General features: G+C 35.0%; 2 protein-coding genes and 1 non-coding gene across 4 annotated transcripts; 1 reads left to right on the top strand and 2 right to left on the bottom strand.

The window, feature by feature from the left end:
• Positions 1-14,850: 14,850 nt before the first annotated feature.
• LOC131661031 (ribonuclease TUDOR 1-like) lies at positions 14,851-21,229 on the top strand. 2 transcript variants are annotated; one of them, XM_058930434.1, is made up of 17 exons: positions 14,851-15,042; positions 15,376-15,559; positions 15,663-15,737; positions 15,838-15,951; positions 16,054-16,158; positions 16,516-16,722; positions 16,799-17,011; positions 17,088-17,195; positions 17,899-18,069; positions 18,150-18,347; positions 18,425-18,781; positions 18,878-19,108; positions 19,189-19,377; positions 19,458-19,535; positions 19,633-19,827; positions 20,253-20,630; positions 20,758-21,229. In XM_058930434.1, exons 2-17 carry the CDS (start codon positions 15,398-15,400, stop codon positions 20,947-20,949), a joined length of 2,973 nt encoding a protein of 990 aa, XP_058786417.1. In that variant the 5' UTR covers positions 14,851-15,042; positions 15,376-15,397; the 3' UTR covers positions 20,950-21,229. The 2 variants fall into 2 exon arrangements, with proteins under 2 accessions (XP_058786417.1, XP_058786416.1); XM_058930433.1 differs by having other exon boundaries at positions 14,851-15,068.
• A 14,992-nt stretch (positions 21,230-36,221) lies between these two features.
• LOC131593748 (small nucleolar RNA R71) lies at positions 36,222-36,328 on the bottom strand. The gene has a single exon (XR_009281129.1). It is a non-coding gene; the product is annotated as a small nucleolar RNA R71 (small nucleolar RNA).
• A 19,105-nt stretch (positions 36,329-55,433) lies between these two features.
• LOC131661030 (calnexin homolog) lies at positions 55,434-58,646 on the bottom strand. The gene is made up of 6 exons (XM_058930432.1): positions 58,443-58,646; positions 58,286-58,355; positions 56,263-57,401; positions 56,105-56,176; positions 55,908-56,021; positions 55,434-55,808 (listed from the first exon to the last, which is right to left on the bottom strand). The coding sequence occupies exons 1-6, from the start codon at positions 58,554-58,556 to the stop codon at positions 55,671-55,673; spliced, it is 1,647 nt and encodes a 548-aa protein (XP_058786415.1). The 5' UTR covers positions 58,557-58,646; the 3' UTR covers positions 55,434-55,670.
• Between the last annotated feature and the right edge of the window lie 13,443 nt (positions 58,647-72,089).

Genomic DNA, 72,089 nt, shown 5'->3' with positions numbered 1-72,089 from the left:
GGCGGAGCCAGAAATTTTAGGCAGCCTGGGCAAAAATTTTACACCATTTATTATTCATCTGTTTTAATTTTCACGCTTTATTTTTACTAATTTTGCCCTTAATTTTACCCCAAATTTTATCTAAAAATCGACTATTACATTGGGGGAATACAAATAAAATAGGGGTTGAACCCGGGCGCCTGCCCGGGCTGGCTGGGCCTTGGCTCTGCTCCTGAAGGTGGGCAATTTTGGAGTATGACACAAACAATGCAGAAAACCAGTCATTTGAAAGAGGAAATGTGTGTGGTCTTGCCATCTTTATTTGTGTGCATCAAAATATATGTGGATCAATTATATTTTGATGGTATAGAAATTTCAAATTTTGTTGGGTTTCCTGATTTATTTCTAACCTTTACCTATAACCCTAATTGGCTAGAAATTACAAGAGAATTGGCCAAGCACAATTTAAACCCGCGTGATGGACCATATACTAAGAGTCTTCAAGATCAAATTTGATGAGTGTAGCAACCTGCTTTAAATTCATCCACTAAATGGGATTTTGGGTAAGTAGGTAAATTAGGCAAAGGGAAGGTGTTAGGCACCCTTTACTTCCCTTGTACTCAAGGGGACCCATTTGGTCTTTAGGTTTTTGATAATTGTTCACTAATAGAAAACGATTAAAAAGAGAATGAGGCCTCAAGTATCATCATTGGCCAAAATAAAAAGCGTGCAAAATTGAAAATAGGGTTTAAAGTAATATTATACTAAAAAAAGGCAAGATAATATTGAAATCCACAAGCAGATTTGTTCAAGACAAAATCCTAGTGGTAGAATTGAAGTTTTTTTTAGAAAATTGTTGATAGAATTTTTGTTCAAGACAAAAACCTGAAATAAACCAAAAGTAGGAAGAAGAATTTGTAAGAGAGAGATTTAAAAAACTGTTGTTTAAAAGTAACCATCAGAATCATCATCATCGTCTGATTTATAGGAAACAAATTAGAATAAAAGAACAAGAGGTAAAGTGAAAGGGTGGCCTCATATGTAAATCATTGGCCAAAATAAGAACGTAGAAAAAAATGTTTGAAAAGTGTGTTTGATTTGAAAGTGAGAAATTCGTAGATAATTGTTGGTGTATTGAAAAATTATAGATGATCCTTAAAATATGAAAATAGAGTCTTATTTATAGATGAAAATTAGGTCAAGAGTTAAATGAAATTAATATATTTTTGGCATGATTTTGAAGATTGAAAATTGATTAGGATTTAATTCAAGGTTATGAATGGTTTTGTGACTTGGTGCAAGATTTGATTTGAAAAGATTTTATTTATTTTTAGGATTTTTTGACTATTTCTTGCCTAAAATAATAGTTTTAATGAAAAAATAATATTTAAAAATATACTAAATAAAGGAAAACGAAAATTGCAATTAAATAATTAAAAAACACATATTTTGTGATTTTTTTAAAATAATTTAAAATCGAAATAAAGATAGTAACAAATAAAAGGAAAAATATCCAAAGTGTAACATGAGAGATTTAAACTCGTGACCTTATACTTGCGCTTTTACTTTATATCAATTGTATTATCTTGTTTATTTAAAATATAATTGCACTTAAAAGCATATGAAGGTAAAACAAATACTTGTTATTTAAAAATACAAATAATTTTAAATTAAAATATTATATTTTTAAATAGACTTGAAAACACATATTTATAAAACTCAAAACGTTAGTGTAATTAACCAAAGAAATTTATAAAACCCAATTTAAATTTTCTTTAAAATGGGGTGGACAAATTTGGAGTATGACAATGAGCTAATGAAATATTTGACAAAATGGCATGTCCTTGGAAGAGTTTTCGCATGTAAGTCCTGTTATAGAAAATTTCAACGATATATACTAGGGATGGCAAACAGACCCAAACCCGCGGGGTCCACCCGCACCCGAACCCGAGTCAACGGGTGAAAACCCGAGTTGACTGAGTTTGGGTTCGGGTTCGGGTGCCACCCGATATTTTGGGTGTGGGTTTGGGTAATGTGAAACCCGCGCCCGAAACCCGAAATCACACCCGCTTATATATATATATATATATATATATATATATATATATATATATATATATATATATATATAAATATTTATAAATATATTATATAATATATTTATATATAATATATATTATATATTATATAATATATATATATATATATAAATATATTATACATAATATATTTATATATATATATATATATATATATATATATATATTGTGGAAAATTGTAGGAAAAATATATTTTATGTATTTTGCTGCGGGTTTGGGTTTGGGTGAAAAAACCCAAACCCAACGGGTGTGGGCGTGGGTGTTATTTTGTCACCCGAATAGCTTTTGGGTTTGGGTTCGGGTTCGGGTGATAATTTCGGGTGCGGGTTTGGGTAGTATGAAACCCGCACCCGCGGGCACCCGTTGTCATCCCTAATATATACTATTGAGTTCCAAAATGGGTTGCCACATGCTTATATTCTCGTTTTCTTACACTCGTAAAGCAATTATCCTTACACCATACGACATTGACAATATAATTTCAACTGAAGTTCCTAACCCTAACATTCATCCAAGGTTATGCAAGTTAGTCAAATCACAAATAATGCATGGTCCATATGGTCTTTCAAGGGTGTCACCACCTTGCATGAAAAATAAAAAAATGTTGCAAATTCTTTCCCAAGAAGTTTAATGAAAATACCATTGTTGGCCAGGAGGTTGTCCTATTTATAAAAGAAGATCAAAGACACACATAATTACCAAGAATGGAGTAACATTAGACAATATGCATGTTATTCCTTATAACACAAAATTGTCGTTAAAGTACCAAGCACATATCAATATGGACTGATGCAACCAAAGTACTTCCATCAGGTGTCTTTTCAAGTATATTCACACAGGTTATGATTGAATTACGGCAATAATCATTCCATCAAACAGAGTTTCTCATCGTGATAACGATTAGGTTGATGAAATCAAATAGAATTTGGATTGTAGGTATCTCTCACCAAATGAAGCATGTTGGAGTATTTTCGCTTACAATATTCATGAAAGGAAATCTGTTGTAGAATGTATGTTTTTACATCTCATCAGAGAGGAAGCCATATACTTCACTAATTTTTAGAGAATGAAGAATGTGTTAGAAAAAGCAAGTGTAACTGAATTGATGTTTACTTTTTGGTTGATTGAAAATGGTAAACATGAACAAGTCGAAGAACTAACATACAGTCAATTGTGACTAAATTTGTATATGAAAAGAGCAAAAGAACTTGGAAACCACAAAAAAGGGATATATAATTGGTCGTTTGATATTAGTGCCCCAAATACTGAGGTAATTATTATATTTTGAGAAAAATGTTGATTGTTGTCAAAGGATAAACAACTTATGAGGATATTCATAAAGACTAGTAGCAAATAATCCAGACACTTACGCTTTCATTTAGCTTTAAACATATGGTAATGAATAATTTAAATCACTTAGTAACGAATTTTTATAACTTGTTATTAAATATTGTAGTGTTTTTTTCATTGCAGACTTGGTTCTATAAAAGAACTGCTTTGCAAAACTTAACATTACTAGAAATTTTTAAAAAAATCTTCAAGAAAATAAAAAGATACATAAACACTTTCCAACATTACCTTATCCTAATGGCTAGGTTCTTCAACAGTTGGGTAATAGACTTATTTATGATGAAAGAAAGTGTGATGTTACAACCCTTAAATCAGAATTTATAACATTGTTCAATGGCCTTACATATTGACCCTTAAATACTCTTACTTTTGTATTAAATATAACTTATTACTTTATTTCTTATTCAAAACCTGGTACTTTTGTAGCTGAGCACAAAAATATATATGATAAAATCTTCACTTCTATCCAAAATCATAAAGGAGGTGTATTTTTTCTACATCGCTATGATGGTATGGTTAAAACTTATGTGTGGAAAACTCTTGCAAGTTATTTAAGATCTAAACATGAAATAGTTATTACTGTGGCTTCTAGTGGAATTGCATCCCTCTTACTACCTAGAGGTAGCACTGTCATTCAAAGTTCAAACTCCTTGTCCAAACAAGATACGTGAAGTAGGTGTACATGACAAATGTCATATCTCCCGGCTTTCCTAGAAACACCGTAGGAGCAATAGGGGTCAACATGGTTTTTCTGAAAAGGATGCTCGGGCATCAACTCTTAGGACAATGATCCCATAATCATCATTGTTCAGTAGGGCAATTGGGATATCAGGCATGTCCTGATAGATCCGGGAAGCCCTGCCGATGTCTTGTTTTAGGATGTATTCCAAAAGTTACAACTGAATTTGGATGATATATAGAGGTTTAGTGGCCCTCTAACAGAATTACAGAGCAAATAGGTACAAAAAATGGGTTATGTGACCCTAAAAACCACTTGTAGCGAGGGAGCAGACGCCAAAACCATGAATGTTGACTACCTCATCATGGACACTGTGTCACCTTACAACATCATCTTGGGGTGCCCGACCATTGACACCCTAGAAGCAGTCGTATCCACCCGATATTTAACCTTGAAATATCCATTCCTAAATTGTAGAGTGGGCATCATACGAGGAGATCAACGAATGGTTTGCAAATGTTAATTGAGCAGCCTGAAGACAGTCATAGAAGAGTTCTCACTTTTTGATGCCCACCCCTTCAAAGTTCCAAATACTGACTTCGAGGATTGGAACCCCATACTATGTGCAGAGGCAGAATGGCTCACGTCCGTGGAAGACTTGAATGAAGTTCAAATTGGGCCTCATGCCCATCATGTTACAAAGATAGGCATTTCCTTATCTACAAGGGAGGAGCGGGAGTTAGTTGACTGACTCATAAGGAATTTTAACTTGTTCGCTTAGGCCCCCTCAAACATGCTAGGCATAGACACTAAAGTCGTAAGTCATCGCCTTGCCATCCATCCCTCCGCCAAACCAGTGGCGTGGAGGAAATATAAAGTTTGGCGAGGAAAAAGGGGTTGTCATTGATGAAAGGGTGGAAAAGCCACCCAACACTCAATTCATCACTAAAACAAAGTACCCCACTTGGCAGGCCAACATAGTCCTGGTACGAATTGCCAATAATAATGGCGCATGTGTGTATATATTTTACTATTTTTTAGTATGTTCCATACGTTTTGTATCATCCAAACGAAGTGGACTATTGGAGTCATTTAGTGTCTCAACAAGTAAAGACAAAACAATCATGACTCTCTAAGTGAATAATTTGGCTTAAGTTGTATTTGCAATTGTTCATCTTAATTTTCAACAAGTTCTTTATTTTTTTTCCTTTCTCAATTTATTTTCCTTCCTCTCATTAAATATGACAATTTGTTCATTATTTTTGCAATCTAAGAAAAGATTTTTGTTATAATTTCTTTTATGGACTTTCATTCTTTTCTAGACATAGAAAATTTTTTGGTTAGAACTTGCAAGCCAACCTTTTATTCTTTTCAATTTATCTTTGTGTTGTGATCTTATCATAGATGTTGTGTTTACTTTTAGAACTGTATCATTATTATGTATATAAATAGATGGATGTGAAGTTAATTACTTTCTCTAGTATGATTTGTGGCACGTTGGTGTCTTCTTTTCTTATTTTTTGTCAATTGGAATAACTTTGGCATGTTTTTTGAGACTACCTTTTTGGAATTCTCATTTAGATAATCCTTATTATTTTAAAAGAGGAACTTACCTTTATACGAAATGTTATTTATAGAACATATTTTCGTGCTACGTTGGAATTGGACTTTTATTGTGTTATGCACCCATTAATTAGTTCTAACACTCACTTGAGGTTTTCTAATTTTGGCGGAAAATTAGAACTTTATTTTATAACCACAACATATATTTTGTTTATTTTATTTGGCTTTAAGGCATATATTTTTCAATGCCTCAAATAATAATTTTTGTTTGATTATAAACACATAAGTTACTCAAACAAGTATCTTCAAAGTTCCAATTTGTGTGTTGTTAGATTGTTATATTAGTAAAACAAATTTATCTATAAAAATAGAATATTAAATGTGGGGTCTTGACATATTAAGAATTAAACTTTAATAAATTTAGTTTAATTCCAATCCGATTTGGATGGATATGACTGCAATTCAAGATTGCCGTAAAATTTATATTTTACATAAAAATTAAATATGATAATCCACTATAAACTTTGCACGCACGCTCACATACACACATATAGGTTGCTACAACTGACCCACTTATTTTTTTTGAAGGTGTCTTTTAGCAAATTTTAACTAAAAAGTAGTTAAATGCATCCTACGGTGCATGTTGATAAAACAGACCTTCAAAAAACAAGTGGATTTATCGTAACAAGCTCGACGTGTGTGTCTATATATATATATATATATATATATATATATATATATATATATATATATATATATATATATATATATATATCCTCATGAATTGTAGAATAATAAGAAACCTAACATTTCATATTTTCATCCTTTTGGATGCGATTGTTTTATTCTAAACACTAAGGAGAATCTTAACAAGTTTGATTCTAAAGCATAAAAATGTATCATGTTAGGATACTCTAAACGCTCAAAAGGCTATAGAATATACAATTATGAAACATGTATTGTTGAACAATCAATTCATGTTAGATTCCATGATAAACTTGACTCTGAAAATTCAAAGATAGTTGTTTTTTTTTAGATCTAGAGATTACCTACTCAGACTCGGAAGGTAATGAAGCTACTGCAAAAGAACAAGAGATAAAGGACACTGAAGATGTTCAAACATAAGTTGTTGAAACTCAGACTCCTTTGAGGAAACACATACAAATATCTTCACATTTTGAAGAATTGATTATAGGTGACAAGACTGAATCAGTCAGAACCGAATTCTCCTTGAAACCTTCTGAAGAGACGCTTTTGGGTTTGATGTCCCTCATAGAACCTACATATGTTAATGAAGCACTTCTAGACATATAGTGGATTCTGGAAATGCAAGAAGAACTCAACCAATTCTCAATTAATGATGTGTGGAATATTGTGCCCAGATCCAAAGGAACTCATGTGATTGGAACCAAATGGGTCTTCAAAAATAAACTCAACGAAAAAGGAGAAGTGGTAAGAAAAAAGGCTTGATTGGTTGCATAAGGCTATAGTCACCAAGAAGGGATTGACTATACAAAAACCTTTGCACCATTTTTCAGGTTAGAATCTATTCATCTCTTAATTTTATTTGCCGTTAATCATAACATCATCTTGTATCAGATGAATATTAAGAGTGCATTTCTGACTGGATACATAATAGAGGAAGTGTATGTACACCAACCTCCTGATTTTGAAAATCATAAAAACCTATATTTTGTTTTTAAACTCAAGAAATTATTGTATGGCCTGAAATAAGCTTCTAGAGCTTGGTATGAAAGATTAAACAATTTTCTTTTAGAAAATGATTTCACTAGAGGAAAGGTTGATACCATCTTGTTATATAAGTCCTTCAAAAATGAAATTTTTGTAGTTCAAATATATTTTGATGATATTATATTTGGTTCTGCTAATGTCACTTTGTGAAAGGAATTCTCTAATTCTATGCATGATGAATTCGAGGTGAGTTTGATGGGAGAACTCAAGTTCTTTCTGGGAATTCAAATCAATCAAGGCCTTAAAGAGACTTTCATTCACCAGAGTAAGTAAACCAAGGAACTTCTAAAGAAGTTTGACTTGTTAGAATGTAAGATGTAAAAGACCCATATGCACCTTACATGCATTCTAGAGAAAGACGGGGTAAGTGGTAAGGTTGATCAGAAGTTGTACATAGGTATGATATGTTCTCTATTATATCTAACTGCTTCTAGACGTGACATTTTATTCAATGTCTGCTTGTGTGCTAGCTTCTAATCCGATCCTATAAAATCTCACTTAACAGTTGTTAAGAGGATTTTTAGGTGTTTAAAAGGTACTACTAACCTTAGTTTGTGTTATAGAAAGTCAAGTGAATACAAGTTCGTAGGTTATTGTGATGCTAATTATGCTGGAGACATACTAGAGAGAAAGAGCACTTATGGAAGCTATCAGTTTTTGGGAGATAATTTGATCTCATGATCCAGCAAAAAAGCAATTAACAATAGCACTCTCAACTGCAGAAGCTGAGTATATTTCTGCTTTTGGATGTAGCACTTAAATCCTCTGGATGAAAAGTCAGTTAGAAGACTTCCGAATATATGAGAGTAACATTCCTATCTTTTGTGATAACACTTCATCTATTTGTTTATCCAAAAATCCCATTTTACATTCTAGGGCTAAACATATTGAGATTAAACATCACTTTATACGAGACTATGTTTAGAAGGGAAATTTACCTTTAAAATTCATAGATACAGACCATCAATGAGTTGATATCTTTACAAAACTCCTTGATGAACATAGATTCATTTTCATTCTGAAGAACATGAACATGGTGTCTTGTCCATAATGAAAAAGATGTAATCTCAGAATGTTCACCTTCTTAGAATGATAAAATGAGACATGAAGATACTTTATTTTGTTCGCTTCTGGAATGTGGGGCTTCTGAAGAGTGAAGTTCTCATATATCAAAAACGTCCTACGTCAGAATCTTTTCTTTTGAAAAACTTGTGTCCTCAAAAACATGAAGAGTTTACTTTACTAATGAGCTGTCAGGATAGTGAAGGGTTAGTGACTCAACAAAATATAATTGTATTTTCTAGAAGCACTCCTAGCACTTGATGTGACACATTGGGAGAAGAGATTTTATTGGGATTAGGTTAAAAATATTTTCGCTTTACTCCTTGTCATAACTTTTTGTTCTATTCAAGTATTTTCATCATTGCAAAAACTCTATTTAAAACTCACCCACTCCCACTTCACACACTTTTGCTACCATTATCCCAGACTTTCACTCTTTCAAGCCTTAAAAACTCTTTGCAACAAAAACCCTTGTTCGTGTTCTTATTCGTGTTCGTCTTTGTAATGGCTCAACAACAACAAACAGACGATCTTCTACAACAAGTTTTAACTACACTACCCTTGGTACAAGGATCATCGTCTCAACAATAACTTCAACAAGACCCATATATTCATCTTTCTACTCCTGTTAAAGAATTGGAAGTTTTTTGTGAGTTAATAATGGATTTTGAAAACCTGATAGCTAGTGGGTATGACTTCACTTGTCCTTTGAAGACTCAAGGATAGGAAACCTATTTCGATCGCTTGAAAAGCCTAGTTTACTCTGAACTAGTCAAGGATTTCTGGATTTATGCGTTTGTTTCTCCAAGTGGTTATATTTGTTCAAAGGTTATGGGAAAGGACATCTGCATTTCTAAAAATGACATTGCAAAACTTCTTCAACATGATGGAACTGGCATTAAGTGCTTTGGCTATCCATCTATGATTGAGAACATGTGTGGGTTTGCATTTGCTGAAAAGATGCTTGAGATCAGTCCCCTCATCTTTCTAGATGGAAAGGATTCCTCTTGTGTTAAAGATCTTCCAAAGAATTTGAGAATCTGGTTCAGAATCCTCAGGGGCTGGATACATCACAAGAAAGCCATATATTCCTCAGATTTTATTGAGGTTGATCAGAAGTATGCATTATATTACATATCTTCTAGAGGGAAGCTCAACGTGTCAACAATCTTGTTCATATATTCGGCAGACCTCATCACAAAGACCATAGATGGTAATCGTAGAATTTGACTCTGGATTCCTATGGGAAGGATGATTACAGTCATTCTCGTAGAAAGTTAGCTAGTTGAGGCATTAAATTTATCTCATAAGTTGAATGTCATGATTGACAGTCCTCTAAATGGAAGAAATTTAATAAAGATGGAAGTGACTTAAGAAGTTAATATTCTTCCAGATGAACTGGGTGAAGAATCTATCTCCAACAGAAGAATAGTTGTGTCAAAATATAATGCATATAATCTGACAAGATTTCCTGAACCTCGTTCACTAGAAAATGTCTCTATGTTTCCAAAGAAGAGCTCTGCCAACCCTTTTCCTTCTTCTGATAAGAAGAAAATAAATTTTCTCAAGAAGATGATTAAATTTGGCCATTCTGGGCATGCCAAGAAGAAAAGGAAACATAAGTCTAACTCACGTAAGGACTTTCCTTTTATGTCTTATATTCTTAATAAAAATAATAATTCATCATTTTCTTCTACTATCCTAACCACATATACTTCAACCATTCTGACCAACATAAACTATTCCTCCATCATTCTACCTAAACCAAAACCTATTATTTCTAAGACAATTATTTATGAAACTCCTCCTTAGCTCTAAACACCCTTTAAATACCAGAAATATTTTATCATCCAAACCACAAAAACTCCCATCTTCAGAAGATGCTCATGTGACCGCATCGGAAGATTCTAATACAAACACAGAGTTTCTTAATGACATGAAAGCCAAAAACCCTATAACCATCTCTGATTATCCTGAACCACTTCATGATTCTAAAAATATCTCATGAGAATCATTAATGTTCCTGATAGAAATCTCAATCCTACCTCTACCCCTTCCAATACTCTAATTCTTTTAACCAACATGCTTTTACCACCCTCTAATGAATTATTACTTAATTTTGAATATGAGATTGTGGATTATCTGTGTTTCTTGACAGATGCATGTTTTGAAGGATTGAGACCTGAAGCAATAAATGACATATGAAATGACTTCAAGAAGTGGATTGATTGCAATTCTTATAAAGTTCAGTTATTTTACTTCAAGGAAGCTATGAGGAAGAGAAATATTCAAATTGCTGCATGCCAACCTATTCCTCCAGTTATTCTGCTTCCGACTCCAGAAGTGATTGTGGCTGAAGATACTGCTTCTGCACAACTGGATCTTACCTTGGATGAGATTCCTTCTGAACATCAAGTAGGTTCTACTTCAGGTGTTGAGAAGCCTGCTTCTGGCTCTGGAGATTTGTCTGCTCTACTTCAACAAACTCTGTATGAGTTTAAAACTGAGAAGGCTTTGGTATGAGAAAGGTTGGATCTGCAAGATCAAAGGCATCAAGAATATTTGGCTATCAATGTTGGGATTATGCAAATGTTCCAAGAGATTTCTCCCAAGCTGCATGGGAAGTCGAAACCTTAGCCATTTTTTAACCTTTGTTTTTGGGATTTAGTTTCCTTTTGTTTTCTTTTATTTTATTTTCAAATTTTGTACTTTATCTTTCTAATCAATAAAGTTAATCTTTTTTGGTTATTTAATTTAAAATCTTTTTTATTTTTGACAAAGGTGGAGAAGTTAAGATAATTTTGATATATCTATTCTCAAAGATCATTCCCATATATGTTCTGATTTTTTTTCTTCTAATCAATGTTTGACTCAAGAACTTCGTAAAAGTTCAATGAATTTTTCTAGACAGGCAAAGTTCAGAGGTTCTGAAGGATATTCCAAAGATATGGTCAAGATCCACGAGAAACAAACGTTGTTAAGAAGTTTTGGACATGGTCAAGATTCAATATGAACCAGTTCTGATGCTTAGTGCATCTTCACAACTCGGTCTAATACTACATCATGTTTTGATAGTAAGCTAAGATCTCAGATGAAGAACCAGACATTTCTAATTAGACTCTAATGAAATTGCAAACAGGGAAGTATTTCTTTCCTGCTACCATTTTATACTTCAAAATTATTTTGTAAGTCTTGAGCTCAGAGGGAGCCTCTGAACAAGCTAAAATGAATTTTGGTTGTAGTATAGATCTTAGGGGGGGCTGTTTAGCTAACTCTGAATGTGTTTTTATGTGATTAAACCTAGTATATATTGTTCATCAAAATACAAGGTTTTATCATCATAAAAAAGGGTAGATTGTAAGAACAAGATTTGGTTATGCATCTGGCCTTAAGTTTTGATGATAACATTACACGATATCTTGGAGAACAATTTAGTACTATAACCGTTTTTGTCAAGTGTGTAGCTTTTGCTAAAAGGTTTTGACTCTGAATATAAGGCGTGTGATGTCACCAAGTTCTGAACTCAACTCACTCTAACTCTGGAAGAAATCAGTGGTGTTTACAAAGAGCTAGTCAAGTTCCATAATGATTCTATAACAACGGTTCTGATGAAAGTTAGTGATATAACTTCTTATCGTGACCCTTTTGGAAGAGCTTATGAAGATTTCTTTAGCTTTATGACTGTATGTACAAGTTCTGAAGATTCTAAAGACAAGGTTCTGGAAGTACAAGTTTTGAAGATTATGAAGACAAAGATTCTGAAGACCAAGTGCTGAAGACTTTAAAGATAAGGTTCTGGATAAACAAGTCCGAAAGACTATAAAGACTTAGGTCTTGAAGATTCAAGTTTTGGTCCTTCCAAGCATGCCTCATCACCAACCATCAGAAGCCTGTGAAGATTAGAAAATAAGATCAAAATTGTTTTCGTGAGGAAATAGTACGAGGTGCAAATGTTCCCACTATCCTGATACGGTAGCGCAAGAACAATACTATGGTACCGTGTTGTCTACTACTCCTTCACTGACCATTGTGGACAAAACATCTGGAATTAAATATTCCTATTCTACTCTCCAACTGACTTATTTTTGGCTATAAAAGGAAGACTTGGAAGATTGAAGATAACAACGATTCTCTACAAAACTTAGGAAGGAAAATTGCGATATAAAACGCAACGGAAATTAAAATTTTCCTTTAGTGATCCTTACGAATGGGCATAATTAGTGATAGAAACAGTTACCTCTTGTGGATATTGAAACCTTCAGCACTTGGTCTTCATTACCCTTTATCTTCAGAAACACATGTCTTCAGCATCTGGACTGTTCTTCAGAACTTTTGTCTTCAGATCTTTAGAACTTGGTTTCTTTGATAGCGTATCAAAGTCACAACTTCAAAACCTTATGAAGTGATTTGCTACTATTCATCAGAACTTGTGTAGCACATAAACGAAACTTGGTTTCTTCTGATGGTTTGGTAAAGTCTTTCATCATACTCAAAACCTGTTTTTTAAATACTCAAAATAACAAACATTAGAGTACCAAAATTGTTTATACATACATACATACTCATTGTTATCATCAAAACTCAGAGGTATTATTGCATAACTAAATCTTGTTCTAACAACATACACTCTATAACAGGTGGAAATTGTTCCTAAAAATTTGGGATCTACCAAATGATACTAATCTCCGTATGTCGACTGCAACAAACTTTCAAGTCGAATCATGATCTTTCTTTGTCATAAAAAAATGTCATTTTGGTCAGGATCAACAACGCAATTATGAAAGAAAAAAAAGTAGAAAACCCTAGTGCGAATATGAGTAGAATCTCTCTCGAGAGACTGAATGAAGCAATCGGTGTCGCACTCCGTCTTCCTAGATAGGTAAATACCTAGGTTAAAATAAGCATGATCAAGAGAGACGATGCACACAACAATTTCCCTCACTATAGGATCATCGTCTCATCAAAGGAATCCAAACCCGACCCAGAACTATTGCGTGGTACATCTTGAGCACGGAGTGGTTGATCCACCCCATAATAAATGTCCATAAGAGGAGAAGACAAATTTTGAATGACAGGCAAAGCGGAAAAAAACATTTGAAAACTAGTTCATTTCTGTATAACCGAAGAATTAGCAACCGACAGTCCATATTAGATGAAAATGAAAAGACAAAGAGCGGCAACTAGATTATACCATGGGAATACAACCACACTTAAGTACACTCGAATGCCTTAGAGAAAAGCACCACACCCTAACTTGTGAGCCTAAGGTCACATACGTGAAAATCGGCGAAACATCTCAATGATGGACAGTACATTTAATACAATTATCCTCCCACTACTTTTGCAACTACCCCCATTTCTCCTTATGGTCAGCTTAAGGATGAGATGTCAGCCTCGACTTTGAAAGACTCCCTGACTGATGAAAGACTCAGCAAGCCCTAGTGACAACTATATTGAGTCAGCCAAAAGCTTTATGCGGGCAAAACCCAAGTGTTAAGCCCGTTAAAATTGTCCATCATATATAATTGGCATATGTGAGACATAAGATACACAGTCTCTTTTCAAACTTACACTTTACTTATTTTAGACTAAGTAAGTGACTTGAGTGTTGAAGTGTTAACCTCGCAGATTCACTCCTGCATCGTTGTATCGGAGAATCCATACCAACATATCAAGAATCCATCATCACAATCGAATCACAGTTATATATATATATATATATATATATATATATATATATATATATATAAATAATAATAAAGTAATATTATATTTTCCTTATAATATTAAAAATCAAAGTTATCCATCACAAATTATATCTCACAAAACAAAATAAATTACAATTAACCAATCAAACTAAATGCGTTTTAAAGACATTGATTTGTAAGAAAGAAAGATACAAAATAGTAATAATTAAGATAAATATTAATGTTTTAAAAAACAGTACACACTTATTGTTATAATTTAATTAGCATCAATTTTGTAAGTTATTAATATTCTTTAAACCAAAAATTTATTTATGATATTTATTTAATTATGAGATTCTTTTGTATGAAACCAAGAAACACAAAAGAAAATTCCTGTAAAAATAAAAAAGCTGAAAATAAAATTGTCTGGAATAATAACTTCTTTTCAAAATAGACAGTTAAAACAATGAAAGATAGATGTTATCCCAATCTTCTCTCTCTATGCTAAATTAGCAATTTAAGGTGGATTGGGAGACGATCTTCTTTTTTTACTTTTCACAGATTCTGATTTATGAGTGGCATATCCCGTAATTAACACCCAATACCAGGGGCAATATTCAAAATCTACACACAATTCACCTAATATATAAACCTCTTTCTTCCGATCTCTCTTCTCTAGTTCTCTTCTCTTCCTTCATTCCGTGCTCTCCGCCTGAAACTTAAACACTCGAACTCGTGTGTTTTTTCCGGTGCTCGTTCTTCACCTTCGGATCTATAGTATCTTACATAACAGAAAAAAAAAACCTAAAAAAAATTCAGAATTCAGCGTTTTTGAAATTCGAAGTTTGGTTCAGTTCTTTATTTTTATCAGGTAGATCCGAAGTGTGAGCTTTCAAGGTATCGCCGTCGTGTTTGATCGATCGCATTTTGTTTTTAATTATCTGATCCGTGTTATTCATATTGTTATATGCGTTTTTTTCTCTTAATTCTCATACATGCGTTGATCTATAGATCTGAGATTTTATGCATGATAATTTATACTCTATAAATAATCTAATTACTGCTCTTGGAATGGTTTTATTAATATGTTATTTATGGATTTAATCTGTTGCATGATGATATCGAAATTTGAATTGTTTGTTTTTATTTTCTGAATTGAATTGGATTTGTTTGGAGGTTGATGGTTTATGTTACTTGGATGCAGATCGAACGGTAGCTGTTGAAGAATGGCAGCAACAGCGGCTGGGAACTCGGCATGGTATAAGGCGAAGGTGAAGGCTGTTCCTTCGGGGGACTGCGTTGTCGTTGTTTCTGTGGCAGCCAATGCTAAGTCTGGTGTTCTTCCTGAAAAGTCTATCACTTTATCGTCTTTGATTGCGCCGAGATTGGTAATTTTGCTTATTTGAATGTGCGTTTTGACTTTTGAAAGAAGATCTAGAAACAATGTTTTTAAATGCATATTTTGTTTTGTATTTTCGGAATTCTCTACAGGCTCGTAGAGGTGGTGTAGATGAGGCATTTGCATGGGAAAGTAGAGAGTTTTTGAGGAAGCTTTGCATTGGAAAGGTGTTGTTTGTTACTATGATCTGATTGAGTGGTTTGGTATTGACTTTTTTTATGATTGATAAGCATGCAATGTTTCTAATATGATATGTTACTGTAACAGGAGATTACTTTCAGAATTGATTACACTGTGCCATCAATAAACCGAGAGTTTGGAACGGTTTTTCTCGGTGACAAAAATGTTGCAATGCTTGTTGTTTCTCAAGGATGGGCAAAGGTTGAATACTGTGTGATTTATGTCTAGATATGCATGTGTTGTGTTTGGATTACTTTTCCTATATCTGAACTGGATTGTTGAATTGTGGGATTGTTCCTACAGGTTAGAGAGCAGGGACAGCAGAAAGGAGAAGTGAGTCCGTTCCTTGCAGAGTTGTTACGGTTAGAAGAACAAGCTAAACAAGAAGGCCTTGGTCGTTGGAGCAAGGTTCGTGCTTCTCTCTTTTTCAAAACTTTGTAATTAAGGTGCTGCTTTTGCTGTCGTGAATGAAAATCAAATGTTTGAGCCTTGATGTTCTTGCAACTTAGTTTAATAGAAACTGAGGTGCAATGTATTTGGCATCCATGTTGATGACAATAATTAGCAAGTATTTTATATTGTAGTTTTCTCGAACTCTTGCTTTATCATCCAATATTTGTAGACGTTGGTACTACTTCCATTTAAACTAACATGATATCATGATTCTGGAATGGTATGGAAACTAGAGAAGTGTAGTTGTCATTCTTGTTTATATAATTGAAATCCTCCATGAGTGAATAGTATATGATTTTATGGTGATCGCAGGTTCCAGGTGCTGCCGAGGCATCCATCAGAAATCTACCACCATCTGCCCTTGGTGATGCTAGCAACTTTGATGCAATGGGTTTGTTAGCTAAAAGTAAGGGAGTACCAATGGAGGCACTTGTTGAGCAGGTTCGTGACGGAAGTACTCTCCGAATCTACTTGCTTCCGGAGTTTCAGTTTGTCCAAGTTTTTGTTGCTGGAATCCAGGTACATTTCATAATTGCTCTTTTGGCTGCTACCACTTTTTCTATGTGTGACACTTATTGTTTTCTCTTTATGTCAGTCCCCACAAATGGGAAGGAGAGCTGCACCTGAAACTGTTGTTGAACCCGAGGTAACAGTTGATAGCACTAATGGAGATGTCCCCGCAGAACCTCGAGCTCCACTTACATCTGCCCAAAGACTTGCTGTTTCAGCATCTGCTGCTGAAAGTTCAGCTGATCCTTTTGGACCAGATGCTAAATTTTTCACTGAGATGCGTGTATTGAATCGGGATGTAAGCAACACTCCTCTACAAGTCATATTGCTTTTGCATTTATGAGATTTTTCTAAATTCCGAAATGGGTATGCAGGTTAGGATTGTCCTGGAAGGTGTGGATAAGTTCAGCAATTTGATTGGGTCAGTGTATTATCCTGATGGTGAATCAGCAAAGGACCTGGCATTGGAGCTTGTTGAAAACGTAAGTAATATGCTTGAATAGAGAAATATTAGCATGATTTATTTTTGTCAAAATCAAATCTTTTTGGACCTAACTTGTTTGCAGCCATGGTTTTTATAATGGAGCATTACTTCATTATTTTTTTGAGACTAAAACAAGTTGGGATCTTTTTTATGTTAGTATTAATTTTAAGGGGTCCAAGATGGGGCGGTGTGCATTGCTGGTACATGGTTTTTATCATATATACATAACGAGTAGGATCTATTTGTATTGAAGTTCCACTGGAGTCTTTCATTACCTACCAAATACCAAATAAATGGGTGTGAAAAAGGAAACACTTTACTTGTTATCATGCTGGCTTTATTTGTTTGAATGGAGTCAATCATTTAATATTTTGTGATTCTTTTTCTTCTGAAGAAAGATTAGACAAAACGAAGTACGAATGTTCTATCATATGTCATCTGTATTCATTTTATATTTTAGTTATTTACCATAGTTTTAATGCAATATCTTTAGGCAGTGTCTATTGCATGGCATTTAGGTGGACCTTAATATCCCAGGTTTCTCCCTTATCAATAGATTATGTGTATGTGCCAAAGTCGCCAGATAGTCTTGTTAGGTGGAGCCTGAACAAACTGTTTCTCCATATCTTTTATCCGATGAAATGTCAGTTAATATATGCTGTAAGTGTTTCTCAATTTGATTTTTCCATCAAATAACACAGGGATTTGCTAAATATGTTGAATGGAGTGCAAACATGATGGAAGAAGATGCAAAGCGGAAGCTGAAGTCTGCAGAGCTTGAGGCTAAGAAAAGCAGGTTAAGAATTTGGACAAACTATGTGCCACCGGTTTCAAATTCCAAGGCAATTCATGACCAGAATTTTACTGGCAAGGTAAAATATACTCATGTTTTAATGGCAAATGGTAATTTCTTCGGTGAAATAAGTGTATATTTCTTACTTAATTTTTTCAGGTGGTTGAGGTTGTGAGTGGAGATTGTGTCATTGTTGCTGATGATTCAATTCCATATGGCAGCCCACAAGCTGAGAGGCGAGTTAACCTTTCAAGTATTAGATGTCCAAAAATGGGCAATCCTCGTCGAGATGAAAAACCAGCTCCATATGCACGTGAAGCAAAGGAATTCTTGAGAACACGCCTCATTGGTCGTCAAGTACGAAGATATCTTGTGGACCTTCTTTTTAATATCATTGCCGATTTAATCTATAATTAATTACCTCTATTTTTCAGGTGAATGTACAAATGGAATATTCTAGAAAGGTTGGTCCTGTTGATGCAACTGGAGCTCCAATGGGAGCTGCTGATAGAGTAATGGATTTTGGATCAGTCTTCCTATTGTCCTCCGGGAAAGCTGACAATGACCAAACCCCTACACCTGCTGCTCCTGCAAGTCAGCAAACTGGGTTGAATGTCGGTGAATTGATAATTGGTCGTGGCTTTGGCACTGTCATTAGACATCGTGACTTCGAAGAGAGATCTAACTTCTACGATGCTCTTCTTGCTGCTGAATCTCGTGCCATTTCTGGAAGGAAAGGGATCCATTCTGCCAAGGATCCTCCAGTGATGCATATAACTGACTTGACCACGGTTTGCAAAATTTAATTATGCTGGATTTTGTTTTTACTTTGAAGCTTAGAAAGTGTAACTCAAGTCTAACTGTTTCCTTTTGTTTCATATTATTAGGCATCGGCCAAGAAAGCCAAAGACTTCATGCCTTTCCTGCATAGAAGTAGAAGAGTTCCTGCTGTAGTGGAATATGTCCTCAGTGGCCACCGTTTCAAACTGTTGATTCCTAAAGAAACTTGCAGTATTGCTTTTGCATTCTCTGGTGTCAGATGTCCTGGCCGTGAAGAGCCATATTCTGATGAAGCAATTGCACTGATGAGGCGGAGGATAATGCAAAGAGATGTTGAGGTAATTTAGTTGCTTTCTGAGTTTAAGATTCCTGAGTCCGAGCGTTGTTTATTTTACCGTTTAACATTTAATTTTTGCAGATTGAGGTAGAAACCGTCGATAGAACTGGGACATTCTTGGGATCCTTATGGGAGTCGAAAACAAATGGGGCGGTTGCATTACTTGAAGCTGGTCTTGCAAAACTTCAAACTTCCTTTGGCAGTGACAGGATTCCTGATCTTCGTGTTTTAGAGCAAGCCGAACAGTCTGCTAAGAGTAAAAAGCTGAAAGTAAGAATGAGTCCCAACCATGGTCTGCGATTATCACGTTCTTTCCATGTTATAACTATTCTTAAAAAATTGTTTTGCAGATCTGGGAGAATTTTGTTGAAGGGGAGGTAGTACCCACTGGTGCGAATGTTGAAACCAAACAGCAAGAAGTACTTAAGGTGCGTTGGATTGTAGGTTACTATATTACTAATAGTACCAGTGGCTCCTTTTTTGTGTTAATGGGGAATGACTTAATCCACTATCATACATTCATAGGTAACTGTTACAGAAGTTTTGGGAGGTGGTAAATTTTATGTCCAGACTGTTGGAGATCAAAAGATAGCATCCATTCAGAACCAACTAGCTTCTTTGAACCTGAAGGAAGCTCCTGTGATTGGTGCATTTAATCCTAAGAAGGGTGAAATAGTCCTCTGTTATTTCCGCGCTGATACGTCTTGGTATCGGGCAATGGTAAGATCCAATTTGAAATTTGTTTGTCTTTTTTCATTCTCCTCTTTAAAATAAATTTATCTAGGTCTCTTTACAAGCATTTAGGTTGATATTGCATAAATATGGTTTATATTTAATAACATTCTGTTTATTATTTTTTTTAATGCATAAACTATGTTAATTCGATTCATCCTGTTACCATATTATTTTGCACAATCTAGCTGCTTATAAAATATTTCCATGAAAATATGATTGTCCTGGGATTATTGAGCATCCGTTATGATTGATACTTTATGCACAAGTTTCTTATGACCACTTTTTCCAAGTTCCTGTATGTCACAGTTGATGAGATGCAAAATACTGAATGCTTGCATCACTTGTACCTCCTTGTGAAATGGTAGGTGCCACATTCCTTTGTACTGATTATTCATCTTTGAATTGTTAAGGTTGTCAATACGCCTCGAGGACCAGTTGAATCGCCAAAGGATGTGTTTGAAGTATTCTACCTTGATTATGGAAATCAAGAAGAAGTACCTTACAGTCAACTGAGGCCTCTTGATCCATCTGTGTCCGCTGCACCTGGCCTTGCTCAATTGTGTAGCCTTGCATACATTAAAATACCAAACTTGGAAGATGATTTTGGTCAAGAAGCAGCTGAATACTTGAGTGAACTCACTTTGAGCAGTGGAAAAGAATTCAGAGCCATGGTTGAGGAGAGAGACACTACCGGAGGAAAAGTGAAAGGGCAAGGAACTGGACCAGTTATTGCTGTAACTCTTGTTGCTGTGGATGCTGAGATCAGTGTTAATGCTGCCATGCTTCAGGTTTTTATTTATTTCCACTGACTCTTGCTTGAAAATGCTTTCAAAACTTACTTATAGAACAAAAAAACAATGCTCACAATCACAAAACACATCCCTTTGAACATTTTTGTTTTCTTGGAATTTTCAGGAAGGACTTGCTAGGATGGAAAAAAGGAACAGGTGGGATAGATCAGCAAGAAAGCAGGCCCTTGATAATTTGGAAATGTTCCAAGGAGAGGCAAGGACCAGCAGGCGTGGAATATGGCAGTATGGAGATATTCAGTCTGATGATGAGGACACTGCTCCTCCACAGAGAAAACCCGCCGGTGGCCGCAGATAAGTGTAGCGGGATGAATAAGTTATAAAATTATATAGACATCTTGAGAGAGAAAATGATTCAAGTTATAGACATGAATGAGTTAGAGAGAAAAAGAAGAAAATGCCGTGTATTCCCTTTGTAAGTTTTGTTTTGTTTTTCTTGTTATAACTTTTGTTGTTAGATTTGGCTGAACAATTTTTTTTCCATAGATGTCATAATAAGGTACATGCGGCAGGGTTCTTTTTTAAAAAGACGGCAGAGATGTTTTGATTATTTAAGAAACTGTGTCTTTCCATTTTTACTGTGGTATTGTTTGGTTTCAAATTTTGAACGCATTTAGTTTATTTTATTTTATTAATTTGATGTGTGTTAGGCTTATATAATTTTAAAATAAACTAGTAATGGACCCGTGCGTTCGCACGGGTCACGCAAAGTCGATATAAACAATAAATAAATATATAACGATGGTTAATAAATATATATAAAAGATACACAAATTAAAAATAAATAACATTTGAAATTATAATTGTCAAATAAATATTAATTTAATCTAGTTAGAAATATATACTATAGTAGAAAAAATAAATAAAATAATTAAGTAGTCATTTACCTGTGTGTTCGCACAAATCATACAATATAGTTATAATCTATCATGAGTAGTCATCTACCCGTGCGTTCGCACGTATTGCATAATATTATAAATAATAAATAAATATATTAAATATAATATATGTGATTATATTTATTTGATTTGGTAAGAGGTAACAAACTCTTTTGTCCAAATTTTGTTTATTGTCACTCATACCTAGAGCTGTCAAAATGGGCTCGGCCCATTGGACCGGCCCATAAGCCCTACAATTTAGCGCGGGCCGGGCCGTAAAATACCTTAAAAAAAGACGACCCTGTCTTTTTGGGGCAGCCCACCGGGCCTATGTTTTTTATGGGCCGGGCCAAGCGGGCTTCGGGCTGGCCCATTAAAAAAATATTTTGGTAAATTTTGGAGAAAAAATTGAGATAAGATATGATTTTATAAATGTGTTTTCAAGTCATAAAGAAAAGTTAAAGAGGATCGAGATATATTTTCAAAATGATGTGATCAAGGAAATGGTTGTGAGATGTAGAAAAAATTTGATAAGTATTGGTGATAATGTTAAGTTACTTTATACTTTTACGTGGATGATTTTGTGGTATTCATATATATATTTGTGGATAAATATTTTAAACATCACTTATATACGTTTATGATGACTTTTTACTTATGTTGTATTGCATTTATCCATTACATCCTTTTTATAAAATTAAAATTATAATATTGAAATACGGGTCGGACTGGCCCATCGGGCCGCTCGGGCCTTTGAAAAATGGATCGGGCTCATTTTATGTGGCCCATTTAGCAATTGGACTGGGCCGGGCCAGCCCATTAAAACACGTTGGCCCACCGGGCCGAAGCGGGCTGGGCCGAGCCGGCCCATTTGACAGCTCTACTCATATCCTTATGTTATTATAAGCATTTGAAATCTTTTTACTTATTTTAAATAAAAATTTCAATATATTTAATAGATTTATTTATTCAAAAATATCAGTTATAGATTAATATGTACATATAAAAAATAAAGGAAATAATTAAGTATTTATCTATCAGTTGTAAATAAATATAATATAATGATGGTTAAAAATGTAAATAAAATATATACACATTAAGTAACTTTGTTCCGTCGAAAAGTGTATATTTTAGTAGAAAAATAAAGAAAATAATTAAGAAATCATTTACCCGTGCGTTCACACGGTTCATACAATGTCATTATAAATAGTAAATTAATATAATAGTAAATTAATATAATAGTGATGGTTAAAAATGTATATAAAATACAAAAAGAATAACAATTTTTTTTATATAAGAAATTATGTATTCATCAATCATAATTGTCTCATGTTAAATGTAATTTTATAAGTAGTTTCGGTCAATCGAAAAAGGTATGTTTTTCATAAGAAATTTATGTATTTATACATCATAATTGTATCATGTTTTTTTTGTAAAAAAAATATATTAATAGCAATTTTTTTAGTATAAATTTTATCATAAAAAATTGCTAACATTTTTTTGATAATGGAAGTTTTTAATATCTTTTATTATACTTTAATAGTATCTTTAATTATAATTAATATATTATATATATTTTAAAAAATAACATAAAAAAATAAATAATATTTATAGATAAAACTATATTTAGTATAATTATATAGTATTATTGTTAGTAGTTTAGATTAATGAAGCAATAAATAAATATATAACGATTGTTAATAAATATATATAAAAGATACGCAAATTAAAATGAAAAAACATTTGAAATTATAATTGTCATATAAATATTAATTTAATCTACTTAGAGTTATATACTTTAGTAAAAAAAATAATAATAAAGTAGTCATTTATCCGTGCGTTCGCATGCATCATACAATATCGTTATAAATCTATCCTGAGTAGTCATCTACCCGTGCGTTCGCACGGATAGCACAATGTTATAAATAATAAATAAATATAAGAAATTATGTATTCATCAATCATAATTGTCTCATGTTAAATGTAATTTTATAAGAAGTTTCGGCCCGTCGAAAATGTATGTTTTGCATAAGAAATTTATGTATTTATCAATCATAATTTTATCATGTTTTTTTTTTATAAAAAAATAAATATTAGTAGCAATTTCTTTAGTATAAATGTTAACATTTTATCATAAAAAGTTACTAACAATTTTTTATAATTGAAATTTTTAATATCCTTTATTATACTTTAATAGTGTCTTTAATTATAATTAATAGATAAAAAATTCATTATAAAAATGTTCAAATATTACAGTACTGAATAAATTAATTTCTTATGTTTTTTAAATATTCCTTAATGATTTATTATTCTTGTATTTTATTTTATAAAGTTATTTGTTAACTAAATTTTGATTTTTAATTATAAATAAATTAAAATAAATCTTTGAAAAAATTAAAACTTTTAAAATATGGATTAAATAACACATCAAATCTTCGAATGTAAATTTTAGAACACAAATATAATGACAACATGACAACATGAGTATAGAAATTTGACATATGGATTAAAAAACCTCAATGGTTTAAATGAACTTGAATTTTTTTTCAGGAGTCAATTTAATTGTTATCGTATACATTTTATTCTCACAATCATATATAAAACTTATGAGCAAATAATTTCATAATAAAAAACATATAAAAGAAACCTATAATAATATTTAATCAATATCTCACCCATTTATTTCCATTGTTAAAAAGACTATACAACCTAGATAATTAAATACTTTATATTTCACACGTTCGCACGTCGCACAATGTGGTTTATTTTTTGTTTGAAATTATTAGCTTTTTGTTTTTGTATTTGTATGTGGAGTTTAGGAATAAAGAAATATACAGTTCTATCTTTAACCTTATAATATTAATTATAATACGATTATTATAATTAGTATTTATTGTAATTAATCCATTATAGTTAGAGAATTTGAATAAATATTTTATGTTTGAACATTTTATTCTATTTTTTTGAAATGTTACCGCGTATCACACCTTGTTAATAATTGTGAACATACTAATTTGTACCGTTTAATTTGCGGATTTATGCGGATAGAGTTAAACGGACGGGTCGGTTTGCATACTTAGCTCTAATTATTATCCAAGTTAAATTAAAATAATAAAATAATTTTTAAAATTAAATATTATTATTATATTTAGCATTTATCATAATTAACCCATTATAGTTAGAGAAGTAGAATAAATATTTTGTGTTGCGTTATATGCAAATTTCTCCTATTTTTTTAGTTGCTACTTAGAAAATGTTAATAATTGCAGATAAATAAAGCTAAATTCGATTAATTTATGGATTTACGTGGACCGAGTTAAACAGGGCGGTTTAGCCCACATACTCAACTCAAATTACATTTAGAGAAGTTTTTTATATAAAATAAAATAAACAAAGAAATAGTTTTATTTAATGGGAAGAAAAACGAAGAGTTAAACATTGTATGAAGAGTTTATTACCACGCTAGTGACACATGCACGCTATAGGCCATCATTACTATGGATAGCCATCATTACTATATAATGGATGGATGGAATAACTTGCAATGAAAAAGGAAATATTCAATAATTAATTCATTATCTTATAAAAAATAATAATATTGTTAAATGAATTATTTTAAAATATAAATTATGGGATCAAGTCAGTTTAAGGGACCAATTCAAATGTGAAGAGATACTTTTACAAATAAGACAATTATTTTAGAATTAAGAATACGGTTTTAAAATATGCACTATGCTCCCTTAATATAAACACACATAAATTTTTTTATATATTTATATGGAGATTTATTATTGATTCATTTGATTTTTTCAATTTTAAAAATAAATTGTCAGAAAAATATAGAACATTTATTATTATTTGATCTGATTTTACACATTTTTAATGATTCAAATGATACGATTTTATAATCTTAAAATTTTTTGAATCTCTTAAGTTTTAGAAATATATATATATATATATATATATATAGATATATAATTATAAAAAAGTAATTTATTTAAATTTAATTTTTTTTAAAAATAAGATTAAAAAACATCTATCATATGAACACAATCATGTATAGTTATAATTATATAGAAAAAGCGTGGAAGAGGTTTTGCAGTATTCCAAAGAAGATTGCGCAATTCCAAAAAAAGTTTTTCGCGTGTAATAATGATGGAAAAAAATGAATAGTTGAAAGGTTACCATATATGGATTAAAAAAAACTATAGTGTAATCATTAAAAGATTTCAATGGTTTAAATGAATTTGAAAAAAATATTAATCTGATCATAGTTATTTTTGGTATATTTATAGAAATAATACCTATCAATTATAGCCATTGTTAAACAAAATAATGCATATCAATTATATACATTGATCCATTATAGCCATTGTTAAACAAAATAATGCATATCAATTATATACATTGAGATATTTTTAGAAAATAAATAATATATTAATTTTGTCATAAATTTCCCGCTAATGCCTGGGATACTTAATGATAAATCATGTTAATGTATAATGTAAAAATTTGCAATATATTTGTGATAAAAACATAATTAAAATGACCAATTTTCAATAAAATAAAAGTAATGGAAAGACAATTAAAGCGACTTATTTATACACCTTGAAAAGACTTATTTTTAGCCCTGAAAACATATATGGAATGAAACAATAAATAAATATAAAAGGCACAAAATAATACTAAAACCTTCTAAAAAATAAAAAGTATTAATATTTTTTAGTACAATAAAAATAAAAGCAAAACTACTTTTCTGATAAATACAACAAAAGGTGCTCATTTGCAGGTGGGATTTACAAACATTCATGCATTTTGGATATCAATGGTCATACACAATTACACTTATAAGTAAACATTTCTTAAAGTCATAAATGATTAAAAAAAATGATGAACTGTATGATACATTTGCACCCATTTTAAACACCTTTACTATTAATGACAATCCATACATCAAGAATATGAGCAGCAAGACGTTATGTCGCCATCGAATCATTGATATCCTTAATATAGTCGAATTTGCAAGACATTTTTCTTCAATTGAGTATACAACTTTACAATAAAAAATCATATAAAAAAATGTTAAAAAATATTGCAGAAATTTAAAAATAACCCGTTTTAAAATTCTTAATTATTGATATTCATGCTTGCAGAAATTTTGTAATCGGTGGTGTTTATTGAAAAAATAACAGTATAATTTAGCTATTGATTTAGACTTTATTTCACAAATCAAATGTTAAAAAAGTTAAGATTTAAGGGAAATTGGTGATGGAAATAACAATAAATAGAAGGGTAAATTAAAACAATAAATAGAAGGGTAAAATAAATTCAAAAATATTAACGTGTGAAAATCATAATAGAAGAGTAAAATAAATTTGGAAATATTATCATGTGAAAATCATACTATTACCGGTGTATAACATTTTCAGAAATCATGGATTGAAAATTGGTAGTGATGAGTGAAAGTTATCATTAGAAGAATCAATAACTAATTTCATAATGGTGAATCAATCTATTGACATAAGAAAATGTATCAAAATTCAACCTTTTTTATGATGAAAATATCTAAATCGATAAATATAAGGGTAAAAAAAATTAAAAAATATCAACATGCGCAAATCAAATATGGTTACTGACTTAAAATGTTTTTAGAAATCGCAGATTGAAAACAGGTAGTGATTAGCGAAAGTCGTCATTAGAATAATCAAAATCTAATTTCAAAATGGTGAAGGAATATATTGACTAAAGAAAATGTGAAAAAATCTAAACTTTCTAACTGAGAATCCCAATCGATTATTTGTTGAGTTTGCTTCAGATCTGGTTTTGCAATGATTGTGTTTCCGAGTTTGCTTCAGATTTGGTTTTGTTACGATTGTTTGCTGAGTTTGCTTCCGATCCGGTTTTGAGTTTGCTATGATTGTGCAAGCATGCTGCAAATATTTAAGATGCAGAAGATCGATTGTATGCAGTTGCGGTTAGTAAGAAAAACATGAAAAAAAATAGATGGAGGGACAACACGACGAACAACAGCATTAACGTAATGAAGGAATGGTTGAAGAAAACTTTGGACCTGGGTCGAAATCATTTGTCATAATTTATAGGTTAATGAGAGTAGAATTTGAAGGGTTTTGATGAAGGATAAGATGGTGAAGAAGCTAAATTGTTTTTTGCAGTTCCAAGGTGGTTCATAAAGACGCATGCTGCATATTGATTCTTTCAAAAAGAGTGTTTTGGTGGCTAAGATAATGGCTCTAGAAATTCGTTAATGATGGAAGTTTTCCACAATTCCAATACAAAGTTGTCACAACAGTATTAATGATGGAAAATAAAATGGACAATTGAAAGGTTATTAAATGATGAAAAAATTTATCTATTAATTAAATTATTAAAGGAGATGCAATTACCGCTATGTCCCCGAATATCACCCTCAAATTGGTGATTATAGGGATATTGAAAGAATTTCATATGTCATGTACTTTATTATATTAAAAGTAGATTTTTTATTTATAAATTTTCTTAAACAGTATAGTACATGCATGATTTTTTTTATTTATTATCAGGTCACACAAAATTGAAATTTGCTAGGATAACTTTTTTTTTTTAAATAGTAGAATTTTTTTTACCAAGAACCAAGTATTGGAATTAAAATACATCAATAATTAGGTGTTAAAAAATTTACGCAAATAATTATGTTTTAAAATTTGTTAAAGCGTGCAAGTCGTTTTAGAATTGGTTAAAGAGTGCAAGTTGAAGAAATGGCGCATACACTTAAAATTTATATGTATGTTATGCGTCATATGCATGTCCTAGAAAGTCATCTATGTGCAAAGTAGTTTTTTTTTTAAATAATAAAAAACATTTAAAAATAAAACTAAAAATTAATAATAATTTAAATAAACGATTATATTGTGGGAATATAAATTACTGCAAGACCTAATTGTTCTGTCCCTATTCTCTCATAGTAACTCGTCCTCTATGAATTTTATGTTGTGGTTGGGTTGAGAGTTCCGCGAAATCAATGCGATTTGAATCCATGAAATCTATCGGATCAGTATAATAAGGGGGTAAAAAGAAAATAAATTTTGTGGAGTTTGGTAGTCATATATGTGTGGGGGCTATGGATTTTGTGGAGTTTGGTAGTCATATATGTGTGGGGGCTATGGTGATGGGATGGTTGTGTGTAGGGGTGGCAAAACGGGCGGTGGCCCAACAAACCGACCCGCGCACCCACCATTAAATGGTGGGTTGGGTTGAGATTTTAGGTTTCCCACCCACCAATGCTCGTTCTGTCAAAATCCGCCGTCTAACAATGCTCGCCCCGCCAAAATTTACCGCGCCGCCAAAGCCCGTCTCGTCTATTCGTTCAATCTATCTCGTCTTAACTCTGTATTCTTTTTAGTTAATTCTAGTCATTCCAATTCTTGATGGTTTAATTTATACATTTATTTGTAAATATATGCAACATTGTTAAATAGATGTTTTATAAAAAAATTGTTTTAAAAAATAAGTGGAAAATTTTATTGAAAGATAAAAAAATCTATAAATCAATAAAAAAATATAAAAATAAATTATTAAAATAATAGGCGGACAAGCTTGTCGCCCGCTAACCCGCTCTTTTTTTGACGGGCATAAGGCGGGGCGGATGATCCGTTTTGCCACCCCTAGTTGCATGTATGTTGGGTTGGTTGGAGAATATTTCGCATGTTCGCCTAGGCCCGGGGCTAAGGTGAGTAGCGGATGAACCCGCATGGGATTTTGGTTGTATGATATATATATATATATATATTCTTGGTATTGAGTTTGAGTGTGTGGCATATGTTGGTATTATTCATGGTGATATGGTTGGGTGCTTGTGGATCGATGTCGTAGTTGTGTTGGTTGAGTTGTGTAAGTGTGTTAGGTTTGTTCTTAGGGGTGTATGTTTGTTGGTAATGTTGTTGTGTATTCAATGACAATGCAACTCGTGTGCGTGGATCGATCAAATACCTCGGGTTGGACACAAACATTTGAGGCGTAGTAACTGATATGTGCTAACTCATATACTCATCTGTGTTGCATTATTTGGTTCTAGTGTGCGACAGGAAATTGTAGGACATTAACATTCGGGCTCTTCCACATTTTGCACCATTCTGGAGCGTATTCGTTCCAGTTGTTATAAGCCCGTTGAGCGTAGACTTTAAGGAGATGCCATGGTGACAAACACGTTGGGTTAGCCGGAATTTCCTAATGCATGCCAAACTGCAATTTTATACGGTCACTGTGGTGCATCTCCACAATGTTGAAATGAATGATCACAATTTTTGCAGTCCAAATTGCTGCATCCTCGGGGTTGGTCTCCAAATAAACCGCATAGAAAAAATTATTATAAGATGTATAGTTTTGTGGTAATACATGATCCAATGTGATCATCTGGTCCACATTTCGTGTAATATTCTTGCTAAAATCCATCCCTCGTACATAAAATCTAAAGCAAAGAGAGATAATACAAATTATTTACAACTATTTCGCATAAAGTGAGAAAATTGAAAGAGTGTTATATACTTACTTTGTCGCATAGGGGAACCTGAAGATGTTGTTGTTGAAGGGGAAAGGGACTCCATTCTCCACCAATCTTATGCTTGAAGCAAGAAAACGCATCCATAAAAAGTATGTTTCTTTTTTGGCATTTTTACACATTGCATTATATATGTGCTAAAACGGCGGAACCCCAACTATACCCTTTTATTTTATTAATGTTCCTAAATAGATTCAAATACATAAAATTTACACTATTATCATTACTTTCGAGAAATAAGAGGATTCCAAATAATATCATAATATAAACTCTTGTTTTAAGGATTTTAGCATCCTCGAGTGAATTTTCATCTAACTTAAGAGAGGTATAATACGCTTTGAGGTCCTTTAGGTTAATACCTTGGCCCCTCGACCTACTCCCATCTATCATATCTTTTCTCAAAATTTCCTCGTAGAGGGCATTCACTTGTTGAATCGATCCATTAACAGCCTTACCCTCGACCGAAAGACCCAATAACATGTACATATCCTCTATTGTGATAGTACATTCACCTATTGGAAGATGAAAAGTGTGTGTTTCGTGTCTCCACCTTTCTAACAATGCGAGTATAAATTTCATATCAATGGTGCAGTTTTATATATTAATAACATGTCTGAAACCCTCACGTTCTATATATGGCACAGTCAACGGGTTTGGAGCGATATAAGAGTGTGAGCAGAACCTAAATCTCGATACATCCTAAACAAAAATACATATATAAATGAATAGATAAATAAATAAAGTTTGTATAAAAAATAAGTAAATCATATTAAAAACTTACAAAGGCGACAATATTCTCAATTGTTCCTCGATAATCATCTTCCATGGGTAGAAGAGACATAATTGAAAGAGTGTAGCAAAGAGTTGTAGCGGAGAGTATAAAAGAGAGTTGTTGATGAAAATGAACAAATCGAGGTTCATATTTATAGTTGAATGGAATAAATGAGGTGGCTGAGTGGTTGTGCACGACAACCATGTTAACACATATGCGCCAAGTCAAATGGTGCATGCATTCAACAAATGCACCAATGCACCAGTCCAAGTGGTGAGGAGCAGACTATGTGGCAGCCTATTGTGCCAGCTAGGGTAGTGTCATGCACGCTGGTGCAGACTAGGTGGCAGACCTAGTGGGGATGCGTCATTTTAAATGGTGCATAAGTGTATTTTTTAAAGCATGCGACATTCTACCTGACTTGCATGCATCCTTACAATTTTGTCTGATACATTCAATCTTCGACAATTGATCCCCGACTAATTTTGGTTGAAACACACAACTCCATACCCCAACGACAAATTAAACACAATATTGCATCTACTCAACAATATGTTATCAATACCCACGTCAATGGTGAGGCGTACCGATGTGATGTATCCGGTTTTTTGTTTCAAAACACCGATAATACCCGCTTTTGTCTAAACATAAAAGCCAATTTTTTGTATTTGAAAAAGCAACTAGAGGTCAAACTTGAACAAGGTCCGGTGTCACAAATCTTCTAACAACATTGGGTTTTTATGCAAGAACCAAATAAAATATTATCATGTAGAGGATCAAGATGACGAAGATCTTCGGAATATGTTTTGTAATCATGAATATTCTGGGTACAACTCAATTGAGTTGTACGTTTTGTTACAACAACTTCATCCAGTTTGGCTATCTCTTCCATGGATCCCTTGTTGGAGTCTTTGAGAGATGTGAGCTGAGAAGTTACAGCAACGTCTGGTTGATCTGTTGGATCATTGCTGGTTAACGGGAGGACTTATCTGACTATCTATTCGACATTTGACTTCTTATAACCGTCTACAGTACCCTGAAAATAGAACCAAGCATGGATAAGTCAAAAGCAAACAAGAAAAGCAGTTAAATAAAAAAGGCCATGGTGAAAATTCTTTTACCTTGGGACCTTCAGTTTCGAGGTTGGAGTTGCTACTTTTAGCTTGTTATGGATTTTGTTCAAGTTGAGGTTTAGGATCAACCTTAAGTCTCTCTAGAGTAACAACTTTCCCCGCCTTAGTCTTGGAAGCCTTCGACGTTGGTTGAGCAAGATCCTTGAGGATCTTTGGTTGTTGTTTCTTCTTCTTTAGAGGTTTTATGGTGATTGGTGAGATATCACCATCACCAGAGTCTGATATTTCGACTTCAGGTTCCTTTCGTTTGCGCTTCTTAGGCATTGGTGGTGGTTTTCTAGTTGCCTGGAGAAGAATGTATCGAAGTGTTAATGGAGTAATATAAAGATACTGTATAAAAAAGAAAATAAATAAAGTGTGAAATATACATTGGTTGTTGTTGTTTTATTGGCATTGTATTTTGCTTCGACGGGGTTTCTAGTTATGGAGGTGACCTTCTTGGATGAATGCTTTACAGCTGAAAGAAAACCAACACAATTATAACAAGTAAAGAGAGGGATGAGAAATTAAAGAAAGAGGTTTGTCAAAATACCTCTCATTCCACACCTTCGTATATTGGATACTTTATGCGAACATGTTCTATGCCAATATGAAGGTGCCCTTTGAAATTGTCCATAGTATGCTTAGTCGGAACCACCCGTAGGGCACGTTTTTGTGATTCTTCTCGAAGGTTTTTTTACAATATCCCCACAAACGAACCAATATGAATATGAAGGCCTAAAAGTCACACTAAATTCAGCACTTGGCAGTAGATGGAGTTTAGGAGGATACATATGAAAAGTTGCTTCGTACCGTTGTTCAGGTTTAATGTACGAAGGAAGTTTTAAAGTCTCTATTTTCTAAGTAATTTTTTCTTTTAAAGTAACGTCAGTTTCACGAATGGTTCGGCTAAAATCATTAAGCCGATAAGTAGTTTCAAAGTACTTTTGGAATGCTTGGATTTCCTTGATGTGGGTCGAAGTACCTTTCTTGACTCTTTCCTACACAGAGGTGAAAGCTTGGGTAAGATGTTGAGTAAACGAAGAAACATCAAAAAAACTCTTTAGTGTACTAATCATGCCACCAGATGTCAAATTCATGAGTGCAGAGGAATTATGGTTTGAACGCCACAAGAGCAAGTTGTGTTTTGCCTGAGTATTTGGCTATATACTTGTTAATGACAACTTCTATATGGATCATATTGTAAAGAAGGAGATCATTTTTATTGGCGAAGAGAGGCTTCGACAGAACCTGAATAAGGCTAAATTGTCGAGCGACAAGGTTAGGTTGGTAGCTTAGAAAAGTGATTTGATTCATGGGCAAAGTCTAAGTGGTAACACCCTAAGGGTAAGAAATGCTTCCCATATGGAAACAAATTATGCTGCTTGGTCTTTCGACCGGGGCATGAAACTTTCTTGTAAACCATTCAATTTCATACTTCCTATTGGAGAAGGGAGCCATGGATGGAGTATAGTAGTAGCGCTTAGCAAACACCATCACATAGCTGGTGAAGGTTTGATGGAGGTTTCGTCCTTCATCACTAGTCGTTAGTTTAACCAAGCGCGTCCCTTCGACCCTCCTGTTATTTATTTCATTAGCCTCTGCATTGATAGGTTTATTCCTTGATGATTGTAGTGGATGACGCCATTGCTGCAATAAGCTTGAGATGAAAACTGGGTTTTTCTGTGAAGGAGATAAAGAGAAGAAGAAGAGCTTGCATGTCCAGAAGTTAAAATGAGGAAAAGTGTTTGAAATGAATTGGAAAGTTATTTGTAGAGTGTGAAGTGGAAGAGGTTTTCACATCAAGCATTGATGGTTGAAATGTCAGTGGGACACGTGTCAGTCGGAGGAGTATATATTGATAACACGATTTTATATCGTATATTTAGCTCGAAATCCATAAATATTTATAGCATTTTCCGTTTATTATATTGTTTTATTATGATATTATGCGAGTATTTGCTTTGTTTCAGGTTTTATCATCCTATTGAGACTATTTGTGAAAAGGAAAGGAAATTGAGCTAAAATGACTACTATTTGTGCCTAAAAGATGAAAAATGGGTGCTGAAGTGAAAAGGAGGTGCAAACAAGGCCCAAATGTGCAAAGTACAAGCCAAGCCCACGAAGATATAAATCTGCACGTGGCCCAAATCACACAAGCAAGAGGAGACACACGTCTCCAACAACTTCCTGCCACGTCACCAAGTGGAGACGCACGTCTCCAACTCTCCCTAAATTTTCTCCACTTGAGACGCACGTCTCAAGTCGTTCAAAGGAGCCCCTAAAAAAGTGGAGACGCACGTCTCCAAGTCCCAGTCAGAGAAAGCCCCTCATTTCACGGATTTCAACTGCAAAGGCTCGCCTATAAATAGAGGCAGAAACTTCACTTCAACCTGTCCGATTTTCTGCTAACGAAGTGCTGCCGAAATTGTTCCGCGATTGCTATTTTCTTCCTGCTTTCAATTAAACAATCTTATTTTCTCATAAAAATTTCTACACCGAAAATTGTTGTGAACCTTTTATAAATCTAGCCTTACGTTAGATTTATCTTTTTATTTCCTTGTTTTAAATTTCCGTCCGTTTAATTCCGAAGAACGATCCAGCCAACCTGTGGTGGAAGTTCGATACTTCAAGATTCAATTGCAATTTATTTTATTCAGGTTTATCATTTACTGCTTTATTTATTATCTTTATTGCATGATATATTATATGCCATTTAACATGCCTTTTATTATAAACCAAATTAATTTATGCATGCTTAACCGTATTAATATGTCTGGCTAATTAACTAAGATATCAGTTTGTAGAGTAAGTTAACTGTGGGATCCGAAATAAATTGGCTTAATTATATTTTATTAAATATCACTTGTTTTTGGTTTATATGTCTAATTTAATTAGTAAGTCTTAAAACCAATAGAGCGAAAGTTTGAGGGGTTAAGACGGTCAAAGGTTAAAATCAATAGAGCGAAAGTTTGAGATCTTTAACTGGATAGTAGACATAGGACATTAGTTTTAAGGATGGCGAAAGCGTATTAAAACTAATTGGAACTTATTTACTTTCAAAAAATGTTTTTACGCCCGAGCGGGATGGCAAAAGCGTACGTTAGGGATATTAGCATGTTCCGAGTCAACAGAGCGAAAGTTTGAGATTAGGGGATTTAAATAGATAACGACTTCATAAAACGAGCATTTTATTAATTACGTTGTTTCCAAAAAGCTTTTCTAAAATCTAATGGGATGGCGAAAGCGTACATTACGAGTTAGGATAGTAATCTGAATCAACAGAGCGAAAGTTTGAGAGGAGGATTTTTAATCAATTGAATTAATAAAGATTTTTAATCGAATTATGCATTAGCCAATGGACCTTCGGATCACCTTAAGTTAAACGAAATACATACTGATATCCGTCTATTATTATATTTCTTAATATTCACAATCACTTTCCCTTAGGAACAATCAAAATATTAGTAGCCTTAGCTTTACATAGTAACCTTAGATAACGGTAGATCGATTCATAGTCCCTGTGGATTCGATATCTTTTAAAACTACACGAAACGACTGTGCACTTGCAGTCATCAGATTAATAGACACGTAAAGTCGCGATCAAGTTTTTGGCGCCGTTGCCGGGGATTATTTAAGTCGATATCGTAACTCACTGTTACACCGTAGAGACTAGGGCAATTCTTTCCTTTCTTTCTGGACGATTGTATGCCAAATACTCGTTCACAAGGAGGAGATTTAATACAACGAATTAACGAGATCGAACGTTTCATTAACGTCAAACGTCGAGCTCGCAACCTTCCCGAAGTAGCACCAATTCCGATTAATCAGGAACTGATCTTTACTGATCAATTCAACCAAATTACCCCGAAGTTAGAGATGGCTGCTATTCGTCCTCTTAGAGACTATGCCGCTCCTTCACGCGCTGAACCGCACTCAAGTATCGCACCACCTACAATTGAGGCGAACAATTTCGAACTGAAACCTTCGTTGGTACAAGCTGTCCAACAGAACCAATTCTCTAGAAGCCCTGCAGACGATCCCAACCTCCATTTATCTGTGTTCGTGCAATATGCCGACACCGTCAAAGCTAACAACGTTAGTTCCAAAGCTATTCGATTACGTCTCTTTCCCTTCTCCTTGAGAGATAGAGCTAGAGCGTGGCTTCAATCCCTACCTTCTAATTCCATAACTACATGGGACGAATTGAAGAGAGTTTTCTTAGCAAGATACTTTCCGCCTAGCAAAACTGCTATGCTAAGAGGTCAAATCAACGGATTTACCCAGAAAGATAACGAATCACTCTTCGAAGCTTGGGAACGATACAAGGACATGCTTAGACTATGCCCTCATCATGGACTCGAACCATGGCTGGTCATCCATACTTTCTATGGTGTCTCCTTTATAACACTAAAATGACTATAGATGCCGCTGCTGGCGGAGCACTAATGGACAAACCCCATGATGAAGCATACAACCTCATAGAAAACATGGCACAAAACCATTACCAATGGGGTGGAGAACGAGCCGCTCTAGAGAAGAACCAAACCAAAGGAGGAATGTACGAAGTAAGTGGTATAGACCGCGTTAACGCTAAAGTAGACGCTTTAACTCAAAAGATCGAAAACTTAACCATCACTCCTTCAGCCACCGCTGCTGCCGTAGCACCTAACTGCGAGATTTGTGGATTAACTGGACACGCAGTTGCCGAATGTCAACTCTTGACTGGAATCCCATCTGATCAAGTAAATTATGCTCAAGGAAACCCTTATTCTAACACGTACAACCCTGGATGGAAAAACCATCCGAACTTTTCATATAAGAACAACAACGCGTTGTACGCGCCTGGACAAGCACCTGCTGTCCCACCTGGCTATCAAAAAGCGCCTGTAGCTGCTCAAAACGCCCATAGGAAGTCGAATCTAGAAATCATGATGGAAAACTTTATAGCTTCCCAACAACAAACCAATAAGGACTTCCTAAATCAAAACATCCACAATAGCGAGCAACTAAAACAATTATCGAACAAAGTAGATGCCTTAGCTACGCATAACAAAATGTTAGAAACTCAAATTTCACAAGTAGCCCAACAACAAGCACCTATTGCTGCCCCCGCTGGCACGTTTCCTGCTCAACCACAACCTAATCCTAAAGGACATGGGAACGCGATAACACTACGAAGTGGAACGAACTACGATGGACCTATCGATCCTAGAACTCAAAACACACCCATGTCACAACAAGAGCCAAAGGAAACCAAAAAGACATCAACTGATGATCAAACTGCTAAGGCCAATGAGAACAACAACGAGGTGGAACCTGAAAAAGAGAAACCTTACGTTCCACCACCACCTTATAAGCCACCAATTCCTTACCCTCAGAGATTAGCTAAATCCAAAACTGAAGCGCAATTTAAAAAATTTGTAGAACTTCTGAAACAACTAAACATAACCATACCGTTCACAGAAGCCATAACCGAAATGCCTTCATACGCTAAATTCTTGAAAGAAATTCTATCAAACAAAAAGAAACTCGAGGATAACGAAACTGTAACACTTACCGCTGAATGTAGCGCTATCATCCAAAATAACATGCCTCCCAAACTGAAAGATCCTGGTAGCTTTTCTATACCCTGCGTAATAGGAAAGACTATTATAGAGAAAGCCTTGTGCGACTTAGGAGCCAGTGTTAGCTTGATGCCTCTTTCAACCTGTAAGAAGCTAAATCTGGGTGAGCTTAAGGCAACGAGAATGTCTCTTCAACTAGCCGACCGTTCAGTTAAATACCCTGTAGGAATGTTAGAAAATATCCCTGTTCGTGTAGGCCAATTCTACATCCCAACTGACTTCATCATAATGGATATCCAAGAAGATTCTAACATCCCGATCATATTAGGAAGACCATTCTTAGCAACCGCTGGTGCAATTATAGACGTCAAGCGAGGAAAGCTTACCTTCGAAGTAGGAGAAGAGAAAATCGAATTTATTCTTTCCCAATTCCTAAAAGCACCTTCTATAATTGACACATGCTGCTCTGCCGACATAATCGATGAGTGTGTAAATGAAATAAAATCCGAACCACATAAGGAAACCGAGATCTTAAGAATTCCTATACCGCCAATATTTGAAGATGAGAACTGGCGTGGGGAATATCAAGATAACCACCTGAGTGAATGTTTAGCATTGACTCCCGATCCTATACCTGGGCCTAAGAAACCTGCTATAGAACTTAAAACACCACCTACTGACCTTAGGTACGAATTCCTAGACGAAGAACATAACCGACCGGTTATAGTTAACGCCAATTTAGGACAGACCGAGACTGAAAAATTACTCACCGTCCTAAGAAAATACCCAACCGCTTTAGGATATAACATATCAGATCTGAAAGGAATAAGTCCTTCCCTCTGTATGCATCGCATTATGCTAGAAGAAGATTGTAAAACCTCTAGGGAACATCAGAGACGAATACATCCTATCATGAGCGATGTGGTTAAAAAGGAAATCCAAAAACTGCTAGAAGCCGGAATCATATATCCAATATCCGACAGTAAATGGGTTAGTCCTGTTCATGTCGTACCAAAGAAAGGAGAAGTTACTGTAATCACTAACGCAAAAGGCGAATCTGTAGCACAACGTACCCAAACTGGATGGAGAATGTGCATTGACTATAGGAAGCTAAACAAAGCCACCCGAAAAGACCATTTCCCTTTACCATTCATAGATCAAATGCTCGAACGCCTAGCTAAACACTCACATTTTTGTTATCTGGATGGATACTCCGGATTTTTCCAAATTCCTATTGTCATACCCCAAAATTTGCCCTCCTGGTTTTATTTCTACTGGTTTATGTTTTTATATCATTTGCATACTTCCATAAGGACATTAACATAAATTTGCATTTATACAAAAAAATCCAAAAAATTCATACATGTGTTCATTTTACGCATTTTTATTCCACTGTACGATTTAATAGCTTTAATTTTTATTTCACTAATTATTGAGGTTTATAGTTTTAATATTTAATTCAACTTTAATTTAAATTGAATTTTAAATTAAAACTATTAAATCATTTTAACTCATTATACTAATATTTTATCCTTTTTCTTAAAATGCATAATTTGTTTGCTCTTACTAATATTTTTAGGTACAAAAAGAAGAAGCCCAATCTTACATCCTGGAAGGCCCGTAAATCAACTTCTTTTTCTTTTTTTTTATGATTTTATTTCTTTAGTTATTGATTTTTATTCATTTGAAAATCAAATTAAAATTCAAATAAATCATAATGAAAGGGGAAAGATTATATGAGGCATGTTGTCAATATAATTAATACTGATTCACAAGGCAAGAAATAATACGTGAGAATATTTGGAAAAGAGATTGGCTTGAACAAAATTGGGAAGTTTGCATTTGATTTTCAATCAATCACCAATATCCAAAATCAACAAGATTTGATTCAAGTTCTTAAACCTAAAATCACTCGTCTATATATTGACAACAAAAATCATAGTAGAGGAGGTTTTTTTTGCTGCAGCCGATACCCTATCCTCGAGAGAAAAAACGTGAAACCAAGAGAGAGAGAAGGAGAAGTTTGGGACGGATTCAAGCCGAGAAAATCCTCATAATCAATTTTCGAAAGCCTTCTGGACGTAATCACATCGTCTCCTTCGATCCAAACGTGCAAAAACCATCTCTGTATTCACGGTTTGCACCTCCTTTTCTTTCTTAATCGATGGCATTCATTCCTTCATCCTAAATATGTTTTAATTACGTATTCATGTTAGTAATGGTATTTGCAACGTATTGGAATGGTTTAATTTGAGATTAAGTGCCATTGTTAGATTGCAGAGCTTTGAATTGGGTTTTTTAGTTTGAGGCAAAATTGAATCAAATCGATGGCATCACTGAAACCGTGGCACCAATTCCAATCGGACCATGCTTTTACCTTGAATTTATATTAGGTGTTGTTAATTTATGAAGGTTGCAGGTTTAAGAAAACACATAAAAAACGTTGTTGTTTCTGAGCATCCAACGAGGAAGATGAAGGGAAGCTGGGCGTGAGACCTTTTTTTTTAGTTTAATTAGCGACTTTGTTTTTTATATTACGATTGTTGTTCATGACATTAACAGTAATCTAAGCGTGGTCCAGTGGTGAAGCGACGAGTGCTAAAGGTGTTCAAGCGCAAGGGCAGGGGATCGATTCCTGCCTCATGCGTTTTGTTTCTTTATTTTTCCATGACTAACAATGCTTACAGATTTAGTGTTGGCAGCCCATGCACGCATACGACGCACTGGCTAATCCTAGCCTTAAGATCCAACCAGCTCAAGATCCAACGTCCCACAACGCAAATCCACCATGGATCTCACAGACTCAACCACATACAATCAAGCTAAGTTTTTGTTTTAAATTTTTATTTATCTATTATTATATAATTGTTTTTATTTAAATGATATTAATTGTTTTTTTATTTGTTTTTTTCTTCTATTATATATAAAGAAAGTATTATATTTTATTTTCAAATTATTTCTTTATATATTAATAACTTATTTATTTATTTATATATTCTTTTTAATTTTATATTGCTTATTTATTTTTATTTTGCATTTAAATATTTATATACATACCTTTAAAAAATCACATTTATTTTATTTTAATTCCAAAGATTCATAAAATTTATTTTTACCCTCGATTATATTTTCTTATCCCGATTTAATTAATTAGGTCGCGAGACCAATAATTAATTAAATCGTTTGTATTTTCTTCTTTAAATTCGTACCCATTCGTACCCTAATCAGGGTTTACGAAGATCATGCCCTACACTGAATGTTTTATTTATGCCTTTTTTCAGGGTCGACTTTCAAGTGCCTTCCGACTATGCGCCTGATCAAGACTCAAAGCTAAGTACCCTATTTACTTTAAAAAGTTTATTTTGTTTCCTTTCAAAATCAGGATTTGCCGCCTTCACTGTTTCTGCCTTGCCTTTTTCAGGGTTACCCCGAGGCTTCCCGCCAACCATATCAGATCAAATTCGAAGCTAAGTGTCCTTTCTCTATTTTACTTTTAATTTCATTATTCTTTTTTACTTTTATGGTTAATAAAGTTCGCCTTCGAACCGATAATGCACTCACTCCCTGTTTTCTGTCTCTTCTTTTTCCTTTTCAGGGTTTGTCAAATGCCAAAGTTACGTCGTTGGTAACCCTAAACCCTATTTTATTTTATGGCTTTTAATTATTACTTATGTCAAACCCTATTAAGGGATCCGCTGGTTACAATTTCCCTCCCCCATATCTGTTTTGGTTATATTATTTAAATGCGTGGTTAGTAATCCTAGGGAGTGCAACCTTTGAATTGAACATAGAATCACTAATTTTACAAGATAATATATTCGAATATGATCACGTGATTGATGCACACACGCACATTTTTGGGTAACCTCTCTGTTGCCTTGTTGCCTGTTGCCTTGTTGCCTTGTATTTTGTGCAGAATAGCCAGTCCCTCGAATACGAGGATACCTCAGCCATGTTGCCTCGATTAAAGGTCATGGTCCCTAATGATGCTGCCTTCGATACACTAACATGACCTCGACCCTCGGAAGTTGCCTACGGAAAAGGCTGAGGTATCTTCTGGTTGCCTACGAAAGGCTATTCTGATCCTTCCCCATAGACTACCTGCCTCTCTATGGCATGGGTCAGTCTTTGAGTGAATGATAATTCGATGACCCTTCTACCTCCAAACGAAAGGCTTCCTGCCCTCTTATGGCAAGGACTGACCCTTTCATTCTGAAAGGCTAAAAAGAGACTTATCATCTGAGTTTAAGGTAATTGCCCCTAATTGCCTTGCCATGCTCTATTTTCTATATTCTTTCTTAAAATTCTTCAAAAACTGGCTACGCTCATTTTACGAGCTAAAGTCCATTTGTTTTCCTCTTTCATCTACATTTTCTGAAAACGAGCAAGCAAAGCAATTAAGAGCCCATGGAAAACCATGGATGCAAATGGTGCCTTACACCTTCCCTTTGCATAAATTACCCCCCGAACTTAGATTTCTTTAAAAGGTTTTTTTCTGTTTCTTTTAGCCTTTCTGAATTTGTTTGGATAAAATAAAAGTCGGTGGCGACTCATGCTTAACCGCGACATTTCGATCGATAAAAAGTCAGTTCACCGTATTACACCTATCCACCCTGACGACCAAGAAAAGACCACCTTTACCTGTCCTTATGGTACGTTCGCTTATAGACGAATGCCTTTTGGACTTTGCAATGCACCCGCAACCTTCCAGAGATGCATGATGGCAATATTTGTCGACTTCCTGGATGGAATAATGGAGGTCTTTATGGACGACTTCTCTGTCTATGGAGGAAGTTTTGAAGCATGTTTAGAAAACCTTAAATTGATACTTAAACGATGCGTAAGCGTTAACCTAGTCCTTAATTGGGAAAAATGCCATTTCATGGTTCGACAAGGAATCGTACTTGGACACATCGTATCCGATAGAGGGATCAAAGTGGATAAAGCTAAAATCGAAAGTATCGAAAACCTTCAACCTCCCAAAACAGTTAGAGAAATAAGGAGTTTTCTAGGACACGCTGGTTTTTACCGACGTTTCATTAAGGATTTCTCTAAAATAACCAAACCCTTAACCGAATTACTGATGAAAGACGCCGAATTCATTTTTAACGATAAATACACTGAAGCATTCCATACGCTTAAACAAGCATTAATCTCTGCGCCGATTATGCAACCTCCCGACTGGAATGAGCCTTTCGAAATAATGTGCGACGTAAGCGATTATGCTATAGGAGCCGTTCTAGGGCAAAGAAAAGATAAGAAACTACATGTCATATACTATGCGAGTAGAACCCTAGACGAAGCTCAAATGAATTACGCCACGACAGAAAAAGAATTATTAGCTGTCGTATTCGCGTTAGATAAGTTCCGTTCTTACCTGGTAGGAGCCAAAATAATCATATACACTGACCACGCCGCTATTAGATACCTCTTAACCAAGAAGGACGCCAAACCTAGACTGTTAAGATGGATCCTTTTATTACAAGAATTCGACCTTGAAATTAAAGATAAAAAGGGAACTGAAAATGTCGTAGCGGATCACCTCTCTCGACTGGAAAATCTGAAACCCGAACAAGTACCAATCGACGATGATCTCCCTTATGAAAGACTCATCGCTCAGTTAGAAGCTAACGAATTAGAACCATACCATCCAATCACTGAAACCAATAACTTCGTAGAAGTAGCTTTAGTCCGCTCTGACACACCTTGGTATGCAGATTTCGTAAACTACCTAGCTGCTGGTGTACTTCCTCCTGATCTAAGTTACCAACAGAAGAAGAAATTTTTCCATGACCTAAAACATTACTATTGGGACGACCCACTCCTTTTCAAAAGAGGCCCCGATGGAATCTTTAGACGTTGTGTACCCGAGGAAGAAATAGGAAGCATTATAACACACTGTCATTCTGCATCGTGTGGAGGACACCATAGCACATCTAGAGCCTGCGCCAAAATCCTTCAATCTGGACTCTTCTGGCCCAACCTGTGGAAAGACGTTTATTTTGCTGTATTAAACTGTGATAGATGCCAACGAACCGGAAATATTTCGAGACATGACGAAATGCCTCAAAAGGGCATTCTAGAAGTAGAAATATTTGACGTCTGGGGAATAGACTTTATGGGTCCGTTTCCATCATCATTCGGAAATCAATATATACTCGTAGCTGTCGATTACGTTTCGAAATGGATAGAAGCTATCGCTTCTCCTACAAACGATACACGAGTAGTTATCAAACTCTTCAAAAACGTCATCTTTCCTAGGTTCGGTGTGCCAAGACTGGTAATTAGCGATGGTGGGTCTCATTTCATTTCAAGAATCCTTGAAAAACTCCTTCGAAAATATGGAGTAAATCATCGAATAACTACACCATACCATCCACAAACAAGCGGACAAGTAGAAGTATCTAACCGCGAAATAAAGCAAATATTGGAGAAAACTGTTGCTATATCTAGAAAGGATTGGTCATCCAAGTTAAATGAAGCTTTATGGGCTTATAGAACAGCTTTCAAAACTCCAATTAGAACCACCCCATTCAAACTCGTTTATGGAAAATCATGCCACATTCCGGTAGAGTTAGAACATAAAGCCTATTGGGCCATTAAAAATTTAAATTTAAACTACACTGCCGCTGGTGAGAAACGACTTCTAGACATAAACGAATTAGACGAACTTAGACAAGATGCTTACGAAAACGCCAAAATCTATAAAGAGAGAACGAAAAAATGGCATGACAAGCGTATATCTAGGAAAAATGTTAGCATAGGCGATAAAGTACTTCTATTTAATTCTAGATTAAAATTATTTCCTGGAAAGTTACGATCTAGATGGTCTGGACCTTTCGAAATCACTAACATATTTCCGAGCGGAGCGATAGAAATCAAAGGAGAAACCGTTAAACCTTTTGTCGTAAATGGGCAACGTCTTAAGTATTACCACCATCTCGAACACGATGAAAACATTCAAATTTTTAAACTTGACGAGTTGCCCGCTCCTTCAGAAAAATGATTTTCTATTTTCAAATCGTCGAGCTTACGACATAAAACAAAGCGCTTGGTGTGAGACAACCCACAGTTATTTTTATTTTTACTTTTTATTTTTATTTTTATTTTTATTTTTACATTCTATTCTATTTTTGAATTATTTTAATTTCTTTATATTTTTTCTACATTTTATAATAATTACTATAATTATAACCGCTATCTTTAAATCGTGAAAAATCTTTCCTTTTTATAATTATAATTATTATTATAACTTGTTACACTTTTTATTTTATTTTTCTCTTTATTTTTCTTTTTTAAACAACACTAGCCTAGTTCTAACTTAATCTTAATATTTTCAACTTATAGGTTTTCTTAACTACTAACTCATTAAGATGCAAGAAGTTGACAATATGGAAGTTGTGTTCCGTGGTAGAAGACAAGAAGCGAGATATGCTAAGCTGGATGAGAGGCAAATGGATTTGACTCACTATCCTCACCACCCGACTATGGAAAGGCTAGGTATCGCAGAAAGCGTCATGCACTTGCTGAACCAAATCGGTTGGACCGGTTCTCATCTGTTCCGCAAGTTTAGTACCTACCGAAAGCTCACTCTGGAATTCTTGAGCTCTTTGACTTATCTTCCTAACTGTGGACAAGGACTAAGGAAAGAAGTTATCCTCTTTCGACTCTTTGGATTAGAATATCAGTTTTGCATCCGAGATTTTGCTGAAATGTTAGAACTACCTAATGGATCAGATGCATACATCACAGTCACTGAAGAGAGTCTTGCATACTGGGAGTTGGAAAGATTTTGGGGTAAGATCACTGGAAACGATAACCCTGAAGAGAACGAGTTTCAATCCGAGAACATCCATAACCCTGCTTTCAGATACTTGCATAAGATCATCGCTCACTACATCTTCGGTAAACCCGATAATATCACTGAAGTTTCTAGAGAAGAGTTATTCATTATGTTCTGCACCTCTCAGAATCGTCCGGTCAACGCCATCGCATTCATGCTAACAAACTTCGAGCGCATCACGCAAGACGAAGTTTCACCTATTCTGATCGGCGGATTTGTCACTATGATTGCAAATGCCATAGGTCTGAGAACACCACTACTTAAATTGACACCTTTTGATTCCTACAATTCTATGGACATTCGTTTCTGCTTTAATCGAGGTATCATAGGTAACCTTGGACCTGATCAGTTTGATTTACTCATTGATAATAAAGTACTGGATCAGTTCACCTTGCCGAGTCCAAGGATGAGTGTGCATAACCCTGCTAACTGGCTTTACTATGGTCAAATCCCTGAAAGAGAATCATCTCCAGAGACACCACAAGCTTATGAACATTTGGATGATGACATGTATGTGGCAGAACAATATTCTGACCCCGACATTCCTCTTGGATACTATGAAAATGGAAATATACCCATAGATTACCTTGAACCTGAATATGAGCCTCTTCCTGAAGATGAACCCATGCCTGAATATGAGCCTCTACCTGAAGATGAACCCATTCCTGAGTATGAGCCTGAAACTCCTACTGGTTCACAAGAAATTCAATCTGAAGACATGACTGACGTCGAGGTCGAGCAACAACAACCTGCTGCATGTGCTGAATCAGTGGCCCCAAGAAATGCTCCTCCGAGGATCGAGCCTGCTCCTAATCAGAACACACATGGGCAAGCCATCGATGCACTGCAACGCGAAGTACAACATGTGCGCAACGAGCTTCACACTCTGCAAATGCACTTCTTCGATTTCATCGACACCGTCAATGCTCAATTCGACGAAGTTTTCAAACACATTTATTCTAATGTGCACAACAATAGACGTGGCTAGATGTTAACGCTTAGATTATTAGATTTTATTTCTAGTTTTTGCAATTTCCAATTTCTAGTTTAGAATTTCATTTTCTGCACTTTTACATTCTGTTTCTATCAACACTCAGTACCAGTTTTAATTCCAAATGCATTATTTTATTCATTACTGCTATTGTGTTATACTGCACTGCTATTAACTGCTATATATTCCTGAACGCATATAATATATTCAGCTCTGATTACCATTCTTTTTGCTGTTAATAGTATTAAACAATGACACTGTTCTGAATTATTATTCACTGTATAATGCCTGTCAGAACTGTCTTGACCAATGCATGCGTGGAGATCACCTCCCTAGGCTAGGAGACGCACGTCTCCACCTCTGTGGGACCAGAACTCTGCATGCAAAAGACAGGAGACACACGTCTCCATACTCTGTCCCCCAGCAGACTGACTGCCTGAGACGCGCGTCTCCCAAGGGCAGCAGGCTGTTTGACCATGCAGACCACACTCTCCCTCTTTGAATTTTGAATTTGAATTTCAAAATTCATCATTCAATATTCTTCATTCTCCCCATTATTTCTTCCATTTAAACACCATAACCCTCATTCATCCTCCATCATTCACCTCTTTAACTCTACATCATTTCCCATTTCTCCATTCCATTCAAACTTCAAACACCACCATAACTTCATTTTAATTCTATATTAACTCCACCATTTTCAAACCTCACTATAAAACCACACCACCACCACTCTTTTTCTTCACAACCTCCAAACCATTTTTCTATTCTTCTACTCTCCACACTACCTTCTTCAAAACACATCATGCCTCCACGTTCAATCATCCGTAGTGTGCGGCCTGAGAGGCCACCTCCCGACCTTTCACATATTATCTTTCGAGAGGAAGACATTGATGCTCAAAGAACCAAATACCTCGCATTCTATGAACGTTCGGTTGTTCCCACGAAATTCGTGAGCATCGAATGTCTAGAAACTCTGGGTCTCATAGATGGTGTCACCCGTTTGCTCACAAAATCTAGCCTACATCATCTCTGTACCGAACCCGTACCAACTTATGAGCCGCTCATCTTAGAGTTCTTAAGCTCTTTTAATTATGACACTTCTGATCAACCACTTTTAACCGGTAGCATCCAATTTCGGATGTTTAACCGTGAATTTACTCTGGACCAAGAAGCGGTCGCTACATATTTGCATTTTAATAATTCACCAAATGCTCACCGCACAATCTTTCAAGAACTCAATGGTCGATCTTGGGAGGAACTCGCTTTCGAATTTTGGTTTAATCTTACTGGCGAAATTCCTACCGGTTGGAGATCTCTACATGCTTCTCATATTCAAAACCCCGCTATACGTTATTTTCAACGTGTTTTGGGGCACACTATTTTTGCAAGAACCAACAACCCCAAGGTAAACCAAAATGAATTATTTTTCTTATATTGTGCGCTAAACAATATCCGTTTCAATGCCACACCTTTTATGCTCCAACACATCCAAGGCTGCATCAACGCCCTCGCTACAAACCCCTTCCTGTTTGGCGGCATTATTACCTCCTTGGCCTGTGCCTTAGGTCTCGGTGATGACCTCATCTCCCTCTCTCATCTTATGATGCCTGCTCAATCCCTCGATCTCACTTACTGCCGTGACTCTCACTTGGTTTCACCCTGCCATGATGGCCACTACACTTTGGTCGTCAACAAAATTCTAATTCCTTATGTCATCCTGCCATGCCCAGAGCAAATCAACATCCGTTACGTTCAGCGTTGGAGGCTTATTAATGGAAATCCTCAAGATAACCAACCTGAACATCATAATGAGCCTGTGGATGCAATGGAAGAGGAACTCAACCAAGAACAAGCTGATGTCAACCAACCTCCTCCAAACAACCCTCCGCCTATTACTCTTGATGCCATGTATGCTTCTATTCAACGCCAAGATCAACTCTTTCAAGCTATGCAGACAAATCAAAACGAAACACTAAGGCTCATTCGAGAGATGCAACAAGAGCACCGTGACTACGCTATTAGGAACGAAGGTCAATACACCGAAATTGCTACACAATTGCATGATCTTAACATTCGTGTAAATGGCTCTCCTACTGATAGACGTCGCCGTGTTCGTACAAGAGGCGCAAGCAGTTCCCTCAACCGCAACACTGAGGAGTAGTTCACATGCATTGAGGACACTGCATCATTTAAGTCTGGGGGAGTCGTATTACTCGCTTTATTATTATTTCCTTTTAGTTTATTTCCTTGTATTTCCCTTCCTTGTAATGTTCCTTTTCAAATTCAATAAAGCATATTTATGGAATTTCAAGTCTTATATGTATAATTCCGTGGCTATTACAAATTCTTCCATTTTCTTGAGCCATAACAAAAAAATTTATTCCAAAACGATAAACGCATAACCCCACACGTTCGAGAAGTACGAAGCTACTCAAATACTTAACACATAGAAATCACAATAAAGATTCAAGACAATACCCTTATTGTCCCGACACTCTAAAACCCCCAAGTGTGCGTAACCGATTTGAATACCCCTTGTACCGAAACCATCGACTTTAATTTTTGAAGTAACCCTTAGTAGTTTATTCTAGCACTCGGCACCGTCTTAGATACCAACTACGTAGAGAGTCGGTGAATATAAGTGTATGATCCTTATAATAATAATTATGTGCTTAACCGCCAATAGAAATGTGCCTACTAAGTAAGGTGATCCTCACAAGATCATTTAACCTAACGGTTACAAATCTCAAATACAAAGGACTTAAAAACTCATTATTGATTGGTTCAGAAATTATCTGGTACTGAACTTGGTAGGAAGGACTATTGTCCGATTCCCCACAATCTACAAATGAGCGCTAAGGAGTATACCACATAAATGTGCCAGAACTCCATAAGAAGGATCATAGTCACTAACCGGCTACTCTGCTATGTGCGTATCAAGATAATGGGCTTAATGTGATTGCGCGCGAATGAAAAGGGTAAAACATGATGACGAGTCAAGGTCAAGCTATAATGGCATGATTCGGATTGGTATGCACGCTGGGAGTTGTCTAGTGTCGCTACTATAAGTTTATTGCTAGGATCTGCAACATTATTTTCAAAACAAGAACACTATGTAGCTGAGTATGACCGAACGACGTGGTGGGAGCGTATTTCATTTCGCTGTCCTCCTATCTTTATCTTATTATTTTGCTTGAGGACAAGCAAAGGTTCAAGTCTGGGGGAATTTGATAACACGATTTTATATCGTATATTTAGCTCGAAATCCATAAATATTTATAGCATTTTCCATTTATTATATTGTTTTATTATGATATTATGCGAGTATTTGCTTTGTTTCAGGTTTTATCATCCTATTGAGACTATTTGTGAAAAGGAGAGGAAATGGAGCTAAAATGACTACTATTTGTGCCTAAAAGATGAAAAATGGGTGCTGAAGTGAAAAAGAGGTGCAAACAAGGCCCAAATGTGCAAAGTACAAGCCAAGCCCACGAAGATACAAATCTGCACGTGGCCCAAATCACACAAGCAAGAGGAGACGCACGTCTCCAGCAACTTCCTGCCACGTCACCAAGTGGAGACGCACGTCTCCAACTCTCCCTAAATTTTCTCCACTTGAGACGCACGTCTCAAGTCGTTCAAAGGAGCCCCTAAAAAAGTGGAGACGCACGTCTCCAAGTCCCATTCAGAGAAAGCCCCTCATTTCACGGATTCCAACTGCAAAGGCTCGCCTATAAATAGAGGCAGATCACTTCAACCTGTCCGATTTTCTGCTAACGAAGTGCTGCCGAAATTGTTCCGCGATTGCTATTTTCTTCCTGCTTTCAATTAAACAGTCTTATTTTCTCATAACAATTTCTACACCGGAAATTGTTGTGAACCTTTTATAAATCTAGCCTTACGTTAGATTTATCGTTTTATTTCCTTGTTTTAAATTTCCGTCCGTTTAATTCCGAAGAACGATCCAGCCAACCTGTGGTGGAAGTTCGATACTTCAAGATTCAATTGCAATTTATTTTATTCAGGTTTATCATTTACTGCTTTATTTATTATCGTTATTGCATGATATATTATATGCCATTTAACATGCCTTTTATTATAAACCAAATTAATTTATGAATGCTTAACCGTATTAATATGTCTGGCTAATTAACTAAGATATCGGTATGTAGAGTAAGTTAACTGTGGGATCCGAAATAAATTGGCTTAATTATATTTTATTAAATATCACTTGTTTTTGGTTTGTATGTCTAATTTAATTAGTAAGTCTTAAAACCACTAGAGCGAAAGTTTGAGGGGTTAAGACGGTCAAAGGTTAAAATCAATAGAGCGAAAGTTTGAGATCTTTAACTGGATAGTAGACATAGGACATTAGTTTTAAGGATGGCGAAAGCGTATTAAAACTAATTGGAACTTATTTACTTTCAAAAAATGTTTTTACACCCGAGCGGGATGGCGAAAGCGTACGTTAGGGATATTAGCATGTTCCGAGTCAACAGAGCGAAAGTTTGAGATTAGGGGATTTAAATAGATAACGACTTCATAAAACGAGCATTTTATTAATTACGTTGTTTCCAAAAAGCTTTTCTAAAATCTAATGGGATGGCGAAAGCGTACATTACGAGTTAGGATAGTAATCTGAATCAACAGAGCGAAAGTTTAAGAGGAGGATTTTTAATCAATTGAATTAATAAAGATTTTTAATCGAATTATGCATTAGCCAATGGACCTTCGGATCACCTTAAGTTAAACGAAATACATACCGATATCCGTCTATTATTATATTTCTTAATATTCACAATCACTTTCCCTTAGGAACAATCAAAATATTAGTAGCCTTAGCTTTACATAGTAACCTTAGATAACGGTAGATCGATTCATAGTCCCTGTGGATTCGATATCTTTTAAAACTACACGACACGACTGTGCACTTGCAGTCATCAGATTAATAGACACGTAAAGTCGCGATCATATATATTAAAACGATGGCAGTTGAAGCTAACCCACGATCACCTAGGAACTAAGGGTGTGATGATTGCATAAAAGATTCTCACATGGGTTTTGAGGAGACGTTTGAGAAAAGGGTCACAATGACTATGATGTCAGAGCAATTGAAGAGTTTATGCGTCAAAAGAACTTTCAAAAAATGTCTTTTTCTTCAGTATGTCGAAAATGATAGTTTTGAGGGGCAATTTGTTAGGTGGAAGTTTCAACGCCAAGCTTGATTTGATACAAAAGAATTTTTTTGAAGATTGTTCTAGAATTCGACAAAAAGCTATTGAAAAGTCCTAGTCGAAGCCATCCTTATGAGAGGAAGATGTTGGATAGGACTTAGAAATATTTTCTAAGTTTAAGTTATGATTCAACGAACAACAAGTTGCGTTCAACGAGTAGTTTGAATTTGAATAAGGAATAATTGTATTTTTTCCGTATCCCGTTTCAAGGAAAGACGCGTGGAGCCTCCGGATAAATGGAAGACATGCCGAGCGAAATGTGTCATTTTCTAGATAAATACTCAAAGTATCTGCTGAATTGAGAAAGGAGTCATTTGAGAATGTACGTGTAAAAGCACCATCTTTACATTCCAATTTAAAGTTCATTTATATTTCCAGAATTTACCTTTCATTGCAATTTACTTTAAAAGCACTCTTTATTGCATTGCCTTTACATTCTGTAAGTTATATCATTTGAAGCGAACAATCCCTAAATCATGAACACTGTGTTTAAGTGTTCAATATTCAAGAAAACATAATCTAAACAATAGCACATGTCCTAGGATTCACTGGTTGATCCTGCAAGTTAACCATTTCGTTGGAGACCAGAGATAGTTTACCAATTTTCACGGTAAACACGGATCAAGGACCTCTTAAGATGGTTCATCGAGTTGACATTCCAAAATTTTATTTTAATTGGGAATTTGATAGGCGAAAAAACAACATACTCATCCCTTTTGAAAATCATTTTAGGTGTCATGAAGAAAAAAATTGAGAGAAAGAGAATGGTGGAGGAATGTTGGAGGAATGAACAATTATTTATAGAAAAAGCTTATACACTCATGCGCCGTCTCAACTGGCGCATCCTTTTAATGTATGTGTCATTTGACTTGACTTGCATGCAGTGCATGCGCCAAATGGACTGACACTCCTTATAAATTTAAGTGCATGCGTCAAATGAACTGACTTGCACGCTTTATCCATTTCCTAAATCTGATTATTTATGTAATTTTTTACAAAACATAGTTATTAATATATTTTAGGGAAAATACCCTTTTTCGTCCCTTAACTTTGCGTCGGGGTCCATTATGGTCCCTTAACTTTTAAAAAATTCGAATCAATCCCTTAAGTCTTAAAAACGGAGCACGTTAGTCCTTTCCGTTAGAGCTGTTAGTCAAAGTCAAAATTAAGATCCAGTTGGCATACATGTGGTGCTGATATGGATAAAACATTATATTTATTTCAAAATAACAACCACAAAATTTACTCAAACTCAGAAATTGAATAAACCCAGAAATTACTCAATGGTAACAACTTCTACTCAAACCCAGAATCTGAACAAACCAAGAAACAACAAAAAAATTGAACAAACCCAGAAACAACAACAAAAATTACTGAAACCCGGAAATTACTCTATTGTAACAACTTTTACTCTCTCAATCTTCGATTTCCATTTTCGATCTCCAACCAAGGTGTGTTATTAAATTTTGGTGATAGGGTTCACGATATTTGCATTTGGTTTGCAATGTTTTTTTGATTTGTTTTTTTGTTTAATTGAAAGATGAACAACAATGAAAACTGGGAGGAGGAGGAAGATGAAGAAGAGGATTTGGAATTCTCCGGAAATTATTTTCTAGCGAAGGAAGTACCATCTTTGGTAAAGAAATCAAAACGCAAGATTACTGACATCGATGTTGATGATGAACAGGTACACGAATTGATGAATGAAAATAAACACTGAAAAACGGCTTCCTTGTTCAACGTCTTCTTCTTCCAATGGTTGCCGCCCTCATCACCACTTCCCACACTGCACCCTCCGCCGTCACTGCCACCACTGCCCTCTCCACAACAACAACCCTTCTCACTTCTCCTTCCACACTTTCACTTCTCCTCCTCTTCAATCCCAAAACCTCCCTCTTGCTCAGTAAGTTCCTTTCATTCTTCTCTTTTCTCTCTCTCCTTTTTCTTATCACAAAAGCATACTGAAAGTGATTATGTTGAGGAACTTATGCAATTATGTATCCAGAAGACGAGTTGAGGAATTTCGCCGTGCCATTCGTGAAGACGAGAAAGCTGAGAGGTGGTGTTGAAGTTGTTTTGTGTGGTTAGGGTTTTCAATTTTGAAACTTGGATCCGGACGATTGAGGAAGCTTTTGGACTTTCTAAGGTCAGATTCGGATTCAGAGCTTAAAACTATGAGGGGTTATGTTCAGGTTTCAATTTTTTAGGAGGGTGCTCGCCGAAGAAGACAGTGGCGGCCGCCGCGTGCTCGTCGGAGAAGACGGTGTTTTAGGAAGAAGCTTTTGTGTGTTTCCTTTAATGCTGTGGATTTGATGAATTTTTTAGTAATTTTCTGGGTTGTTGTATGAGTGTGTTGTTTGGATTGAAGAAAATAGAGTTTATGAAATATCAAATCTGGAAATAACAAAAGAGACTACACAGGGAAGAAGAAGGTGTTGAAGATAAAATGCCAAATCAGATGCCACATGTACCACGTCTATAGACCATAACGTCCGTTTGCAGTAAATAGACGGAAAGGACCTACATGCTCCGTTTTTTAAATTTAAGGGATTGATTTGAACTTTTTAAAAGTTAAGGGACCATAATGGACCCTGAGGCAAAGTTATGGGACGAAAAAGGGTATTTTCCCTATATTTTAACTTCAATGCTTGGTTATTGGTATAAAAAAAAATTCAGCATTCCCTCTTCCTCAATTTTTTATCGTTTACTATATTAAAATTGAATTCTTGAAAATTTCATGCAAAAGCTTGTTTTACGATTATATCTAAAAATAAATAAACTGAATTCTCTAAAGTTTTTTATTTTTGGTAATGATTGCCATGCATATAAGTTTAGGCAAAAACTTCGGTTGTGTTATGAATATTTATATTAGTGGATGTCCATCCATCTCCTAGTTCTTCATCTTCCTATTCCATACTTAATATGTGTTTAATATGTATGATTTTATATCTCCCTTGAGTCCTATAAATAGAGACTCATATTACAATGTAAAACACACTTAGAATAAGATAAGATAATATTGCTCTCTTTCTTCTCTACCTCTCTTTGATCTCTATATAGTTTTAGTTAGTTTTATAACAGGTTGATATATATTTCATATTTCATTGGTACTTATTTTTCAAACTAAAATATAATATTTATACATTGATTGTAACCTTTTTCAAAATGTAAAGCACATCATATAAGAATATATATTAGATGCCTTTGAAAAATAATTTAGAAACAATCCATTTAAATTAAAATAATACAATAATTAATATATAAGTTTAAAGATAGCAGTGACACATCTAATATCTAATAGAGCACCATCAATATGTCATATTATTAAATTATTTTTTTAAATAAAAGAATGTTTTAATTGAATACATCATCACAATATGTCATATTATTAAATTATTTTTTTAAATAAAAGAAGATTTTAATTGAATACGTGGTGATTGATTGACACTTAAAAATATATTTTTATATTGTTCATGACCCCTTTTCTCTTAATATATTATATATATTTATTGAAAGTTGTTATAGAAAAACTTTAAAAATAGTGAAAACAAATATGAATATATTGCATGTAAACAGTATCTCTATAAGTGTCCTTGAAACTTTTTATTTTTCAAGATTGTACTAGTTTCCTAATTACTCCATAACTTTTAGTTTTGACTTTATGTTAGCATAAGCTATATAAAGCAAGAAACACAGAATTAAAAAAAGGGTCGTATTTGGAAACACAAATTTTAGAAAAAGACCCATATTATAAGCTAAATAAAGCAAGAAACACAGAATCTTAAAAAAGGGCCGTATATGAAAACACAAATCCAGAAAAAGGCAGGCTGTGAAAAACATAATTCATTACTAGAAAAAAGAGGACAAAAAAATAATTGTACAACTACAATTAGGTGAAACACTCGAGTCTCCAAAAAGGAGAACATATATACTCCTTAAGTATATAATCTTTCTGAAGAAGGAAAAAAGTAAAAAGAAAACAAAGAGCACCTAAAATTCAACTAAGCCCAAAATTAACCACAGATGATGATACTTAATGGGCAGCCCCTATAAGTTTCAATCATTTCAATTGTCTCTCTTTGGCCTCCGACGTGGAGGGTTGACTGTTTCTTCCTTTTCTTTGTTATCTTCCTTCTCTTCGCCAGCTTGTTTACTGGAAGTTTCTGTGTTGGTCTTCTTCTCCACCTTAGCCTCAACATTTGCCTGCAGAAGAAGCAGCTTGGTTATGAGCATGACTGTGAGAATTAAATATTCACCTAGGAAATTCATATGTATGATCATGACAAAAGTTTCACTACTTACAGGTTTCTTTCCACCGAATATGAGCCTGAAGAAAATTGATACAAAGACAATCACAACAGATACAATAATACCAATAGTCAGATTTGGTTGCTTCTCTCCCTTTTCAATGATTTCCTGCAGATAAGCATATAAAGTATAGGTCATTATCCAGTTAGTGAAACATAATTATTTGAATGTTTTGAAGCTTTGGTACTTACAATAATCTTTTGTTTGTGGTCACTTAGGAAGGGAATGTCGGCGATCTTGTACAAGAGGTCGAATGCCTTCTTCTGCAAGGTAAAAAAATCAACATCATGCATATGAAAGATGATGAGGACTATAGGAGAGAAATTGGAGTAAAAGGAAGACTTATTACCTGGATGCCAGCAATACCCTCTGACTCAGTTGCTGCCGCTGCAGCTGCCTCCTCTTCAGCCTTTTGTTTCTCTTTCTCAATGTTAAACTTGGGTTTCCATGTAGTCTCCCGATAGGACTCTGCAACCTTATCATCTTTAGCTATCAAAACGTTATCGAATAGAATGCCATCTTGCATTGTCCAAATTTCAATGCCAATAGCAGCAATAGGTTCAAAGTCTGGTTTCTCAAGTTCAAAGTACTCTGGGTTTGGAATCTCCTGAGGCTTCCAAATACCCTTATAATTGGGGTTATCAATGTAGGGGGCACTCCATTTTCCCTTATAAGCTGGGTTGCTCTTGGTTGGCCTCTTCCATTCACCACAACCAGGGGCTGCTTCACACTTTGGGTTTTCAATTTTGGGAGCTTCCCATTCGCCATCCTCCTCATCATCCCAATCTTCAGGCTTTGATGCCTCTGGATCATCTACTTCTTCTGGCTCGTCATCCAACCATCCTTCAGGTTTCTCAGCTTCTTCATCTATAATTTCCCTAGGTGCATCCTCATCCCAATCCTCTGGCTTTACAGCTTCTGGGTCAGGAATTTTGGCTCTCTCGTCCCAGTCCTCGGGTTTATTATCATCGGGATCTGGGATTGTCTTGGAAGGGATAAGGGCAGGCTCAAAATCTTCAGAAGATAAGAAATTGGCCTTTTTCTTTTCCTCACCATCAATTAAAATGCTCACATCATTAGCCTTTAGAACAGCAGTGTACACATGAGATAGTTTGTCAGATGGGACAGAAGGAGGAAACTTGAGATGGTGTTCAACATGTTTCCCGGTCTTTGGATTCTTATGCCTGAAGATGAAATGCACCTTGTTTGTTGTCCCACACCTATCTGGACCAAACATAATAGAATAAGGAGATTCATTGTCAAATCCCTTAGGCTTCCAACCACTCTCCTGGGTTTGAAGATATTTAATATATGCACCACCACATTCAAGGCCATTTTGAAGACGAGTCTCGAACTGAAGAACAACTGGTCCGTCCTTAAGACTGACAGGCGCATCAAGCTCTTTAACTATAGCATACTTCCTTGCTGGTTCACTGACAAGAAGTCCAAAATCATCGTGCCCTTCACTCTTTGAATGCTTCCATACACCTGAAGCCCAAAATAAATAAAAAATCAGAATACAAATCAAAATTCGTTGAACACATACTGATTTGCAGTTGGATATGCCTCGGTTTAAATATATGCTTCATTGCTTCATAGTGAGCAGTGAGATTATAATCCCAGAATAAAGAACAGAAATAATATGAAAGCATGGTCGGATGAATAAAACTATAACACCTTAGTTCCTATTTAATTTCATTAAGTAATTCATTTGACTACTAATTCAATATACTTTCATCCTTTACATGTATAAAAATTGAAGTACGGTCAGTCATTGTTCAAACATTGCAACTACAGTCAATCAACATTGCAACCACAGTCATTCTTAAATTAGAAGAAGTTTCCAAGAGTATTCCGATACATTAAAAATTAAGAATTGGGTCCGCATATTTTAAACAGGAATCAAAGGAGACCCAAAATCTAGCCTGCAATAATATACACATGTATTAGCAGTTAGTAGTATATGTATTGCATACTAGCATCAAAATTTGAACGTATATCATCTTTTTCTACATACAAATGTTGGAATTTACTGGTAATGTTAATTTCCAGGATCGAGTATAAAGTCTACTAATAGAAATTAGTTAGTTTTGGAATTGTATGATATTTTGAGTTTGAATAAATTGATCTAACTTATGAGCACTTCCAATCTCGCATAATCCATGAATGGTAATCCAGATTAGGTTTTACTTAAATCTAACTACCAGTGACTCATTCATAAATGGAAATTCTCAACAAAAAAAAACATAATACTCATTGAAGCAGTAGAAACCGAGTGACAAAGTTTAAAGCAAGAAAACAAAACTCAAATAACTTCAAACAGATCCAAAACAAAAACCGATCTACACAGTAATGAAATGAAATCAACTCACCATTATATTCTTCCTTCCCAGACACAATCCACCGGTTATCAAAATCCTCATCGAACGATTCATAAAAGATCTAAACAAAAAGAAACTCACAAATCAGAGATCAATCATACACAAACAAAACCAAAAAAAAAAACAAAAATACGTAAATCTCAGTTACCGCATCATCTACATCATCAGAAGCACGAACAACGTGAAATGAAGACGAAGCAACGAAGAAAAGGAGCACCGCCAATAGCCCCATAGCCAAAGGGATTTCCTTACGATCCACCATTGTTTTCTTCTTCAACTGTCACAAACCCTAACTCTGTGATTGTAATAAAAATCTGATTCAGTTCTGAGATCTAAATAGACAAGGAGACTGAAAGCGTGATACTGATACAACACTTACGCTTTCTATTCGACCTGTTTCAACCAATGATATTACGTGCCACGTGACGTTACCCAATCGTTTTTCGCCACGTAGCGTTTTTGCATCACTTGCTTCTTTTATGTAGCGGAGTAATGTAATAATCAAACCAAGATTTTAAAAAATAAAAAAATAAAAAATAAAAAATAATAATAATCAAACCAAATCCAACCAACTTAATAATTAAAAAAAGATAACTTTAAAATTAAAACACTTTTTCTATTGAAAACAGAAATAGTTACCTAACAATAATTATTAAATAATTAATGACAACATGGATATGGAAGATCATCTCATAAAATGTATTTCAACCTTTTTAATAGAAAGTAACCAAGATTACTTTTGGAGATAATTTATGTAATTATATATATATATATATATATATATATATATATATATATATATATATATATATATAAATGTTTTAATTAAATATATATAAATGTTTTAATTAAATACCACGTATTTTCTAGAGAGAATGGTCTCACCTCTCTCTTAAAAACTCACCGTGTTTTCTTCCTCAATCTGTTAGGGTTTGGTTTTTCTCCCCAATCTTTTGGGTTCTCTTGCACACCTGTGTTTAATTTCCACCCAACCTCTGATTTTCAAGGTTTTCTTGGCCATGGAGAATTGGAAAAAGGTTTCGCTCATTAAGATAGAAGAAGGTGGTGTCACTACAGAGATTGAGGAGGTGAGTGGAAAGGAACTGTTTCAGAGAACTCTTGTAAGGAAATTCTAGATGGAGAACATCTTCAATTCGACATATTTCACAAATACCATGGTTAGAGCGTGGAGGCTCAAGAACCCCGTTGAAACGTAGAAGCTAAGCAATAATCTTTTCCTCTTCAAATTCACAACTAGGAGAGATATGGAATATGTGTTACGGAACAGGCCGTGGAGCTTTAATAGAAACTTGTTGGTGTTGAAGAGGGTATCTAGAGAAGAGCAGCATTCAGGTTTGGATATGCATTACGGCTCCTTTTGGATTCAGATCTACAACCTACCCTTTATTCTCAGTTCAGAAGCAATGGCGAAGAAAATCAGGAACATTCTTGGAACCTTTAAGGAAATGGATTTGAAGGATATTCACCGCAACAGTAGATTCCATCGCCTTAAGGCTAATGTGGATCTTAAACAACCTTTAAAGAGGGGAACATTGGTATGGTTCAAAGATAAGAGCTACATATTTTTTTCAAGTACGAAAGATTACCGACCTTTTGTTTCATCTGTGGTAGACTTGGCCATCAGTTGAAGGATTGTGAGATAAGAGGGTGTGTGGATGAGGAAGGTTATGAGGATTTAGATGAGCAGGGATTGTCTTATGGTTTGTGGTTGTGGGCATCTCCGCTGCCAAAGTTGTATGAAAAACAAAGGAATAAGGACTTCAATTATGGTACTTGTTGTAGAAGCATCTTCAACACTTCTTCAAGCCACATCATGTGTGATGCGCAAGATAGGGAGATAAATGGTGACACTTAGGTTGTGCAAGAAACAAGGGCTAACAAGGAGGTGGGAACAGTCTCGGAGACCATAAGGGAGGAACCAACAAAGAAATAGAGCAGGTGGTTGAGTCTTTTGGAGTTGTGGTGATCTCAAAAAACTAAACAAATAAGCACTTAGAGGAGGTAGGGGCTACTATACGAGGCAAAACTAAAGGTAAAAAGTGGAGTAGACAGAGAGGTGGGGAAAGGTCGAGAAGGAAAGTCTAAAAGTATTGAAATAGAGAAGGGAAAAGGCAGTTTGTTGAAGTCTTAGTTGTGGAAGGTATAACAGAGGAGTTGGGGAGCTTCGGGAAGAAGAGAACCCAGATGTGCTGTTGGATGACCAACACCGCCTAATCCAATGAAAATTTTAATCAGGAACTGTCGGGGTTTAGGGAGTCCCCGGGCAGTTCGAGCCTTGTTAAGGCTCCTTCGTGTTGAAAACCCCTCCCTGATTTTTCTGATGGAAATCTGTCTGAAGGAGCAGTAGTTGGTTGACATTAAATTCAAGTGTGGTATGGAGAATATTTTCGTGGTGGATTGTACAGGTCATGGGAGGAAGAAGGCTGGTGGTATTGCTCTTATATGGAGAGAAAACCTTCAATTTTCGGTCAACTCGTTCTCCAATTATCACATTACTGGCTCTGTGATTGATGAGGAGGAGGATCAACCTTAGTTTTTCTTCGGTATTTACTGTTATCCCGAGGAGGTGAATAAAAGAAAAACTCAGGCTTTGGTGTAGCAACTATGGCAGGTTTTTGGCATATAATGGTTTTTCTTCTGGGACTTTAATGATATTTTGTCTAATTGTGAGAAACAAAGGGGAAACTCCAAGTCGCGTAGCTATTTTGATTCGAGTTGGTAGGCGGTGGTTGTGTGTGATATGTAGACATTGCTTATGAAGGCTATCCTTTCACATGGTCCAATGGTAGAATAGGGGCCAATAACATCCAGTGCCGTCTCGATAGAGTTTTTGCGTCTGTATGAGGGATTGAGAGGTTCAACCCTATAAAGGTTGTTTACCTTCCAAGGTACGACTCTGATCATGCTGTTCTGAGAATTCATTTGGAGTATAATCAAGGTAAGGAAGAGAAACACGAGAACCATCTCTTTAAATTTAAATATTATTGGGCCAGTAATAGTAGATGTGAAAACATGGTGAAAAATATCTGGAGTTCTAATGATTCAACAAGGTATAGCAAACTCAAGTCTATGTCAAGGTTATGGGAGGAATTCAAATAGTATATGAGCAGCAATGTGAAGGCAAAAATCAGGTGGATCAATGAGTTGCTCAAGCATGATTCAAGGTGGTCACCAAGTGAGAAAGATGTTCAATCTTACAAAGCTCTAGAAGCCCATAGGAGTAACCTTTTGCGGACGGAGGAAGTAATGTGGAGACAGCAAAGTCATGTAATTTGGATGAAAGACGGAGACCGTAACACCAGATTCTTCCACGACAAGGTGAATCAAAGGAGTACGACCCTAATCCCACATACAATCATCATATTCCCGGTTATATAATTCGAACCCCACCCTTACCTTGATAAATATGGACTCTTTCATCATAGCTCTAAGTTTTTCTCCAAAAGAAATCCTTTCTAACATCAATTGGAGACACAACTAAAAACCAGTTCAGGAATCGCTTTGTCAGACGGACTTAAAATCATCAAGACGAAAATCGCTCCGGTCAGAAGTTACCTCTACGAGTCTGAAACGTTGTGTCCAAGAACCGCGACGATCCAACGATTGGATTGGGAGAAACGTCCGTTTTACTAAGGTGAGTCTATGCTGAAACTTGCTGAGAAAATTAAGGCTTCCTCCATAATTTTCTTCTTCTCTCAAGTGCTCTCCCCTTGTTTCTCTTCTCTCTTCTATTTTTCCTTTCTCCCCAAAAATGAGTTCTGAGACTCCAACTCTAAAACCCTAGTTTTTTACTCTTACTATCTTTTTTCTCTTAATGGGCTTAACCCATAATCCATCTATTATGTTTCTACTACTAAGACCCAATTAACTGTATCTCTAATACAACTTAATTAACTCAAATAACACAAACACACATATAATTAAATATTTCAAATAATTATTATATCACATAATAACTAAATAAATAAATAATTATTAAAAATACCAAATAGTATAATTACTAATATAATTAATAAAAATATTAATAGAATCGGGATGTTACAACTCTCCCCCACTTTGAATATTTTCGTCCTCGAAAATCTATACGACATCACCATACTTAACGCATCCTTCACATTCAATCCTTCGATCAAACGACAACCCTGTCACGGTTTAAATCAAGTACTTATACCATCAATCTTCTAATACGATTGCGACATAATCCTTACTAACTTCCCAACCATTTAAGCAATATCTTGAAACATCTTACAACGTAGCAATAGCTACCACTTGCTTACATTTGGTTATACAATCTCACTTCATCATCCTCAGCAACCTATTCTACACCAAACGCATACGGAATTCTTATTTCCATAATCAGGTGTCCTTCGCTACCGAAACACCAACAACTTACAACCGAATCATAACCGAGGAGCACAACTTCTCCTTCACTAAGTTCAAAACCAACTCCTGCAACAAGCAATCAAAAACATCAAGTACCGACAGTGTTGTACACACTTGTCGCGTACTAAGGGATAAACAACAATTAGACGACTCTGGCCGGACGGACCGACCTGCTCTGATACCACTAATGTAACACCCCAAATCTACCCGATAAATTATACGGAAAATCAGAGTATAAATTCCAAACAAGTTCATTTGAGGTATCACATATTCCTCATTTCAAAAACAATTACGGCTTATTTTCCTTCACATAGATACATAGCACATAAATTTAAAACGATAATCAAATCATTACTAAAAACCACTTTGTTTAAATTCAATAATTAACTCGCAGCGGAATCAACAAACTTCATAAATATTTATTTCAAGTCGTAGCATCATTGCACGGTAACTTTAAGTTACAATTTAAACCAAAACCATATAAAAATTCAGCAAAATAAATAGTAATTAAAACAATCGTTTTATCCCCCGAGTGCTACGTATCAGAGCAAGACACCAACTCGAATAACAGCAACTAAAGACTTCATAAAATCACTTCAAAACTTCCACCGCTATCTTGAGTACCTGTCCGTTTCCCACGGTAAGGGAAACATCATCCAGAAGGGGTGAGATATCGAAAAATATAAACAAAAGTATGATAATTAATATATTAGATCAGATCATACAATTATCACCACTTTCAAACAACAGTTATAATAACAACTAGTAAAAGCAGTTATAACAACAACTTTAGCAACAATTTGTATCAACAATTATAACAACCATCGGCAACAACATTTATCAAAATAATTACAATAATTATTTCGCACATCAAACCAACGCAAGTTATATCAACAACAACTCATAACAACATTAACTTCACAACGACTCAAAATGCGACACAACTATGCACATGTATGTGGTACCCAGGGCTTCAGCCCCCGTCGCCAATTGCCAGTTAAACCGAGGCATCAAGGCATAAGCCTTCGTCGCTAATTTGCCAATCTAGGCCATCGCCAAAAATGCATATGTATATGAATGCAACAAACACACACAACAAACAACATCATCGTCACAAAGGCATAAGCCTATATCGTCGCTATACCAATAAATAGAGGTATATATCGTCACTGAAACATCCTGCAACTTCGCATAAAACAACAACAATATACACATCGCTCTGAAATCACAAAGAAACAACAACCCAACGTACTCATCATAATTCACAAAACAAGCCGATCACAATCACCTACTAGCATATACGAATTACCTCTACAATTTTCAATTAATTCCGGATAACTAAATACACCCTAATCCCACATACAATCATCATATTCCCGGTTATATAATTCGAACCCCACCCTTACCTTGATAAATATGGACTCTTTCATCATAGCTCTAAGTTTTTCTCCAAAAGAAATCCTTTCTAACATCAATTGGAGACACAACTAAAAACCAGTTCAGGAATCGCTTTGTCGGACGGACTTAAAATCATCAAAACGAAAATCGCTCCGGTCAGAAGTTACCTCTACGAGTCTGAAACGTTGTGTCCAAGAACCGCGACGATCCAACGGTTGGATTGGGAGAAACGTCCGTTTTACTAAGGTGAGTCTATGCTGAAACTTGCTGAGAAAATTAAGGCTTCCTCCATAATTTTCTTCTTCTCTCAAGTGCTCTCCCCTTGTTTCTCTTCTCTCTTCTATTTTTCCTTTCTCCCCAAAAATGAGTTCTGAGACTCCAACTCTAAAACCCTAGTTTTTTACTCTTACTATCTTTTTTCTCTTAATGGGCTTAACCCATAATCCATCTATTATGTTTCTACTACTAAGACCCAATTAACTGTATCTCTAATACAACTTAATTAACTCAAATAACACAAACACACATATAATTAAATATTTCAAATAATTATTATATCACATAATAACTAAATAAATAAATAATTATTAAAAATACCAAATAGTATAATTACTAATATAATTAATAAAAATATTAATAGAATCGGGATGTTACAACTCTCCCCCACTTTGAATATTTTCGTCCTCGAAAATCTATACGACATCACCATACTTAACGCATCCTTCACATTCAATCCTTCGATCAAACGACAACCCTGTCACGGTTTAAATCAAGTACTTATACCATCAATCTTCTAATACGATTGCGACATAATCCTTACTAACTTCCCAACCATTTAAGCAATATCTTGAAACATCTTACAACGTAGCAATAGCTACCACTTGCTTACATTTGGTTATACAATCTCACTTCATCATCCTCAGCAACCTATTCTACACCAAACGCATACGGAATTCTTATTTCCATAATCAGGTGTCCTTCGCTACCGAAACACCAACAACTTACAACCGAATCATAACCGAGGAGCACAGCTTCTCCTTCACTAAGTTCAAAACCAACTCCTGCAACAAGCAATCAAAAACATCAAGTACCGACAGTGTTGTACACACTTGTCGCGTACTAAGGGATAAACAACAATTAGACGACTCTGGCCGGACGGACCGACCTGCTCTGATACCACTAATGTAACACCCCAAATCTACCCGATAAATTATACGGAAAATCAGAGTATAAATTCCAAACAAGTTCATTTGAGGTATCACATATTCCTCATTTCAAAAACAATTACGGCTTATTTTCCTTCACATAGATACATAGCACATAAATTTAAAACGATAATCAAATCATTACTAAAAACCACTTTGTTTAAATTCAATAATTAACTCGCAGCGGAATCAACAAACTTCATAAATATTTATTTCAAGTCGTAGCATCATTGCACGGTAACTTTAAGTTACAATTTAAACCAAAACCATATAAAAATTCAGCAAAATAAATAGTAATTAAAACAATCGTTTTATCCCCCGAGTGCTACGTATCAGAGCAAGACACCAACTCGAATAACAGCAACTAAAGACTTCATAAAATCACTTCAAAACTTCCACCGCTATCTTGAGTACCTGTCCGTTTCCCACGGTAAGGGAAACATCATCCAGAAGGGGTGAGATATCGAAAAATATAAACAAAAGTATGATAATTAATATATTAGATCAGATCATACAATTATCACCACTTTCAAACAACAGTTATAATAACAACTAGTAAAAGCAGTTATAACAACAACTTTAGCAACAATTTGTATCAACAATTATAACAACCATCGGCAACAACATTTATCAAAATAATTACAATAATTATTTCGCACATCAAACCAACGCAAGTTATATCAACAACAACTCATAACAACATTAACTTCACAACGACTCAAAATGCGACACAACTATGCACATGTATGTGGTACCCAGGGCTTCAGCCCCCGTCGCCAATTGCCAGTTAAACCGAGGCATCAAGGCATAAGCCTTCGTCGCTAATTTGCCAATCTAGGCCATCGCCAAAAATGCATATGTATATGAATGCAACAAACACACACAACAAACAACATCATCGTCACAAAGGCATAAGCCTATATCGTCGCTATACCAATAAATAGAGGTATATATCGTCACTGAAACATCCTGCAACTTCGCATAAAACAACAACAATATACACATCGCTCTGAAATCACAAAGAAACAACAACCCAACGTACTCATCATAATTCACAAAACAAGCCGATCACAATCACCTACTAGCATATACGAATTACCTCTACAATTTTCAATTAATTCCGGATAACTAAATACACCCTAATCCCACATACAATCATCATATTCCCGGTTATATAATTCGAACCCCACCCTTACCTTGATAAATATGGACTCTTTCATCATAGCTCTAAGTTTTTCTCCAAAAGAAATCCTTTCTAACATCAATTGGAGACACAACTAAAAACCAGTTCAGGAATCGCTTTGTCGGACGGACTTAAAATCATCAAAACGAAAATCGCTCCGGTCAGAAGTTACCTCTACGAGTCTGAAACGTTGTGTCCAAGAACCGCGACGATCCAACGGTTGGATTGGGAGAAACGTCCGTTTTACTAAGGTGAGTCTATGCTGAAACTTGCTGAGAAAATTAAGGCTTCCTCCATAATTTTCTTCTTCTCTCAAGTGCTCTCCCCTTGTTTCTCTTCTCTCTTCTATTTTTCCTTTCTCCCCAAAAATGAGTTCTGAGACTCCAACTCTAAAACCCTAGTTTTTTACTCTTACTATCTTTTTTCTCTTAATGGGCTTAACCCATAATCCATCTATTATGTTTCTACTACTAAGACCCAATTAACTGTATCTCTAATACAACTTAATTAACTCAAATAACACAAACACACATATAATTAAATATTTCAAATAATTATTATATCACATAATAACTAAATAAATAAATAATTATTAAAAATACCAAATAGTATAATTACTAATATAATTAATAAAAATATTAATAGAATCGGGATGTTACAACTCTCCCCCACTTTGAATATTTTCGTCCTCGAAAATCTATACGACATCACCATACTTAACGCATCCTTCACATTCAATCCTTCGATCAAACGACAACCCTGTCACGGTTTAAATCAAGTACTTATACCATCAATCTTCTAATACGATTGCGACATAATCCTTACTAACTTCCCAACCATTTAAGCAATATCTTGAAACATCTTACAACGTAGCAATAGCTACCACTTGCTTACATTTGGTTATACAATCTCACTTCATCATCCTCAGCAACCTATTCTACACCAAACGCATACGGAATTCTTATTTCCATAATCAGGTGTCCTTCGCTACCGAAACACCAACAACTTACAACCGAATCATAACCGAGGAGCACAGCTTCTCCTTCACTAAGTTCAAAACCAACTCCTGCAACAAGCAATCAAAAACATCAAGTACCGACAGTGTTGTACACACTTGTCGCGTACTAAGGGATAAACAACAATTAGACGACTCTGGCCGGACGGACCGACCTGCTCTGATACCACTAATGTAACACCCCAAATCTACCCGATAAATTATACGGAAAATCAGAGTATAAATTCCAAACAAGTTCATTTGAGGTATCACATATTCCTCATTTCAAAAACAATTACGGCTTATTTTCCTTCACATAGATACATAGCACATAAATTTAAAACGATAATCAAATCATTACTAAAAACCACTTTGTTTAAATTCAATAATTAACTCGCAGCGGAATCAACAAACTTCATAAATATTTATTTCAAGTCGTAGCATCATTGCACGGTAACTTTAAGTTACAATTTAAACCAAAACCATATAAAAATTCAGCAAAATAAATAGTAATTAAAACAATCGTTTTATCCCCCGAGTGCTACGTATCAGAGCAAGACACCAACTCGAATAACAGCAACTAAAGACTTCATAAAATCACTTCAAAACTTCCACCGCTATCTTGAGTACCTGTCCGTTTCCCACGGTAAGGGAAACATCATCCAGAAGGGGTGAGATATCGAAAAATATAAACAAAAGTATGATAATTAATATATTAGATCAGATCATACAATTATCACCACTTTCAAACAACAGTTATAATAACAACTAGTAAAAGCAGTTATAACAACAACTTTAGCAACAATTTGTATCAACAATTATAACAACCATCGGCAACAACATTTATCAAAATAATTACAATAATTATTTCGCACATCAAACCAACGCAAGTTATATCAACAACAACTCATAACAACATTAACTTCACAACGACTCAAAATGCGACACAACTATGCACATGTATGTGGTACCCAGGGCTTCAGCCCCCGTCGCCAATTGCCAGTTAAACCGAGGCATCAAGGCATAAGCCTTCGTCGCTAATTTGCCAATCTAGGCCATCGCCAAAAATGCATATGTATATGAATGCAACAAACACACACAACAAACAACATCATCGTCACAAAGGCATAAGCCTATATCGTCGCTATACCAATAAATAGAGGTATATATCGTCACTGAAACATCCTGCAACTTCGCATAAAACAACAACAATATACACATCGCTCTGAAATCACAAAGAAACAACAACCCAACGTACTCATCATAATTCACAAAACAAGCCGATCACAATCACCTACTAGCATATACGAATTACCTCTACAATTTTCAATTAATTCCGGATAACTAAATACACCCTAATCCCACATACAATCATCATATTCCCGGTTATATAATTCGAACCCCACCCTTACCTTGATAAATATGGACTCTTTCATCATAGCTCTAAGTTTTTCTCCAAAAGAAATCCTTTCTAACATCAATTGGAGACACAACTAAAAACCAGTTCAGGAATCGCTTTGTCGGACGGACTTAAAATCATCAAAACGAAAATCGCTCCGGTCAGAAGTTACCTCTACGAGTCTGAAACGTTGTGTCCAAGAACCGCGACGATCCAACGGTTGGATTGGGAGAAACGTCCGTTTTACTAAGGTGAGTCTATGCTGAAACTTGCTGAGAAAATTAAGGCTTCCTCCATAATTTTCTTCTTCTCTCAAGTGCTCTCCCCTTGTTTCTCTTCTCTCTTCTATTTTTCCTTTCTCCCCAAAAATGAGTTCTGAGACTCCAACTCTAAAACCCTAGTTTTTTACTCTTACTATCTTTTTTCTCTTAATGGGCTTAACCCATAATCCATCTATTATGTTTCTACTACTAAGACCCAATTAACTGTATCTCTAATACAACTTAATTAACTCAAATAACACAAACACACATATAATTAAATATTTCAAATAATTATTATATCACATAATAACTAAATAAATAAATAATTATTAAAAATACCAAATAGTATAATTACTAATATAATTAATAAAAATATTAATAGAATCGGGATGTTACAACTCTCCCCCACTTTGAATATTTTCGTCCTCGAAAATCTATACGACATCACCATACTTAACGCATCCTTCACATTCAATCCTTCGATCAAACGACAACCCTGTCACGGTTTAAATCAAGTACTTATACCATCAATCTTCTAATACGATTGCGACATAATCCTTACTAACTTCCCAACCATTTAAGCAATATCTTGAAACATCTTACAACGTAGCAATAGCTACCACTTGCTTACATTTGGTTATACAATCTCACTTCATCATCCTCAGCAACCTATTCTACACCAAACGCATACGGAATTCTTATTTCCATAATCAGGTGTCCTTCGCTACCGAAACACCAACAACTTACAACCGAATCATAACCGAGGAGCACAGCTTCTCCTTCACTAAGTTCAAAACCAACTCCTGCAACAAGCAATCAAAAACATCAAGTACCGACAGTGTTGTACACACTTGTCGCGTACTAAGGGATAAACAACAATTAGACGACTCTGGCCGGACGGACCGACCTGCTCTGATACCACTAATGTAACACCCCAAATCTACCCGATAAATTATACGGAAAATCAGAGTATAAATTCCAAACAAGTTCATTTGAGGTATCACATATTCCTCATTTCAAAAACAATTACGGCTTATTTTCCTTCACATAGATACATAGCACATAAATTTAAAACGATAATCAAATCATTACTAAAAACCACTTTGTTTAAATTCAATAATTAACTCGCAGCGGAATCAACAAACTTCATAAATATTTATTTCAAGTCGTAGCATCATTGCACGGTAACTTTAAGTTACAATTTAAACCAAAACCATATAAAAATTCAGCAAAATAAATAGTAATTAAAACAATCGTTTTATCCCCCGAGTGCTACGTATCAGAGCAAGACACCAACTCGAATAACAGCAACTAAAGACTTCATAAAATCACTTCAAAACTTCCACCGCTATCTTGAGTACCTGTCCGTTTCCCACGGTAAGGGAAACATCATCCAGAAGGGGTGAGATATCGAAAAATATAAACAAAAGTATGATAATTAATATATTAGATCAGATCATACAATTATCACCACTTTCAAACAACAGTTATAATAACAACTAGTAAAAGCAGTTATAACAACAACTTTAGCAACAATTTGTATCAACAATTATAACAACCATCGGCAACAACATTTATCAAAATAATTACAATAATTATTTCGCACATCAAACCAACGCAAGTTATATCAACAACAACTCATAACAACATTAACTTCACAACGACTCAAAATGCGACACAACTATGCACATGTATGTGGTACCCAGGGCTTCAGCCCCCGTCGCCAATTGCCAGTTAAACCGAGGCATCAAGGCATAAGCCTTCGTCGCTAATTTGCCAATCTAGGCCATCGCCAAAAATGCATATGTATATGAATGCAACAAACACACACAACAAACAACATCATCGTCACAAAGGCATAAGCCTATATCGTCGCTATACCAATAAATAGAGGTATATATCGTCACTGAAACATCCTGCAACTTCGCATAAAACAACAACAATATACACATCGCTCTGAAATCACAAAGAAACAACAACCCAACGTACTCATCATAATTCACAAAACAAGCCGATCACAATCACCTACTAGCATATACGAATTACCTCTACAATTTTCAATTAATTCCGGATAACTAAATACACCCTAATCCCACATACAATCATCATATTCCCGGTTATATAATTCGAACCCCACCCTTACCTTGATAAATATGGACTCTTTCATCATAGCTCTAAGTTTTTCTCCAAAAGAAATCCTTTCTAACATCAATTGGAGACACAACTAAAAACCAGTTCAGGAATCGCTTTGTCGGACGGACTTAAAATCATCAAAACGAAAATCGCTCCGGTCAGAAGTTACCTCTACGAGTCTGAAACGTTGTGTCCAAGAACCGCGACGATCCAACGGTTGGATTGGGAGAAACGTCCGTTTTACTAAGGTGAGTCTATGCTGAAACTTGCTGAGAAAATTAAGGCTTCCTCCATAATTTTCTTCTTCTCTCAAGTGCTCTCCCCTTGTTTCTCTTCTCTCTTCTATTTTTCCTTTCTCCCCAAAAATGAGTTCTGAGACTCCAACTCTAAAACCCTAGTTTTTTACTCTTACTATCTTTTTTCTCTTAATGGGCTTAACCCATAATCCATCTATTATGTTTCTACTACTAAGACCCAATTAACTGTATCTCTAATACAACTTAATTAACTCAAATAACACAAACACACATATAATTAAATATTTCAAATAATTATTATATCACATAATAACTAAATAAATAAATAATTATTAAAAATACCAAATAGTATAATTACTAATATAATTAATAAAAATATTAATAGAATCGGGATGTTACAACTCTCCCCCACTTTGAATATTTTCGTCCTCGAAAATCTATACGACATCACCATACTTAACGCATCCTTCACATTCAATCCTTCGATCAAACGACAACCCTGTCACGGTTTAAATCAAGTACTTATACCATCAATCTTCTAATACGATTGCGACATAAT

Source organism: Vicia villosa, linkage group LG3 (assembly GCF_029867415.1).
Source record: "Vicia villosa cultivar HV-30 ecotype Madison, WI linkage group LG3, Vvil1.0, whole genome shotgun sequence".
Lineage (NCBI taxonomy): Eukaryota > Viridiplantae > Streptophyta > Magnoliopsida > Fabales > Fabaceae > Vicia > Vicia villosa.
The sequence above is the reverse complement of the archived record's forward strand: the minus strand, read 5'-3'. Positions and strand labels throughout refer to the sequence as shown.

What these genes read in the sequence shown, in the direction of transcription:
- LOC131661031 (XM_058930434.1), top strand. Translation starts at nt 15,398, where the DNA reads ATGGCAGCAACAGCGGCTGGGAACTCGGCATGGTATAAGGCGAAGGTG. An exon ending in TGCGTGTATTGAATCGGGAT is followed by an intron (nt 17,012 to 17,087) that starts GTAAGCAACACT and finishes ATGGGTATGCAG; the next exon opens with GTTAGGATTGTCCTGGAAGG. An exon ending in ACCAGAATTTTACTGGCAAG is followed by an intron (nt 18,070 to 18,149) that starts GTAAAATATACT and finishes TAATTTTTTCAG; the next exon opens with GTGGTTGAGGTTGTGAGTGG.
- LOC131661030 (XM_058930432.1), bottom strand. Translation starts at nt 58,556, where the DNA reads ATGGTGGATCGTAAGGAAATCCCTTTGGCTATGGGGCTATTGGCGGTG. An exon ending in ACCACAAACAAAAGATTATT is followed by an intron (nt 56,022 to 56,104) that starts GTAAGTACCAAA and finishes GCTTATCTGCAG; the next exon opens with GAAATCATTGAAAAGGGAGA. An exon ending in TATTCGGTGGAAAGAAACCT is followed by an intron (nt 55,809 to 55,907) that starts GTAAGTAGTGAA and finishes CTTCTTCTGCAG; the next exon opens with GCAAATGTTGAGGCTAAGGT.